The sequence below is a fragment of the Lissotriton vulgaris genome, unplaced genomic scaffold, assembly GCF_964263255.1.
Source record: "Lissotriton vulgaris unplaced genomic scaffold, aLisVul1.2 SCAFFOLD_227, whole genome shotgun sequence".
NCBI classification, from domain to species: Eukaryota; Metazoa; Chordata; class Amphibia; order Caudata; family Salamandridae; genus Lissotriton; species Lissotriton vulgaris.
The window spans coordinates 1,835,927-1,907,273 of NW_028242055.1; the positions used below are offsets into that span (position 1 = coordinate 1,835,927).

At 53.0% G+C, this 71,347-nt stretch overlaps 1 protein-coding gene across 1 annotated transcript; it reads left to right on the forward strand.

The window, feature by feature from the left end:
- Window positions 1-286: 286 nt before the first annotated feature.
- On the forward strand, window positions 287-31,571 carry CCDC30 (coiled-coil domain containing 30). Its single transcript, XM_086948240.1, has 2 exons — window positions 287-415; window positions 27,652-31,571. The coding sequence occupies exon 2, from the start codon at window positions 27,821-27,823 to the stop codon at window positions 31,265-31,267; it is 3,447 nt and encodes a 1,148-aa protein (XP_086804366.1). The 5' UTR covers window positions 287-415; window positions 27,652-27,820; the 3' UTR covers window positions 31,268-31,571.
- Window positions 31,572-71,347: the final 39,776 nt, after the last annotated feature.

Here is a 71,347-nt window from a genome sequence, read left to right on the forward strand (position 1 = left end):
CTGAGGCGTACCATGGTTTATCCAATTGGCATCCGTAGGCGGAGCCTGTTTGCTGTTCTTTCTATAGTGAGGGGTGCGTGCTCTGTTGTATTGCTTACCCCAAAGCCATCTGTAGGCGGAGCCTGTTTCTGTCCTCTTTCGATGGCTAGTGATTCGTACCCTGGTGTGTTTTTATCCATTCGATCTGTGGTGGGCGGGGCCAGTTTTCCCTCTTTCTATGGTGAGTAGTGCTACCCTGGTGTGTTGTTTATCCCTTCGCCCTCTGTGGGCGGGAGCTGTTTCGGTCCTCTTTCAGTGGCAGGTGGCCTCTGTCCGGAGGCGGGCCCTAGTTACCGAGGTCGTTGCTGTGTTGTGCTCGAGGCCCCGCCCCCGGGACAGGAGCAGCCGGAGGGGCCGGGGCGACCAGCGGCTGCAGGTATGAGGGGGGGCGACGGGGGCTGCATGTGTGGGGGTGGGAGGGGGGGGCTCCAAGGACCCCTGGGGTGAGAGGGAGAGAGATGGAGGCTGCAGGGACCCCTGGATGGCTGTGGGTGCAGGTGGGGGGGCTGCAGGGACCCCTGAGGGGGCTGTGGGTGCAGGTGTGGGGGCTGCAGGGACCCCTGAGGGACTGTGGGTGCAGGTGGTACCAGGTGTGGGGGCTGCAGGGACCCCTGAGGGGCTGTGGGTGCAGGCGGTGCCAGGGGTGGGGGCTGCAGGGACCCCTGAGGGGCTGTGGGTGCAGGCGGTGCCAGGGGTGGGGGCTGCAGGGACCCCTGAGGGGCTGTGGGTGCAGGTGTGGGGGCTTCAGGGACCCCTGAGGGGGCTGTGGGTGCAGGTGTGGGGGCTGCAGGGACCCCTGAGGGGGCTGTGGGTGCAGGTGGGGGGGCTGCAGGGACCCCTGAGGGGGCTGTGGGTGCAGGTGGGGGGGCTGCAGGGACCCCTGAGGGGGCTGTGGGTGCAGGTGTGGGGGCTGCAGGGACCCCTGAGGGACTGTGGGTGCAGGTGGTACCAGGGGTGGGGGCTGCAGGGACCCCTGAGGGGCTGTGGGTGCAGGCGGTGCCAGGGGTGGGGGCTGCAGAGACCCCTGATGGGCTGTGGGTGCAGGCGGTACCAGGTGTGGGGGCTGCAGGGACCCCTGAGGGGCTGTGGGTGCAGGCGGTGCCAGGGGTGGGGGCTGCAGGGACCCCTGAGGGGCTGTGGGTGCAGGTGGTACCAGGTGTGGGGGCTGCAGGGACCCCTGAGGGGCTGTGGGTGCAGGTGTGGGGGCTTCAGGGACCCCTGAGGGGGCTGTGGGTGCAGGTGGGGGGGCTGCAGGGACCCCTGAGGGGGCTGTGGGTGCAGGTGTGGGGGCTGCAGGGACCCCTGAGGGGGCTGTGGGTGCAGGTGTGGGGGCTGCAGGGACCCCTGAGGGACTGTGGGTGCAGGTGGTACCAGGTGTGGGGGCTGCAGGGACCCCTGAGGGGCTGTGGGTGCAGGCGGTGCCAGGGGTGGGGGCTGCAGAGACCCCTGATGGGCTGTGGGTGCAGGTGGTACCAGGTGTGGGGGCTGCAGGGACCCCTGAGGGGCTGTGGGTGCAGGCGGTGCCAGGGGTGGGGGCTGCAGAGACCCCTGATGGGCTGTGGGTGCAGGCGGTACCAGGTGTGGGGGCTGCAGGGACCCCTGAGGGGCTGTGGGTGCAGGCGGTACCAGGTGTGGGGGCTGCAGGGACCCCTGAGGGGCTGTGGGTGCAGGCAATGCCAGGGGTGGGGGCTGCAGGGACCCCTGAGGGGCTGTGGGTGCAGGCGGTACCAGGTGTGGGGGCTGCAGGGACCCCTGAGGGGCTGTGGGTGCAGGCGGTGCCAGGGGTGGGGGCTGCAGGGACCCCTGAGGGGCTGTGGGTGCAGGCGGTGCCAGGGGTGGGGGCTGCAGAGACCCCTGATGGGCTGTGGGTGCAGGCGGTACCAGGTGTGGGGGCTGCAGGGACCCCTGAGGGGCTGTGGGTGCAGGTGGTACCAGGTGTGGGGGCTGCAGGGACCCCTGAGGGGCTGTGGGTGCAGGCGGTGCCAGGGGTGGGGGCTGTGGGTGCAGGCGGTGCCAGGGGTGGGGGCTGCAGGGACCCCTGAGGGGCTGTAGGTGCAGGCGGTGCCAGGGGTGGGGGCTGCAGGGACCCCTGAGGGGCTGTGCGTGCAGGCGGTGCCAGGTGTGGGGGCTGCAGGGACCCCTGAGGGGCTGTGGGTGCAGGCGGTGCCAGGGGTGGGGGCTCCAGGGACCCCTGAGGGGCTGTGGGTGCAGGCGGTGCCAGGTGTGGGGACTGCGGGGACCCCTGAGGGGCTGTGGGTGCAGGCGGTGCCAAGGGTGTGGGGGCTGCAGGGACCCCTGAGGGGCTGTGGGTGCAGGCGGTGCCAGGGGTGGGGGCTGCAGGGACCCCTGAGGGGCTGTGGGTGCAGGCGGTGCCAGGGGTGGGGGCTGCAGGGACCCCTGAGGGGCTGTGGGTGCAGGCGGTACCAGGTGTGGGGGCTGCAGGGACCCCTGAGGGGCTGTGGGTGCAGGCGGTGGCAGGGGTGGGGGCTGCAGGGACCCCTGAGGGGCTGTGGGTGCAGGCGGTGCCAGGGGTGGGGGGGCTGCAGGGACCCCTGAGGGGCTGTGGGTGCAGGCGGTACCAGGGGTGGGGGCTGCAGAGACCCCTGATGGGCTGTGGGTGCAGGCGGTACCAGGTGTGGGGGCTGCAGGGACCCCTGAGGGGCTGTGGGTGCAGGCGGTGCCAGGGGTGGGGGCTGCAGGGACCCCTGAGGGGCTGTGGGTGCAGGCGGTGCCAGGGGTGGGGGCTGCAGAGACCCCTGATGGGCTGTGGGTGCAGGCGGTACCAGGTGTGGGGGCTGCAGGGACCCCTGAGGGGCTGTGGGTGCAGGTGGTACCAGGTGTGGGGGCTGCAGGGACCCCTGAGGGGCTGTGGGTGCAGGCGGTGCCAGGGGTGGGGGCTGCAGAGACCCCTGATGGGCTGTGGGTGCAGGCGGTACCAGGTGTGGGGGCTGCAGGGACCCCTGAGGGGCTGTGGGTGCAGGTGGTACCAGGTGTGGGGGCTGCAGGGACCCCTGAGGGGCTGTGGGTGCAGGCGGTGCCAGGGGTGGGGGCTGCAGGGACCCCTGAGGGGCTGTGGGTGCAGGCGGTGCCAGGGGTGGGGGCTGCAGGGACCCCTGAGGGGCTGTGGGTGCAGGCGGTACCAGGTGTGGGGGCTGCAGGGACCCCTGAGGGGCTGTGGGTGCAGGCGGTGCCAGGGGTGGGGGCTGCAGGGACCCCTGAGGGGCTGTGGGTGCAGGCGGTGCCAGGGGTGGGGGCTGCAGAGACCCCTGATGGGCTGTGGGTGCAGGCGGTACCAGGTGTGGGGGCTGCAGGGACCCCTGAGGGGCTGTGGGTGCAGGTGGTACCAGGTGTGGGGGCTGCAGGGACCCCTGAGGGGCTGTGGGTGCAGGCGGTGCCAGGGGTGGGGGCTGCAGAGACCCCTGATGGGCTGTGGGTGCAGGCGGTACCAGGTGTGGGGGCTGCAGGGACCCCTGAGGGGCTGTGGGTGCAGGTGGTACCAGGTGTGGGGGCTGCAGGGACCCCTGAGGGGCTGTGGGTGCAGGTGGTGCCAGGGGTGGGGGCTGCAGGGACCCCTGAGGGGCTGTGGGTGCAGGCGGTGCCAGGGGTGGGGGCTGCAGGGACCCCTGAGGGGCTGTGGGTGCAGGCGGTACCAGGTGTGGGGGCTGCAGGGACCCCTGAGGGGCTGTGGGTGCAGGCGGTGCCAGGGGTGGGGGCTGCAGGGACCCCTGAGTGGCTGTGGGTGCAGGCGGTGCCAGGGGTGGGGGCTGCAGAGACCCCTGATGGGCTGTGGGTGCAGGCGGTACCAGGTGTGGGGGCTGCAGGGACCCCTGAGGGGCTGTGGGTGCAGGTGGTACCAGGTGTGGGGGCTGCAGGGACCCCTGAGGGGCTGTGGGTGCAGGCGGTGCCAGGGGTGGGGGCTGTGGGTGCAGGCGGTGCCAGGGGTGGGGGCTGCAGGGACCCCTGAGGGGCTGTAGGTGCAGGCGGTGCCAGGGGTGGGGGCTGCAGGGACCCCTGAGGGGCTGTGCGTGCAGGCGGTGCCAGGTGTGGGGGCTGCAGGGACCCCTGAGGGGCTGTGGGTGCAGGCGGTGCCAGGGGTGGGGGCTGTGGGTGCAGGCGGTGCCAGGGGTGGGGGCTGCAGGGACCCCTGAGGGGCTGTGCGTGCAGGCGGTGCCAGGGGTGGGGGCTGCAGGGACCCCTGAGGGGCTGTGGGTGCAGGCGGTGCCAGGGGTGGGGGCTGCAGGGACCCCTGAGGGGCTGTGGGTGCAGGCGGTACCAGGTGTGGGGGCTGCAGGGACCCCTGAGGGGCTGTGGGTGCAGGCGGTGCCAGGGGTGGGGGCTGCAGGGACCCCTGAGGGGCTGTGGGTGCAGGCGGTGCCAGGGGTGGGGGCTGCAGAGACCCCTGATGGGCTGTGGGTGCAGGCGGTACCAGGTGTGGGGGCTGCAGGGACCCCTGAGGGGCTGTGGGTGCAGGTGGTACCAGGTGTGGGGGCTGCAGGGACCCCTGAGGGGCTGTGGGTGCAGGCGGTGCCAGGGGTGGGGGCTGTGGGTGCAGGCGGTGCCAGGGGTGGGGGCTGCAGGGACCCCTGAGGGGCTGTAGGTGCAGGCGGTGCCAGGGGTGGGGGCTGCAGGGACCCCTGAGGGGCTGTGCGTGCAGGCGGTGCCAGGGGTGGGGGCTGCAGGGACCCCTGAGGGGCTGTGGGTGCAGGCGGTGCCAGGGGTGGGGGCTGCAGAGACCCCTGATGGGCTGTGGGTGCAGGCGGTACCAGGTGTGGGGGCTGCAGGGACCCCTGAGGGGCTGTGGGTGCAGGCGGTGCCAGGGGTGGGGGCTGCAGAGACCCCTGATGGGCTGTGGGTGCAGGCGGTACCAGGTGTGGGGGCTGCAGGGACCCCTGAGGGGCTGTGGGTGCAGGCGGTGCCAGGGGTGGGGGCTGCAGGGACCCCTGAGGGGCTGTGGGTGCAGGCGGTACCAGGTGTGGGGGCTGCAGGGACCTCTGAGGGGCTGTGGGTGCAGGCGGTACCAGGTGTGGGGGCTGCAGGGACCCCTGAGGGGCTGTGGGTGCAGGCGGTGCCAGGGGTGGGGGCTGCAGAGACCCCTGATGGGCTGTGGGTGCAGGCGGTACCAGGTGTGGGGGCTGCAGGGACCCCTGAGGGGCTGTGGGTGCAGGCGGTGCCAGGGGTGGGGGCTGCAGAGACCCCTGATGGGCTGTGGGTGCAGGCGGTGCCAGGGGTGGGGGCTGCAGGGACCCCTGATGGGGCTGTGGGTGCAGGCGGTGCCAGGGGTGGGGGCTGCAGAGACCCCTGATGGGCTGTGGGTGCAGGCGGTGCCAGGGGTGGGGGCTGCAGGGACCCCTGAGGGGCTGTGGGTGCAGGTGTGGGGGCTGCAGGGACCCCTGAGGGGCTGTGGGTGCAGGCGGTGCCAGGGGTGGGGGCTGCAGAGACCCCTGATGGGCTGTGGGTGCAGGCGGTACCAGGTGTGGGGGCTGCAGGGACCCCTGAGGGGCTGTGGGTGCAGGCGGTGCCAGGGGTGGGGGCTGCAGGGACCCCTGAGGGGCTGTGGGTGCAGGCGGTACCAGGTGTGGGGGCTGCAGGGACCCCTGAGGGGCTGTGGGTGCAGGCGGTGCCAGGGGTGGGGGCTGCAGAGACCCCTGATGGGCTGTGGGTGCAGGCGGTACCAGGTGTGGGGGCTGCAGGGACCCCTGAGGGGCTGTGGGTGCAGGCGGTGCCAGGGGTGGGGGCTGCAGGGACCCCTGAGGGGCTGTGGGTGCAGGCGGTACCAGGTGTGGGGGCTGCAGGGACCCCTGAGGGGCTGTGGGTGCAGGCGGTGCCAGGGGTGGGGGCTGCAGGGACCCCTGATGGGCTGTGGGTGCAGGCGGTACCAGGTGTGGGGGCTGCAGGGACCCCTGAGGGGCTGTGGGTGCAGGCGGTACCAGGTGTGGGGGCTGCAGGGACCCCTGAGGGGCTGTGGGTGCAGGCGGTGCCAGGGGTGGGGGCTGCAGGGACCCCTGAGGGGCTGTGGGTGCAGGCGGTGCCAGGGGTGGGGGCTGCAGAGACCCCTGATGGGCTGTGGGTGCAGGCGGTACCAGGTGTGGGGGCTGCAGAGACCCCTGAGGGGCTGTGGGTGCAGGCGGTGCCAGGGGTGGGGGCTGCAGGGACCCCTGAGGGGCTGTGGGTGCAGGCGGTGCCAGGTGTGGGGGCTGCAGGGACCCCTGAGGGGCTGTGGGTGCAGGCGGTGCCAGGGGTGGGGGCTGCAGAGACCCCTGATGGGCTGTGGGTGCAGGCGGTACCAGGTGTGGGGGCTGCAGGGACCCCTGAGGGGCTGTGGGTGCAGGCGGTGCCAGGGGTGGGGGCTGCAGAGACCCCTGATGGGCTGTGGGTGCAGGCGGTACCAGGTGTGGGGGCTGCAGGGACCCCTGAGGGGCTGTGGGTGCAGGCGGTGCCAGGGGTGGGGGCTGCAGAGACCCCTGATGGGCTGTGGGTGCAGGCGGTGCCAGGGGTGGGGGCTGCAGGGACCCCTGAGGGGCTGTGGGTGCAGGCGGTGCCAGGGGTGGGGGCTGCAGAGACCCCTGATGGGCTGTGGGTGCAGGCGGTGCCAGGGGTGGGGGCTGCAGGGACCCCTGAGGGGCTGTGGGTGCAGGCGGTACCAGGTGTGGGGGCTGCAGGGACCCCTGAGGGGCTGTGGGTGCAGGCGGTACCAGGTGTGGGGGCTGCAGGGACCCCTGATGGGCTGTGGGTGCAGGCGGTACCAGGTGTGGGGGCTGCAGGGACCCCTGAGGGGCTGTGGGTGCAGGCGGTGCCAGGGGTGGGGGCTGCAGGGCCCCCTGAGGGGCTGTGGGTGCAGGCGGTGCCAGGGGTGGGGGCTGCAGGGCCCCCTGAGGGGCTGTGGGTGCAGGCGGTGCCAGGGGTGGGGGCTGCAGGGCCCCCTAAGGGGCTGTGGGTGCAGGCGGTACCAGGTGTGGGGGCTGCAGGGACCCCTGAGGGGCTGTGGGTGCAGGCGGTGCCAGGGGTGGGGGCTGCAGAGACCCCTGATGGGCTGTGGGGGCTGCAGGGACCCCTGAGGGGCTGTGGGTGCAGGCGGTACCAGGTGTGGGGGCTGCAGGGACCCCTGAGGGGCTGTGGGTGCAGGCGGTGCCAGGGGTGGGGGCTGCAGAGACCCCTGATGGGCTGTGGGTGCAGGCGGTACCAGGTGTGGGGGCTGCAGGGACCCCTGAGGGGCTGTGGGTGCAGGCGGTGCCAGGGGTGGGGGCTGCAGAGACCCCTGATGGGCTGTGGGTGCAGGCGGTACCAGGTGTGGGGGCTGCAGGGACCCCTGAGGGGCTGTGGGTTCAGGCGGTGCCAGGGGTGGGGGCTGCAGAGACCCCTGATGGGCTGTGGGTGCAGGCGGTGCCAGGGGTGGGGGCTGCAGGGACCCCTGATGGGGCTGTGGGTGCAGGCGGTGCCAGGGGTGGGGGCTGCAGAGACCCCTGATGGGCTGTGGGTGCAGGCGGTGCCAGGGGTGGGGGCTGCAGGGACCCCTGAGGGGCTGTGGGTGCAGGCGGTACCAGGTGTGGGGGCTGCAGGGACCCCTGAGGGGCTGTGGGTGCAGGCGGTGCCAGGGGTGGGGGCTGCAGAGACCCCTGATGGGCTGTGGGTGCAGGCGGTACCAGGTGTGGGGGCTGCAGGGACCCCTAAGGGGCTGTGGGTGCAGGCGGTGCCAGGGGTGGGGGCTGCAGAGACCCCTGATGGGCTGTGGGTGCAGGCGGTGCCAGGGGTGGGGGCTGCAGGGACCCCTGATGGGGCTGTGGGTGCAGGCGGTGCCAGGGGTGGGGGCTGCAGAGACCCCTGATGGGCTGTGGGTGCAGGCGGTGCCAGGGGTGGGGGCTGCAGGGACCCCTGAGGGGCTGTGGGTGCAGGTGTGGGGGCTGCAGGGACCCCTGAGGGGCTGTGGGTGCAGGCGGTGCCAGGGGTGGGGGCTGCAGAGACCCCTGATGGGCTGTGGGTGCAGGCGGTGCCAGGGGTGGGGGCTGCAGGGACCCCTGAGGGGCTGTGGGTGCAGGTGTGGGGGCTGCAGGGACCCCTGAGGGGCTGTGGGTGCAGGCGGTGCCAGGGGTGGGGGCTGCAGAGACCCCTGATGGGCTGTGGGTGCAGGCGGTGCCAGGGGTGGGGGCTGCAGGGACCCCTGATGGGGCTGTGGGTGCAGGCGGTGCCAGGGGTGGGGGCTGCAGAGACCCCTGATGGGCTGTGGGTGCAGGCGGTGCCAGGGGTGGGGGCTGCAGGGACCCCTGAGGGGCTGTGGGTGCAGGTGTGGGGGCTGCAGGGACCCCTGAGGGGCTGTGGGTGCAGGCGGTGCCAAGGGTGTGGGGGCTGCAGGGACCCCTGAGGGGCTGTGGGTGCAGGCGGTGCCAGGGGTGGGGGCTGCAGGGACCCCTGAGGGGCTGTGGGTGCAGGCGGTACCAGGTGTGGGGGCTGCAGGGACCCCTGAGGGGCTGTGGGTGCAGGCGGTGCCAGGGGTGGGGGCTGCAGAGACCCCTGATGGGCTGTGGGTGCAGGCGGTACCAGGTGTGGGGGCTGCAGGGACCCCTGAGGGGCTGTGGGTGCAGGCGGTGCCAGGGGTGGGGGCTGCAGAGACCCCTGATGGGCTGTGGGTGCAGGCGGTACCAGGTGTGGGGGCTGCAGGGACCCCTGAGGGGCTGTGGGTGCAGGCGGTGCCAGGGGTGGGGGCTGCAGAGACCCCTGATGGGCTGTGGGTGCAGGCGGTGCCAGGGGTGGGGGCTGCAGGGACCCCTGATGGGGCTGTGGGTGCAGGCGGTGCCAGGGGTGGGGGCTGCAGAGACCCCTGATGGGCTGTGGGTGCAGGCGGTGCCAGGGGTGGGGGCTGCAGGGACCCCTGAGGGGCTGTGGGTGCAGGTGTGGGGGCTGCAGGGACCCCTGAGGGGCTGTGGGTGCAGGCGGTGCCAGGGGTGGGGGCTGCAGAGACCCCTGATGGGCTGTGGGTGCAGGCGGTGCCAGGGGTGGGGGCTGCAGGGACCCCTGAGGGGCTGTGGGTGCAGGTGTGGGGGCTGCAGGGACCCCTAAGGGGGCTGTAGGTGCAGGCGGTGCCAGGTGTGGGGGCTGCAGGGACCCCTGAAGGGGCTGTGGGTGCAGGTGTGGGGGCTGCGGGGACCCCTGGGGGATGTGGGTGCAGGTGTGGGGGCTGCAGGGACCCCTGAGGGGGCTGTGTGTGCAGGTGTGGGGGCTGCGGGGACCCCTGGGGGGATGTGGGTGCAGGTGTGGGGGCTGCGGGGACCCCTGGGGGGATGTGGGTGCAGGTGTGGGGGCTGCAGGGACCCCTGAGGGGGCTGTGTGTGCAGGTGTGGGGGCTGCGGGGACCCCTGGGGGGATGTGGGTGCAGGTGTGGGGGCTGCGGGGACCCCTGAGGGGCTGTGGGTGCAGGCGGTGCCAAGGGTGTGGGGGCTGCAGGGACCCCTGAGGGGCTGTGGGTGCAGGCGGTGCCAAGGGTGTGGGGGCTGCAGGGACCCCTGAGGGGCTGTGGGTGCAGGCGGTGCCAGGGGTGGGGGCTGCAGAGACCCCTGATGGGCTGTGGGTGCAGGCGGTACCAGGTGTGGGGGCTGCAGGGACCCCTGAGGGGCTGTGGGTGCAGGCGGTGCCAGGGGTGGGGGCTGCAGGGACCCCTGAGGGGCTGTGGGTGCAGGCGGTGCCAGGGGTGGGGGCTGCAGGGACCCCTGATGGGGCTGTGGGTGCAGGCGGTGCCAGGGGTGGGGGCTGCAGAGACCCCTGATGGGCTGTGGGTGCAGGCGGTACCAGGTGTGGGGGCTGCAGGGACCCCTGAGGGGCTGTGGGTGCAGGCGGTGCCAGGGGTGGGGGCTGCAGAGACCCCTGATGGGCTGTGGGTGCAGGTGGTACCAGGTGTGGGGGCTGCAGGGACCCCTGAGGGGCTGTGGGTGCAGGCGGTGCCAGGGGTGGGGGCTGCAGAGACCCCTGATGGGCTGTGGGTGCAGGCGGTGCCAGGGGTGGGGGCTGCAGGGACCCCTGATGGGGCTGTGGGTGCAGGCGGTGCCAGGGGTGGGGGCTGCAGAGACCCCTGATGGGCTGTGAGTGCAGGCGGTGCCAGGGGTGGGGGCTGCAGGGACCCCTGAGGGGCTGTGGGTGCAGGTGTGGGGGCTGCAGGGACCCCTGAGGGGCTGTGGGTGCAGGCGGTGCCAGGGGTGGGGGCTGCAGAGACCCCTGATGGGCTGTGGGTGCAGGCGGTGCCAGGGGTGGGGGCTGCAGGGACCCCTGAGGGGCTGTGGGTGCAGGTGTGGGGGCTGCAGGGACCCCTAAGGGGGCTGTAGGTGCAGGCGGTGCCAGGTGTGGGGGCTGCAGGGACCCCTGAAGGGGCTGTGGGTGCAGGTGAGGGGGCTGCGGGGACCCCTGGGGGGATGTGGGTGCAGGTGTGGGGGCTGCAGGGACCCCTGAGGGGGCTGTGTGTGCAGGTGTGGGGGCTGCGGGGACCCCTGGGGGGATGTGGGTGCAGGTGTGGGGGCTGCAGGGACCCCTGAGGGGGCTGTGTGTGCAGGTGTGGGGGCTGCGGGGACCCCTGGGGGGATGTGGGTGCAGGTGTGGGGGCTGCGGGGACCCCTGGGGGGATGTGGGTGCAGGTGTGGGGGCTGCGGGGACCCCTGGGGGGATGTGGGTGCAGGTGTGGGGGCTGCGGGGACCCCTGGGGGGATGTGGGTGCAGGTGTGGGGGCTGCAGGGACCCCTGAGGGGGCTGTGGGTGCAGGCGGTGCCAGGGGTGGGTGGGGGCTGCAGGGATCCCTGAGGGGGCTGTGGGTGCAGGCGGTGCAGGTGTGGGGACCCCTGAGGGGCTGTGGGTGCAGGTGTGGGGGCTGCGGGGACCCCTGGGGGGATGTGGGTGCAGGTGTGGGGGCTGCAGGGACCCCTGAGGGGGCTTTGTGTGCAGGTGTGGGGGCTGCAGGGACCCCTGAGGGGCTGTGGGTGCAGGTGTGGGGGCTGTGGGGACCCCTGGGAGATGTGGGTGCAGGCGGTGCCAGGTGTGGGGGCTGCAGGGACCCCTAAGGGGGCTGTGGGTGCAGGCGGTGCCAGGTGTGGGGGCTGCAGGGACCCCTGAGGGGGCTGTGGGTGCAGGTGTGGGGGCTGTGGGGACCCCTGGGGGGATGTGGGTGCAGGTGTGGGTGCTGCAGGGACCCCTGAGGGGGCTGTGGGTGCAGGTGTGGGGGCTGCGGGGACCCCTGGGGGGATGTGGGTGCAGGTGTGGGGGCTGCAGGGACCCCTGAGGGGGCTGTGGGTGCAGGTGTGGGGGCTGCAGGGACCCCTGAGGGGTCGTGGGTGCAGGTGTGGGGGCTGCAGGGACCCCTGAGGGGGCTGTGTGTGCAGGTGTGGGGGCTGCGGGGACCCCTGGGGGGATGTGGGTGCAGGTGTGGGGGCTGCAGGGACCCCTGAGGGGGCTGTGGGTGCAGGTGTGGGGGCTGCAGGGACCTCTGGGGGGATGTGGGTGCAGGTGTGGGGGCTGCAGGGACCCCTGAGGGGTCGTGGGTGAAGGTGTGGGGGCTGCAGGGAACCCTGAGGGGTCGTGGGTGCAGGTGTGGGGGCTGCAGGGACCCCTGAGGGGGCTGTGAGTGCAGTTTTGGGGGCTGCAGGGACCCCTGAGGGGGCTGTGGGTGCAGGTGTGGGGGCTGCAGGGACCCCTGAGGGGCTGTGGGTGCAGGTGTGGGGGCTGCAGGGACCCCTGAGGGGGCTGTGTGTGCAGGTGTGGGGGCTGTGGGGACCCCTGGGGGATGTGGGTGCAGGGTGGGGTCTGCAGGGACCCCTGAGGGGGCTGTGGGTGCAGGTGTGGGGGCTGCAGGGACCCCTGAGGGGCTGTGGGTGCAGGTGTTGTGGCTGCGGGGACCCCTGGGGGGATGTGGGTGCAGGTGTGGGGGCTGCAGGGACCCCTGAGGGGTCGTGGGTGCAGGTGTGGGGGCTGCAGGGACCCCTGAGGGGGCTGTGTGTGCAGGTGTGGGGGCTGCAGGGACCCCTGAGGGGCTGTGGGTGCAGGTGTGAGGGCTGCGGGGCCCCTGGGGGGATGTGGGTGCAGGCGGTGCCAGGTGTGGGGGCTGCAGGGAACCTTGAGGGGGCTGTGTGTGCAGGTGTGGGGGCTGCAGGGACCCCTGTGGGGCTGTGGGTGCAGGTGTGGGGGCTGCAGGGACCCCTGAGGGACCGTGGGTGCAGGTGTGGGGGCTGCAGGGATCCCTGAGGGGCTGTGGGTGCTGGTGTGGGGGCTGCAGGGACCCCTGAGGGGCTGTGGGTGCAGGCGGTGCCAGGGGTGGGGGGGCTGTAGGGACCACTGAGGGGCTGTGGGTGCAGGCAGTGCCAGGGGTGGGGGCTGCAGAGACCCCTGAGGGGCTGTGGGTGCAGGTGTAGGGGCTGCAAAGACCCCTGAGGGGCTGTGGGTGCAGGCGGTGCCAGGGGTGGGGGGCTGCAGGGGCCCCTGAGGGGCTGTGGGTGCAGGCGGTGCCAGGGGTAGGGGCTGCAGGGACCCCTGAGGGGCTGTGGGTGCAGGCGGTACCAGGTGTGGGGGCTGCAGGGACCCCTGAGGGGCTGTGGGTGCAGGCGGTGCCAGGGGTGGGGGCTGCAGAGACACCTGATGGGCTGTGGGTGCAGGCGGTGCCAGGGGTGGGGGCTGCAGGGACCCCTGAGGGGCTGTGCGTGCAGGCGGTGCCAGGGGTGGGGGCTGCAGAGACCCCTGAGGGGCTGTGGGTGCAGGCGGTGCCAGGGGTGGGGGCTGCAGGGACCCCTGAGGGGCTGTGGGTGTAGGCGGTACCAGGTGTGGGGGCTGCAGGGACCCCTGAAGGCTGTGGGTGCAGGCAGTGCCAGCTGTGAGGGGCTGCAGGGACCCCTGAGGGGCTGTGGGTCCAGGGGTGGAGACTGCAGGGATCCCTGAAGGCTGTGGGTGCAGGCGGTGCAAGTGGGTGGGGGATGCAGGCACAGGCAGTGCCAGGTGTGGGGGGGCTGTAGGGACCCTTGAGGGGCTGTGGGTGCAGGCAGTGCCAGGTGTGGGGGCTGCAGGGACCCCTGAGGGGTTGTGGGTGCAGGTGGTACCAGGTGTGTGGGGGCTGCAGGGACCCCTGAGGGGCTGTGGGTGCAGGCGGTGCCAGGTGTGGAGGGCTGCGGGGACCCCTGAGGGGCTGTCGGTGCAGGCGGTGCCAGGTGTGGGGGGCTGCAGAGATCCCTGAGGGGCTGTGGGTGCAGGGGTGCCAGGTGTGGGGGGCTGCGGGGACTCCTGAGGGGCTGTGGGTGCAGGCGGTGCCAGGTGTACGGGCTGCAGGGACCCCTGAGGGGCTTTGTGTGCAGGCAGTACACTATTTAGAATGTTCTTTGTGACTGTAAAGCCCGGATAAACTTTCCATTGTTTATAACGTTTGTTAAAACATATGCTAAATGTTCATATTGTTCACTCTCTGCTGGCAGTGCTTTAATGTATTTATTACATCTAATGAATGTAATATGATGAATGTATATGCTCAATCATTAAAAAACGAGGAGTGTGGTAGAGTGGAGTACAATGAAGTAGAGTGGAGTGGATTGTCGTACAGTGAAGTATTGTAGAGTGGAGTGTCATACATTGTCGCATTGTAGACTGCAGTCCTGTGCCGTGTGGCCGAGTACAGTCTTTTTTGAAATTTTTTATTGTGATATCCACCGAGCATACCATAGAAAGTGTATCTTGTCTTACACATTAATACAATTAGTCATACCATACAAAGAAGACTCACACAGCCTTTCTGCCCACATCCCGGAGGCCCGCAGCGTAAAACTTTTGATCTCCTTTGGCTCATGCCATGTGAAGACTCGTTTTTTCTATCATCCAATTTTTAATCACATCTTTTCATGTGGCCGAGTACAGTCTTGTAGAGTGGCATAGAGTGGAGCAGAGTGTTGTTGAGTGGAGTGTTGTACAGTATGGGGGGCGTTGTGCAGTAGAGTGGAGCATAGTGTTGTACAGTGTAGTATCATAGAGTGGGGTATGGTACAGCAGCATGTCGTACAGTGGAGTGTGGTACAGCAGAGTAGAGGGGCATACAGTTGAGTAGAGACTTCTAGAATTGTAATTGTATTGTATTGTAAATGCATTTATATAGCGCTTACTACCCCTGACGAGGCGTCAAAGCGCTTTTTCGGCGGGTAGCACGCTACTCCGGGACCCATAGAGGATTAGTGTTGAATTAGTATAGTGAAACATGCAAGTACATTTTGAGTGGTGGATAGGTTAGCCAGTTATTTGGATTTGGAATGATAGCAGAAGGATAGAGGAGGACAAAGGTTTGTATTTATTTATCGCTTGTTGACGCATGCTATTCAGGAAGCCTATAAAGGATTTGGGCAGTATATTAGTATAGTTGAATATGGAATATGGAATTTGAGAAGTGAACATGTTAGTCTGTTAATTTTGATTGAAAAGGATAGTGGAGGGATAGGAGTGAAGGTTTTTTTTTTAGGTCTTAGCAGTAGGAAGAGGCTTTTGGATGAGTAAAAATTAGTTTTGGAGGGAAAGAGTCAGAGAGGAGAGTTTAGAAAGGTTTGTTTTAGGGGATCGGTGTAGTAAAAAGAGATGTCAGATGATGTAAGGATGGGTAGAGCAGGAGAGAGTCTAGAAAGTGTTATTTTGGCGATCATAGTACTGGTATGGGGTTTGGGATAAATGAGAGAGTAGATGTAGAGGATATATTGATAGATGTATACGATGAGAGATAGGGTAGTGCATTAGAAGGAGTAGTAAAAATAAGTTTGAGATGAGTCCGAACGTTGGGCTAGAAGATATATTGAGCGAAGAATAGGCTGAGAAATAGGCTAGTGCATTGGAAATGCTAAATTAGAAGAAAGTGATAAATATATAGATCCATAAGTACATTGAAAGTATATAGATACATAAAGGAAGTAAGTATATTTAGATTAAATATATTGATAGAGGCACAGGATGAGAAATAGGGTAGTGCATTGGATATGCTTTTTCAGGAGAAAAGTAACAGACACACAGATCCAAGTACATGGAAGGCACATAGATGCACAATGGAAATATGTACATGTAGACCAAAGATGATTATTATTTATTGATGAATATTATTATTATTATTTTTATTTTATTTTTTATTTTCTCTTAACAACATAATTATTTTACATGTTTTATAAAGTTATACACAAAGATAGGTACATATCTAAAGTGAAAACAAATGCTTATATACAGAGGGATATGCTGTAAATGTATTTTTCCGTATGGTGCTTATGTGGGGAAGAGCCAGATCTTGAGTAGTTTTCTGAAGATAAGGTGGTTGTCGGTGGATCTTATGTTGCGGTAAAGAGTTCCATAGTTTGGCTGCTTGAACAGAGAAGGATGTGCCAACAGAGAAGGATGTGTACATTCCCCACCTCTGCGGGTCTTGGGCTCAAAATTCCACGGACCTGATAATTCTCGCCTTGGTCCCTATTCCAATCATGGAGTCCCACTCTGCAACTCTGGGCAATAGCTTGCTTAATCTCCACAACGGCCCCCACAACGCTAAGGATGCCTGGCCTCCACCTTGGGGGTGCCCAGGAGTGGACGCCTCACAGGGAAAGCCAGGATGGGTTCCACAGCGGTATTCGTACAAGCGCCTTGAGACCCTTGCGGGTGAGTAGTGCGCTATACAAGTATCAATTTACATTTTCTTTTTTTTTACCCATGGTTTTTTTCTTGTATGGTGGAATTTTGAGGTGAGATGCTCCTTTAGAGCGGAGGTTCCTTTGTTGAATGTTTTTGATGATCCTATTCCTGATGAAGAGTGGTCCTATTCCATGTATTGCTTTGTGGATGATACAAAGTAGCTTGAACGTGGATCTTCCGGCAACCGGTAACCAATGCAGGGCTTTCAAGGCAGGGGAGATGTGGTCTTGGGGTTTGATATGCAAGCGTAGTCTGGCAGCCGAGTTCTGAATCCGTTGTAGTCTTCATGTTCGTTAAAGGTGATCCGTGGTAGAGGCTATTGGCGTAATCGAGTTTGGATAGAACAAAGGAGATGGTAGCTTGGACCTTGTGTGGAAATCCCAAATGAGGGAAAATTCATTGCAGCGTTTTTATAGTAGCAAAGCTTGATCTTGCTAGTTTATCCACTTGGACATTCATAGACAGCTTGGAGTCCATGGTCATTCCGAGGTTTCTTACTTCCTTCGATACTTTAGGCAGTGATCCCAGTTAATCAGGCCATGCGGCAAGCGGGTTGTAAACTTTCCAATCGCCACACGTGAGTATTTTAGTTTTTGAAGCATTCAATTTGAGATGGCTCCAAGTCATCCACTGATCTAGGCAATTTGGTTTTCGAAATTCATTGAGTATTTTATAGAATTCTTTATTTGCACAATTAGCGTTTTGAATTCTGTCTGAATAGTACCTTTTCTTAGCTTTTTTGATAGCTGATTTATATAATCTGTTAATTTTTTGTAGTTGAAGTTTGTCTTCTTTGGCGTTTGTTTTGAGCCAGGTACGTTGCAGCTTTCTAATTTGTTGTTTTATGTCTTTTATTTCTATGTTTCTCCAAGGCGCTTTTTTCTTTTGTTCTGTTGTGTGGTTTTGAGTGGTATCAGGATGTCAAAAGCTTCCTGTAGCCACTCGCGCTGCTACTCTTTTACTTAATTGTTTTTCTTAACCAGCTCGCATTGTAAGGAGCGCTCTGTTTGTTAACTCCGCTGCTAGCAATTAACTTATCCCACATTGCAGGACCGCTCGTACTGCACACATCGCTGATATTGATTTAAGCTTCTCTCACTGCACGACGACCGCTTTATTGAAAAATCGATCTCACTCATCTAGGCTACTCACATAGCAATATCGTGTATTTTATAATTAATGCCCGCCTGCTAGGTAGCTGCTGAGATTATTGTGCCATCGCTGTGTTGCCTTGACTGACTTTATATTTCGTGTCCTTTTTGCACACTTTGCATTACTTTGCCTGCTTGCTCCGTCCCGCCGGCCATTTTGTTGTTGTTGTTATTATTGTGGTTGCCCTGCACGAGTCTCCGCCTCGCTCCCGCCTTCCCAGCTGACCCACCCTCGCCCCTCCCCTTCTACCATCCACATATGGCAGATGCATTTGCGCGCAGCGGTTACGCGCAGCGGTCGCGCCGAAGGTGCGCCAAAGGTTAGCCCGTCTACGCCCGTCCGCGCCTGGACCGCGCCAGACCCCCTGGTCCACGCAATGCCCAGCCCTCCCGCATTACTTACGACGCCTCCACCCTCCTAGCCCTTAACCCCGGCCGACTCTCCAATTGCGCCCAAGCCGCTCCTGGACACACCCATGGACCCTTCACTTGCCACTCCTGCAAGTTCGACGGCACCAAGAAAAACTCCTCATCCACGATCTCACATCCGAGATCTGACTCCAACCACCTAAAATGCATCCTGCTCAACACCCGCTCAGTCCACAAACACGCCATCGACCTCTGGAACCTACTAAACACCATTTCTCCCGACGTCGCCTTCCTAACAGAAACATGGATGAACACCTCATCAGCTCCAGACATCACCATTGCCATCCCGGAAGGATACAAGATCATCCGTAAGGACCGCACTGACCAAACAGGAGGAGGCATCGCTATCGTCCATAAGAACTCCATCCGTATCTCTACAAGCTCAGACGTCAACCTTACCAGCGCCGAACACCTTCACTTCCAGATCCACACCGACCCCAAAACCACACTCAGAGGCACACTCCTCTACCGACCTCCAGGACCCCGTGCACAATTCAGCGACGTTATCACTGACTTTATCACCCCACACGCCCTCCCCTCCGAGGAATACATTCTGCTGGGAGACCTCAACTTTCACCTAGAAAAGAGCAATGACAGCAACGCCACCTCCCTTCTGGACAATCTCGCCAACCTCGGACTCAAACAACTTGTCACTACGCCCACCCACATCGCTGGGCACACACTCGACCCTATCTTCACCTCCAGCAAACATGTCTCCTTCAGTCACACCACTACTCTCCATTGGACGGACCACAGCTGCGTGCACTTTATCTACAAAAAGACCACAACTTACAACCATCTTCAACCTACTATGCAAAGAAACTGGAAAAAAATCACCATCGACCAGATCTCCTCATCGCTTCTTCAAAACCCCCCTGCCCACTCCTCAAACCCCGACCAAGCAGCCATTAACCTCTCCCAATGGCTATCCAACAGCGCCGACATCCTAGCACCGCTGAAAAAACGTCAAATCAAAATAGACAGCAAAAACGCATCCTGGTTCAACGATGATCTTAAGAAATCCAAGAAACTCTGTCGCTCCCTCGAAAAGGCCTGGAGGAAAGACCCAAACACCAGCACCAGGGACGCCTTCAAGAACGCCACCCGCATACACCACCAACTAATCCGATCTGCCAAGAAAGCTGCATTCAAAGACCGACTAGACAACAACGCCCACAACAGCAAGGAATTATTCAACATCGTCAAAGAATTTACCAACCCCTCAGCCAACTCCAATGACATCACCCCTTCTCAAGCCCTCTGCGACTCCCTAGCTTCGTTCTTCCACGACAAAATCGCAGACGTCCACAACAGCTTCGATAACCGACCCGGAGACCAACCCACCCAACCTTCTGCAGAACCTTCACCCCCCCTTGAATATCATTAATGACTGGAACCCAATCTCCACTGAGGACACCATCCGCCTGATGAACTCCATCCATTCAGGATCCCCAACAGACCCATGCCCTCACCACATCTTCAACAAAGCAGACTCCATCATAGCACCATACCTCCGAGATATCATCAACTGCTCCCTCAACTCCGCCACCTTCCCGGAAAGCTGGAAACACGCAGAACTTAGCGCCCTTCTGAAAAAACCCACAGCGGACCCCACCGAACTCAAAAACTACCGCCCCATCTCGCTCCTTCCATTCCCAGCCAAAGTCATCGAGAAAGCTGTCAACAAGCAGCTCGCCGCCTTCCTAGAAACCAACAAATCCCTCGACTCCTCACAGTCCGGCTTCCGAGCCAAACACAGCACGGAGACCGCCCTCATCGCAGCAACAGACGACATTCGAACTCTCCTAGACAATGGAGACACAGTCGCCCTCATCCTCCTCGACCTCTCCGCAGCCTTCGACACAGTCTGCCATAGCACCCTTCTACATAGCCTCAGAAACATCGGAATACAAGGAAAAGCACTGGAATGGATCACCTCGTTCCTCACCGGAAGAACACAGAGAGTCCGCCTCCCACCATTCAACTCAGAGGCCACTGAAGTCATCTGCGGCGTACCCCAAGGATCTTCACTCAGTCCCACCCTCTTCAACGTATACATGAGCCCCCTCGCGGCCATCGCACGCCAACACAACCTCAACATCATCTCCTACGCGGATGACACTCAACTGATCCTATCACTCACCAAAGACCCTAACACCGCCAAAACTAACCTACATGAAGGAATGAAAGAAGTAGCCGAGTGAATGAAGCACAGCCGTCTGAAACTGAATTCCGACAAAACAGAAGTCCTTATCTTAGGTACCTCCCCCTCTGCCTGGGACGACTCTTGGTGTCCAGAGTCCCTTGGAAAAGCACCCATCCCGACAGACCACGCACGAAACCTGGGCGTCATCCTGGACTCCTCACTCTCGATGACCAGACCCACCGAAACTAGAAAAACGGTCCCCCACGCACTGGTTACAAGCCGCCTGGACTACGGAAACACCCTATACGCCGGTATCACCGCAAAACTCCAGAATAAACTCCAACGCATCCAGAACGCATCAGCCAGACTCATTCTAGACATCCCGCGTAAAGACCACATCTCTTGTCACCTGAAAAACCTCCACTGGCACCCTGTCAATAAGAGGATCACTTTCCGACTCCTAACCCACGCACACAAAGAACTTTATGAAATTGGACCCGAATGCCTCAACACACGTGTTTCCTTCTACACCCCCTCCCGTCAGCTACGATCCTCCAACCAATCCCTTGCTACCGTACCTCGCATCAATAAAACCACCATGGGAGGTAGATCCTTTTCCTACCTCGCAGCTAAAACCTGGAACTCCCTCCCCACTCACCTTCGTCTCACTCAGAACCATCTAGCATTCAGAAAGCAACTTAAAACTTGGATATTCGACAAATAACTCCCCACCCTCCTTCAAGCGCCTTGAGACCCTCCAGGTATGTAGCGCGCTATATAAATCTTTTGACTTTGACTTTGACTTTATATAGATTCTGAACAGAATTTATGGTTTCCAGATTTATACTGAATGTTAGTTGTGTTTCCAAGTGTTCCAAATTGAGTTTGTTCCACGGTCGATAGGCGGATGGATGTAAGGTAGTTTTAGGTGAGTCGCTTAGTGTTGTTTTATGTTGGAAAGCAAGCAAGTGGTGGTCTGACCATTTGACTGGAGTTATAGTTTGAAAGGTAATTAGTTCAGTATTAGCAAAAATGTCATCTAGGATGTGTCCAGCGGTGTGTGTCGGATTGGGGACAATCTGATGCAGGTTCAATGCGTCTAGGCATGGAGTATCATAGAGAGGAGTGTTGTCAAGGAGAGTGTCGTAGAGTAGATGGATGTTGTGAAGTGCCATGTCTCATAGTGCACTGACGTGTCGTAAAGAGAAGTAGAGTGGGGTGTCATATAGTGTAGTAGAATAGAGGGGCATAAAGTGTAGTAAGGTACTGTATTGTAGACCTGCATAAAATGTAGTACATTGTCATTGCGTAGAGCGATGTAGAGTAGAATGAAGTGCCATATAGTTGAATGGAGTGTTGCGGAGTGTCATAGGAGTGGTGTGTCATAGAGTGGAGTGGAGTGGAGTAGCGTGTTGTATAGTGTTTAGTGGAGTAGAATGTAGGGTCATAAAGTGGAGTAGAGTGCATTCGCGTGGACTGTTGTAAAGTAGAGTAGAGTGGCATGTTGTACAGTGGGGTAGATTGGCATATAGTGGAGTGGCATCTTGTGTAGTGCAGAGGCATGTCACAGAGTGTTGTGTTCTACAGTGTGTTAGAGTGGAGTGGCATAGAGTGGAGGAGAGCTGATTAGTGTGTCAGACTACAGTGGAGTAAAATGGCATGGAGGGAGTTGCATAGAGTGTCATACTGTGGAGTACAATGTCATAGAGTGGTGTAGAATAGAGGGGTGTAAAGTGGAACAGAGTAGAGTGACTTGTGAAAGAGTGGCATGCTGTGCAGTGTACTAGAGTAGAGAGGCAAAGAGTGTAGTGGCGTACAGTGTAGGGGTGTGTTGTAGAGTGGAATGGCATGTCCTACAGTGGAGAGGTGTGGAGTGGTGTGTCACAAAGTGGGGTGTCATTTGGCTTGTCATAAAGTAGAGTTGCATAGAGTATGGGGCGTAGAATGGAGTGGCTTGTTGTACAGTGTCATAGAGTGGAGTAGATTGGTGTGGAGGGGCATAGAGTGTAGGCATTTCACACAGAAAAATTGAGTGTCAAAGGGTGGTGTGTTGTACAGTGGAGTGGCGTGTTACAGAGTGGACTGGGGTGGAGTATTGTGTTGTTAAAAGGAGTACAGTGAAGTGGCATACAGTTGAGTGGTGTAGTGTTGTGCATACAATGGAGTGTTATAGAGAGGAGTGATGTAGAGTGGAGTGTCATGGAGAGGAGCATCGTAGAAATGAGTGGTGTTTTGTAGAAAACGCCCCCTGGTTCAACGATGATCTTAAGAAATCCAAGAAACTCTGTCGCTCCCTCGAGAAGGCATGGAAAAAAGACCCAAACACCAGCACCAGGGACGCCTTCAAAAACGCCACTCGCATACACCACCAACTGATCCGGACTGCCAAGAAAGCCGCTTTCAAAGACCGACTTGACAACAACGCCCACAACAGCAAGGAATTATTCAACATCGTCAAAGAGTTTACCAACCCCGCTGCCAACTCCAACGACATCACTCCCTCTCAAGCCCTTTGCGACTCCCTAGCTTCGTTCTTCCACGACAAAATCACAGACATCCACAACAGCTTCGACAACCAACCCGGAGACCAACCCACCCAACCTTCTGCCGTACCTTCACCCCCCTTGAACATCCTTAATGACTGGAACCCGATCTCCACTGAGGACACCGTCCGCCTGATGAACTCCATCCACTCAAGATCCCCCACAGACCCATGCCCTCACCACATCTTCAACAAAGCAGATTCCATCATAGCACCACACCTCCGAGACGTCATCCACTGCTCCCTCAACTCCGCCACCTTCCTGGAAAGCTGGAAACATGCCGAACTCAGCGCCCTTCTGAAAAAACCCACAGCGGACCCCACCGAACTCAAAAACTACCGCCCCATCTCGCTCCTTCCATTCCCGGCCAAAGTCATCGAGAAAGCTGTCAACAACCAGCTCGCCGCCTTCCTCGAAACCAACAAATCCCTCGACTCCTCACAGTCCGGCTTCCGAGCCAAACACAGCACTGAGACCGCACTCATCGCAGCAACAGACGACATTCGAACTCTACTGGACAAATGGAGACACAGTCGCCCTCATCCTCCTCGACCTCTCCGCAGCCTTTGACACAGTCTGTCATAGCACCTTGTTACAAAGCCTCAGAAACATCGGAATCCAAGGAAAAGCACTGGAATGGATCACCTCGTTCCTTGCCGGAAGAGCTCAGAGAGTCTGCCTCCCACCATTCAAGTCAGAGGCCACTGAAGTCATCTGCGGCGTGCCACAAGATCTTCACTCAGTCCCACCCTCTTCAACGTATACATGAGCCCCCTCGCGGCCATCGCACGCCAACACAACCTCAACATCATCTCCTACGCTGATGACACTCAACTGATCCTCTCACTCACCAAAGACCCTAACACCGCCAAAACCAACCTACATGAAGGAATGAAAGAAGTAGCCGATTGGATAAAGCACAGCCGTCTGAAACTGAATTCCGACAAAACAGAAGTCCTTATCTTAGGTACCTCCCCCTCTGCCTGGGACGACTCTTGGTGTCCAGAGTCCCTTGGAAAAGCACCCATCCCGACAGACCACGCATGGAACCTGGGCGTCATCCTGGACTCCTCACTCTCGATGACCAGACAAGTCAACGCTGTTTCATCATCGTGCTTCAACATTCTTCGCATGCTCAAAAAAACTTTTCGCTGGATCCCCACCGAAACTAGAAAAACGGTCACCCACGCACTGGTTACAAGCCGCCTGGACTACGGAAACACCCTATACCACCGCAAAACTTCAGAAAAAACTCGAACGCATCAGCCAGACTCATACTAGACATCCTGCGTAACTACCACATTTCTGATCACCTGAAAAACCTCCACTGGCTCCCCGTCAATAAGAGGATAACATTCCGCCTCCTAACCCACGCACACAAAGCACTTTACGAACTTGGACCCGAATGCCTCAACACACGACTTTCCTTCTACACCCCCCCCCCTCCCCCCGCCAGCTACCCTCCTCCAACCAAGCCCTTACTGCTGTACCTCGCATCAACAAAACCACCATGGGAGGAAGATCCTTCTCCTACCTGGCGGCTAAAACCTGGAACTCACTTCCCATCCACCTTCGCCTCACTCAGAACCACCTAGCATTCAGAAAGCAACTTAAAACGTGGATATTCGACAAGTAATTCCCCACCCTTCTCCAAGCGCCTTGAGACCCTCTGGGTATGTAGCGCGCTATATAAATTAATTGAATTGAATTGAATTGAATTGAATTGAATTGAAGTGGGGTATTCCACTGTAGAGTGGTGTATTTTAGATTGGTGTACAGGGGAGAGACCTAGAGTGTTGTAGAGTGGGGTGTCGTGTTGTATTGTGTTAGAGTGTACTAGCATACACTGTCGTACAGTGGAGTATCAAACCATGGTGTAGAGTGGACAACTGTAGTACAGTGGGGTATAGTGCAGTAGTATGTCATAGACTAGAGTGAAGTAAAGTGGCATGGAGTGGTGTAGAGGGAGATGCATAGACTGTTGTAGTGTGTCGTAGAGTGATATAGATTGCAGTAGATGTTTGTAGAGTGGAGGAGCGTAGAGTGTAGTAGCATGGGGTTGTGTGTCGTACAGTAAAGTATCATACAGTGGAGTAAAGTAGCGTACCGGGGAGGGGCATACAGTGGAATAAAGTGTTGCGGAATGGCGTAGAGTGAGGTAGCATGTCTTACAGTAGAATGGAGTGGTGCATGATAGAGTGGTGTGCAGTACAGTTTCTTAGAGTGGAAGGGCATAGATTGTAGTGGTGTAGAGTGAAGTGGGATGCCGTAAAGTGGAGTTCAGTGGTGTGTGCTGGACTGGTTTGTGTGTTGTACAGTTTAGTGGCGGGTCATAGAGTGGAGTGTAAAACAGTGGGGTGGACGGTCTTAGAGTGGAGTGGGGTTTTGTACAGTGGAGTGGCATGTCGTACGAAACAGTGGAGTGGTGTGCCATACAGTGGCATGTGGTACAGTGTCTTTCGAGCTCTCTGCATTCCCGCTGTGTGGGACTTACTAGAGGTAACAGTGTGGGGTTCTGCCCCCCAAGGACCATCAGCAGCCAAGGGACTTTATTCCTTAACCAGTATTGCCCCAGTAGGCGTGTTTGCAGAGTGGGGGAAAAAGCGGGAGGTGCGTCTGATGACCTCCCTTTTTTTAAATGAATTTCTAAGGTTTTTCATATTCTGTTTCCTAACTATAACATCCCTGCAACCTTTAATTTTTTACGTTAATTTCTATGCTTTCTTAACTTGTAGTTGTTTGCAGTGTGGTGGAGAAAAGGGTTTGGGTTTCCGATTTCAGCCCCGGGGACCCGACCTCCTGAGATCTGAACTTAAAAAAAAAAAATCACAACTAGGGGAGGAGGGCCTGGCCATTTATAGATGGGCTAAGGTAGCTGAGCGGAGGAGTCGCCCCACTGCTTTCTCGCAGTGCGAGAAGCAGAAACATAAAATGATAATAACCTTCAGTTATTCATATTATGTTTGGTTGTGAGTGGGTCGATGGCGGGGTTGCTCTTTGAGCACGGCAGGGGAGGTATGGTGTGCCTAGTCCTGAGTGTTTAAAGACTGTTTGGTCAGCCCTCCGGGGCTGCCCAAACCTGTCATGCACACTCTGCCCTTCTCCATGCAGGCTGCAATGCAGGCTGCATGGAGAACATGGCCTCCGGATAAGCCCCTGGCTGGGCAGCAGCCCAACAAATCACAATTTAGAATTGTGCTTGCAGCATTGGGATTAGATTAGGGGAGGGAGCCTGGCTGCCTGCCTGCTTTCTGTTCCTGCTGGGGGCAGGAGCAGTGTAATTAAAAAAAGAAATCTTATTATTAAATGAACCCGTGTTACCCCTGTTCCCCGACCCGCGAGCAATTCCGGCCATGACTGCTTGGCGGAAGCAATAAAGCTCCCGCCAAGCCACAGCAAACAGCTATTTCCTGGGGGTTGACCTCCCCAGAACATAGCAGGAGCCAGCCTTAGGGGGTGCCGGTACCCAGGGCCATATATGGCTCCAGGAGACAGGCTGCGCTGCCCCCTTCTTTTTTTGTTGAACTTGGCCCCATGGAGGTGGTGGCCCCCGGGGCACTGTGGGATCTCTGGGCCCCCAATAAAAATTCAAAAGCCCTGGAGAGGTGGTGGTTCCTGGGGACAGCAGGAGTCCGACAGTACCCCCCTTTAAATTTACTCAAGCTTGGGGTAGGTGGTGGTTCCGGAACATTTATAAACCCCAGGACGGAGGTCCTGATTGCCCCTCCTTTATCTTGAACATGCCTGGCACATCCCAGGGCTGATTACTAAAGAAGCCCGGGAGGCCGCTTTTTTTTTCCGGCTGTAGCTGCGGATCCTGTAGGTATATTTTTTTTTAACATAATTTTTTGTCCCTGCGGGGGCAAGAGTCTAGGAGGTCAGGGTATTCCTTTTTTTTCTGGGACTCCGCTCAATCCGAGTCCCAAGATGGCTGCCAACACTTTGTAGTTTGTAGTGTTGCCAGCTAATGAGAACTCAGTACAAGATTGCGATGTTCATGGAGCCTTCGCGACCATATATTTATAAATTTGGATTTGCCTTAATATTTCAAAAACTGCTGAGCAGATTTACACCAATTTAAAAAACGGTCGATTTCTGGTCCAACAGCTGCCTTTCTACTAAATTTGTTGTAATTTCGTTCAGCAGTTCGGGATGTAATCATGTCTAACATCTCTATGAGAATTAACATGAGGAAAGTGCATTTTGGGACTCCCCCTTTTTCTTGTCCCCCGCTTAATGGATCACCACGAAACTGTCAAGTCCGCAGCTGAAGTGCGCATCATACTAGTTTTAAAAACTGCGCAGGGATTCGTCAAAGGATGCCAATGTTATTGGAAATGTAAAAAACACTCTTCCTATGGAAGCTCCACGCTAACTATAATTACCGTCCTGGCGACCTCCAGTAGGATATAGATATATATAATAAAGTGCCCAGCTCGTCCTTTGTACACGGAGGAGAAGGAGTTATTAAGTACACGCACAGGTGGGCAAGTTTGAGCCATGCAACAGCGGTGGTCTGGTGCACACTGGCAACCACACATTGCTCTCCGAAAAAAAAAAAAAAAATTAAAGAGAGATATAGCTATATCCATGAAAAACATTGCTGATTGAACTTTGTGATCCAACACGTAAATGTACTCAACATGTGGGTAGATCTGCAATTATCTCTCAAGCAAGCACTGGTTATGAGCAGAGAGCAAAGAGAGGGTGAGCTGTGGCCTTGTAATGTGCATGAGCGTGTGTCTTTTACATGAAGGGCCATGGTACACTCAAGGTATGGTCTTCACCATACCCCGTGCACTCTACGTATGTGACCAATGGGCACATTTATATCAGGCACACCTATTTACGCTGCATACATTGCAGGAGGTTAGATTCTACACAGAGTGCAGAGGCAATGCCTTTTGGTCAAGCTATTGCTAGCTTTGTACAAGGACATTGCACATACAAGGCTTTGTTGGTTGTGTACATAGTGTATGACCTTCAAGAATCTTTTATGATCGTGACTTACAGCGGACAAAGGTACACCAGTATGGTGTTGCATTGAGCATGGGCTCCTGCCGGGCCCCAGTAGTTACTAGGTCTGAACTTTCTCACCCAATACCTACAACTGTCCTACCTGCAGGCCAGGGAGCGGATAGCCATTGTCCTTGTCCAGTACGCCTGCTAACAGTCCCTGGACATGATTTTTTGCCATGCCCTTTTTACTGGTATCCATGAGCGGGCAGTTCCTCAGGCCTCTTAGCGCTATCTCATCCACACGAGCTCTTTCTGTTTTCCTCAGCTGTGTCAAATGCCCGGGGTGTTTCATTTCTAGTTTAGCTATATTCCTGAATTTATGTAATTCACAGCTAGTTTCCATTTTATAACTGCTTTCTTTTTAGTGCATTCTACAGCACTTTACCTCCATTGACCTGTGGCGGTCCAACCTTCACCACTTTTAGTCACACTCATACTAAAGCCCAAACTATGCTGGGAGTAAAGTCTCATCCATTTGTGGTCAAATCATGTCATGAATTTCCATAGTATCTCTGTGGCATCTTTCTCCATACACTTGGACAGGCTGGATCCTGGGGGTCTAAAAAGTCTTGCGTGTTTCATTTTTGCACCTGAATCGTATGTGTATCTTTTGTTAATCTGTTATACTAAATAACACCTGACCTTGTTTTTCTTTTCTTTTAAAATCAAGCGCTTCCTGGTTCTTGCTGTTGGCATGGAGGAGCTGGCTGCTGAATTGGTGATCAGGCTACCGGTCGCCAGATGGAGGTGTCGCTCTCATCTCTACTCTAATCCTGCCACGTGGAGAACATCCTGTCTGTTTGACGCATTAAGGATCTGACGTGTTCTTGTCCCCGGCTATGATGGAGCAAGTTAAACCTGAAAATGCTTGGGAGGATGTACTGAGAGCTCTAAAAGAAACTGGGCTCGATCCTTCAACGAGTGCTGAAGAGTGTCTGTGCCACCTCTGGCATTTGTACCAGCGCAGTGAAGGCAAATTATCTTCCATCAACCACGATTTGCACTTGCTCCGACAGCAGCAGGCAGAAGAAATGAATGACGTACAGCGTTACGTGGATCACATCCGTATGCTGACTGAGGAGCGGGACCTTCCAACTTCGGACTTTGAAAAGGAGATTGAACAGCTCAGAAGTGAACTGCAGCAGCAGCGCCTTCATTATGATGCGCAGGTAAAAGAGGTGGAAGAGATGCTGGACCAGGAAGGGCTTGAGGAAATCGCGCACAGCAGCCCAAACGAACAGATTGCCTATTTATTGGTCGAGAGAGTCACACTTTTGGAGAAACTTGAACAGGCTGAAGAAAAGCTCGGCCTCCATTTTGGAAGCAACCGTGAAGCGCAGCTCAAGGATGAGCTGCAGATGATCCATCATACATTGGAGGAACAACTGCAGCAGCAGCACGCCCTCCATGAAACCAAGGAGACATTAATCCAGAGCCCGTGGAAGAAGCTGTTTGGCCCATACAAAGACAGCACAACCGCAGAAACCGCCATGCACAATGAAGAGTTTGTCAAGGAAAAGAAACTGCGGGAGTTTGTAGAGAGAGATCTGGACGAAGCCGCTCAGAGGCTCCAGATGGCTCATGCTGAAATCCGCCGACTGACGGATGAGCTGGACATGAAGAAACAAGAACGGGAGACATTGGAGTCGCAAGAGTTGCAGAAGGCCAAGGAGCATAACAACAGATTAGACAAAGAAATTCTGGCACTGCGCAACCGGGTCAGATCGTTGGACTCTGAAAGAAAAGAATACATGGAGCTAATTGAAAAGCTAAACTTGAGTATTAATGAGTGTCAGAAGGAAAAGCGGGAAGTGTTAACCCAACAGGCTGACGAACTAGTGTCACCGTCCGCTAGCCGACTGCTACAGAATGCACGGACAGAAAGTTCTACAAAAAATGTGGTTACTCGAGTGACTCCAGAACAGACACGGCCCAGCGATGAAGCGATTCATAGACAATGTCAGGCTCAAATTGTTGACTGGGAATGTAAGAACAATGAGCTCCTGCACAAGATACAGAAAATTCAGCGTGAGTACGATGAATTAGTAGAACGGAACGAAGAACTAGAGTCCATTCTAGGGGAGACACAGAACCAAAGAAAGGAAGAAAAGGAGAACTTTGAATGTGATGTTGATGGTCTTGAAAGAAAGATCTTGCATTTGGAGGCGCAGTTATCACAGCTACAAACAGGAACAGAGAAACCCAGCACCCAAAATCAAGAAGTAGCAGCTGAACGGAAGAAGACCAGTGATTTCCAGCAGATGTTCAGAAGCAAGGAAGACAGCATTGAAATCCTTGAGAGTACCCTCGCTGCAGAAAGAGAGTGGAGACAGCAGCTGGAATTGGACCTCGAAGCAGCACAGAAGGCTTTGAGAGACGAGAAAGAGATCGCACACCTCTCGGAAGAATCCAGCGGATCAAGACACTTGACTAAGGACCAAAACATCTCTCATGAGTTTAAGAATGGGATTTCAACACCTAACGGGAGCCCATTTAAAGACCTCACAGTTCAAAGAGCAGCCTTAGAAGAAAAAATTGAAGGTCTGGAAAAAGAAAAAGTAGAATTAAATCTGGCAGTTTCGGAGAGTAAGCAGAAATATGACTCATTACAGCGACAGCTCTATGAAGGCATGGCAGAAACAGACAAGTTTTACAATGAAAACGTCCAGCTCTGTCATGATCTTGATAATATGAGGCATGAACTTCAGAGCAAAAAAGAAGAAACTTCACAACTTCGGCAACAGTTAACAAATGCACAAAGCCAGATCATAAAATCTACAAATTCCGAGGTTGCTCGGGATAGTGGTGGGTCAGCATACCAACCTGAGGACTCTCTGCGTCAGCAGCAGCAAGAGGAAGTGCGTCAGATGCGCCAAGATGTCCACCGGACTCAGAACTTGTTCATTGCGGCAGAAAAAGAGATGCGGCATGAACGGGACAAGAACCTGAGCTTACAGAAGAACAGCAACATTCTCCAGCAAGAAAACACCAAGGTGAAAGGAGAACTAAAGCACGTCCAGCAAAAACTGGCAGATTCTTCCAAACTGTGTGCCAGCCTCGAGGCCGACTTAGAACGGAGCCAGCAGAAAGTAAAAGAGCTCCAAGTAGACCAGCTTAAACTGCAACAAACATCTAAAACACAGGCCACCCTCCAAGAAAAGCTATCACTGGCCACATCCAAAGCTTCTGATGCAGAGAAGAGGATCTTGGAACTTGAGCAGCTGCTGAAAGAGACCCAACATCAGCTATGCCTAACTGAAGCTCGAATTTTACGGGAAAATCGATTTGAGAACGAATCGAGGGAGCACCAAGAAAATGAAAATAAACTTAAAAGGCAACTAGAAGAAGAACAACTTAGCAGAAAACTATCTGATCAGATTGTGGAAGAGCTACAGCAGCAAATAAAAAGTCTTCGGGACAGAGTAACCTCTCTGACGCAAACAAACACAGAGCTTCAGGTCAGAGGTCACCAGCAGGAGTCCAAGCTTCGCATAATTGATGATAACCACAAGACCACGTTCAGCGAACACCTTGATTGCCAGAGTAACAACCAGAAGCTTGTAGAGCAGCTGTCGGTGGTGCGGCAAGAAAAGGAAAAGTTGCACATGGAGTATGAGCGAAGTCAAAAGCACCTCAATGAATACATCCGAAAATATAATGAAAAACAGCTTCGACATAAAGCCAAACTGTGTCGCGCAAAAGAGTTGCATGTGCAGGAAATAGAGCAATGTCACCTGCACATTAAACAGCTTGTAAGTGAACTTGCACTGATACGAAGTCAAGCCGAAAAGGAGCAGGCGTGGATTCGAAAGGCTACAACAGAAAATGAAATCTTACTTCATGAGAAAAGAGACCTCTTAGTGCAGATGAATGATTGTGAAGAAATGGAGAAAAGCAACAGGTGGGAAATGGCGTCCCTGGAGAGCCGACTACACTTTACGGAGGCCGAAAACCGGCAACTGCAGGAAAGTGTCCTTCGGCTAACTGCTCAGGTTGGTGCCTTGGAGCGTATGATAAAGAACATCCAAACACTCAACCTAGAGGAGATGAAGAGTGTCGTCCCTTCGGAAGGCCTACTTTTAGCTGGAACTTCTTTGTCCTTTCCAAACGCAAGCGGCTCAGCAGCAGGGCTGCCTGATTGTAACGGAAGTCTGAAAGCAATTCATGATGCAAAGTATGAGGACACGGTCAATGGCCTGCAGACATCACTTTATTTATCACCTTTTCAGCCTTCAGAAATGGGTTACCTGAATGTGAATACCCCAAGGACTACAGCAGAGTCGTAATCGGCAAAGACAGCATCTTGAACCAAGGGAATTGCGGCTCTTCAGCAAACTGTTAAGTGCCTTAAACATCATCCAACCTCCCCCTAAGGACTGTAGACCACAAATGTCCTACTTCAGACCACTCGATTGTGGTTCAAACACGTTATAGCTCAGGTGATGGCGATTGTACTTTGATGTAAATTGTGAAGCGATTTTATACCTTATGATGTAGAAACGGTGTGTTGCTTTGAGAAAGAACTTTATACTATATTCATAAACATGTAAAGTAACAGGAAAGCACTTCTATTAAACTTTACTAAAGAAATTTACAAGCATGGATTTGTGATACTATAGTTTCTATCCTTTTGTACTTAGGTTTTGCTTTAATATTAGTATTCTCCCAGAAGGAGCCTTTTTCAGATACTTGTTTCAAAGTACGGTTGCACCCAGGGCAAGTGCACCCCACTGCATCCAAAGGTTTCCATGAAACATTGACAGCACTTCTATTTCTATTGCTTTTCAGTGAAGAGGAACACAGCTATTGATACTTTAAATCATTCTATTGTAAATCTAGCATTGTTATTTTAATTCCTTTTCATTCACGTGCGTCTAGGCATCTCATTGATCTCCAAACACTGCACTGATCTCCTCTAGCATTGTTATTTTAATTCCTTTTCATTCACGTGCGTCTAGGCATCTCATTGATCTCCAAACACTGCACTGATCTCCTCCAGGCAACCTCTCATCTCACTTTGCCACTGGATTCAAGCTAGCCTGGCTGATGATGACTGATAGCCCGAAACCGGTCCCAATCAATCAATCAATCAGTGACACTTATAAAGCGCGCTACATACCCGTAGGGTCTCAAGGCGCTGGGGGGGGGGGGGGGGGTGCCGCTACTGCTCGAACAGCCAGGTCTTCAGCTTCTGTCCCAGGATGCTTGTTTCCGGTTCAGGAAAGACCTGGCTTGGCAGTTTGGGCTGGACTGTTCCTATGAGGCACAGGGTCAAGACTGATTTGCATATAGCTGGGTCTGAACTGAGGTGGCTAAGTAAGCTAAAGAACGATTATGGATTCAACCCAGATCTGTGACTCAGGTGAGTGTCTGCAAAGTTTCAGTGCTCCGTCCATCATCTCCTTGTGTTTACCCTCTCATCTCATCCAGGCTTTCCTCTGATCTCCTCCAGGCACCCTCCGATCTCCTGCAGGCACCCTATGACCTTCCGGCAGGGTGTCCATGCCAGGCTTTCTGACATGGAAAGCCTATCGGAAAACGAATTTGGGGGCCCCTAGCAGGCTCCCTTCAGCCAGCGGCCTCCGGTTGGGGGCAGAGGGGGCACCTATGATGCTCCCCTGTTCATCCCTGAACCATGTAGTAGGCTCTGTGAGGTGCCTGCCATGCCGTTCAGGCATGAAACTTACTTTTCTGTATGGGAGCTTGCACTACAGCCGGATTCCGACTGCAGCACAAGCTCCCATACAGAAAAAGCAGGTTGCGACTGCTCCATGGGCCCAATTCATAAAACTAACTTAAGACAAAATCCTAAACTTACTACCATTTTGGTATTCACAGAAGGCACCTACTCATTTCGGTATTCACAGAAGTTAGGAGTGCTAACTTTAGGACTCCTAAATGCCCTCTGTTAATACTGAAAGTCTTAAAGTTAGGATTTTTCTCAGTTTAAGAGTAGCAAAGTTAGGACTCCTAACTTCTGTGAATACCAAAATGAGTAAGTGCCTTCTGTGAATACCAAAATGGTAGTAAGTTTAGGATTTTGCGTTAGTTCTGTGAATTGGGCCCCATGTGAGGTTGCATCCACTACAGCGTCAACTCCACGACCGCACCAACGATACACGACGCCACCACCCCCACGATCACTGTTAGACCTGACCTCCTTGGCGTGGTTTTTTCCCCATCTTTTTGCCTCTGACTCATGTATTTTTGATGCTGTGCTGGATTTCGTTTTTGCTGGTTTAGATGCTTTGGACACTCTGCCACTGCTGATCAGTGCCAGAGTGTAAGTGCTCCCTCTGTAAATTGTCATATTGATTGGGTATACCTGATTGGCATATTTGTATCACCATGAAGTCCCTAGTAAAGTGCACTGTGTGTGCCAGGGCTGGTGATGACAGATGCTACTAGTGGGCCTGCAGCGCAGATTGCGCCACCCACATGAGTAGCCCTAAATTGGTGTCTCAGGCCTGCCAGCGCAGGGCTTGTGTGCAGTCAGTGGACTGCCATGTCGCCTGGCCAGTGTCCCCACTGGCTGGGCCCAACCCTTCCCTGTCTGTGCCCATCAGTCACCCCTATGGAAGGCTCAAGGTACCCCCCTGGGCAGGGTGCAGTGCATGGGTAAGGTAGAGCATGTATTAGTGTAGGTAACATGCTCTGGTAGTGAGCAGCAGCCATTTTGTGTGCTCACTGCTGCAAGGCTATCTTGCTCCATAGATTAACATGGGGGAGGCTGGTCCCAATGGATACCAGCCTATCTTCCCCTAGGAACAAGATGGGACATAAGTGAGTGATATCCCTGAACTCAGAATTTAATAACACATCTTTTAGGAAAGGTGGTTTTTAAATCCTGTGTTTGAGAATAGTACTTTTAGAAAGTGGCTGTTCTCTTGTCTAAACCTTTCTGTGTGCCTGGGACTGTTTGTGGATTGACTGTCTGGGTTGAGGATGACAGGGTCTGCAGAGCCCCCAGGGGGTTATCTGAGCCAGCCCGTGGATGAAAGGCAGCATCTGCTGCCAGGGAAGTGGGAGGAGATAGCATCTGAGCATCTGATAGTGAAGGGCTGAGCCTGCCTAACCACAAAACTGGCTCCACCTCCTGCTGGGTGACTGTCACCTCTGTCCCTGATACTGAGAGGAAGAAGGAAGCCAGGAAACCCCCAGACCCCCAGCAACACCCAGAACTGGTTTGGACCGGGCTCAGGGCCCCCTTTGCACAAAGACTTCAAAAGACTTCAAAGGACTTCAAAGACTTTTTGGGGTATAAGAGAAGGACCCCTGACAACAGATTTTCAGATTCTACAATCATGAAGAACCTCTGCCAGAAGAAGGACTGCTGAAGGAGCTGATGGAAGATTGCCTTGCTGTGTGCTTTAAGGGCTGACCTATCCTGCTATCCAACTGAAGGAGAGGAGAAGAAAGGGACTTTGCTGTGTGCTGTGACCCTGCCTGCTTGAAACTGCCAAGACTTTGCTGTGTGCTGTGTCTGCAACCTGAATCTTCAAGGGCCTGAGAAGAGCAGGCTCCCTGTCTGCAACCCAGGAACATAAAGGTTGCCCAAGGACTACAAGAATCTGCTGTGCCCCCTGAAGCTGCTGTGTGGCGAAGAGATCGTGAAACCCTGTAGTTTGCCTGCATAGCGCACTGGCTGCTCTCTAATCTGCTTGAGGGCGCCGCGCTGACCCAGCCTGCTGCGTGGCCAAGATCGACGTGTTCATCGACACGTGTGTGTGGCAGACCGGAGACTTGTGGGCCTCTCCAGCGCAAGGAGTGCTGAAAAACAATTGCTGGCCGTGTCACCATCGCAGCCCGGGGTCAGTAACCCCCGTGAAAGTGTCCCGAATCTTCCCGGTGGTTGCGTGCTAAAGATCGAGCCCGCCGCGCTCTGATTGGGTGAGAGAGCCGAGCCCCCTCACCAGAGCCGCAACGGGATTGGCTGTTGCTGCGGAGTAAGAAATTAGTAATGGGAAAGGCACTCCTGAATCAACAACCTTCACAATAAATTAATTACAACTTTATCAATGCGTGCTGCAGAGGGAGATGGAACGTCCAAACTCCATCGGTACTAAACTAGAACAAAGAAATCAAGCAGAGCCGCTTGCCTTCTGCGCACTGTTGCAATTCCCCAGATGGGATCAAAAAATAAACAGTATTTCTCCAATAAATTAGTGCAATCACGAAGGAAAAACGCTGCAAGCTACATGTATTCGATTTGTTGCTTTACTGACATGTCTTTTTAGTTAAATCATAACGTTTTCTCATAAGTACAATTCACATCTTGTACAAAATTCAAAAAGTATAGAACATATTCATTTCATTACAAAGATCAGAACAAATTCATCAATCAGATACTTTTCTTATGATCACTGCCCAATGCATTTCGGGCCACCGGCCCTTCGTCAGGGGCAATACCTACAAAACAGAAAACATTGTTGTTTTTACTACTAAAGGTTAGGTTTCTTCAAATGTGCGAAGTACACCGCAAGTCACTTTGTGCTAGAATTAAACAAGCTAATACAGTGAAATAAAAAATGTCCTGCATACATATTCATAATCTTGTGTGCTTATACTCACATAGATATCAAGTCTGAAAAGGTCCGAAAAACGGAAAAGAAACAGATGTATAGTGTGTCAAGAGATTCTTCTGTTTCTGAAAAAGTTGTAAAAAAATAGGCGCGTTTCAGTGGTCTATTATCGCGTCCGGTACAATTTTATCTAAAGTAGTTCCTTATCACTTACATCACAAAACACCAATGACTATTGCCGACCTCAACACGACCGCGCAGGTCACGCCGGACCCTGGTAATAAACCTCTATCCGTCAACAGTTCACTCGATGTTGCTACAAAGAGACCAGAGGACATGGATTCAGATTGTACATAACTGAGACGTAAGCTTAACAAAAAGACGGTCACTGTGCCTGTCCTGAACTGGTATTCCCGACCTAAACAGCAATATCACCCCATGCATACCTTGCTAAATGCTGCTGCAGGCTACACTTGGTAAACGCCTCTCGTCTGTGTCCACGAACTCACTCGTGACATTGCTGAAATTTAAAAAAGACGAGTTTTTACTACAATGTAACGCCGATAGCTGCATCCTCTTATTAAGTTGCTCTCCTACATGAATGTACCTGTGCTCTGCTCCGTAATAAGTTGCTAAATCCTTCAGTAAGTTGCACCTTCTCCGTGGAGTAACCGGCAGTCGGTAAGAAGACCGGTTCCACAACGCGAACTGATAAACCCACCTCCGAAAACGACGGACCAATCGCGCACTCGAAATAAAAACTAAAAACGGACCTGAAACTCAAATGAATCTCCAAAGAGATCCCCATGGGCGCCATATTTGCATGGTGGACAATGTGAAAAAAGGAAAATGTAAGGAAATAGTAAAGTATACTGTAAGGATACCAATCACATTTTTCTGTATACTTTACTATTTCCTTACATTTTCCTTTTTTCACATTGTCCACCATGCAAATATGGCGCCCATGGGGATCTCTTTGGAGATTCATTTGAGTTTCAGGTCCGTTTTTAGTTTTTATTTCGAGTGCGCGATTGGTCCGTCGTTTTCGGAGGTGGGTTTATCAGTTCGCGTTGTGGAACCGGTCTTCTTACCGACTGCCGGTTACTCCACGGAGAAGGTGCAACTTACTGAAGGATTTAGCAACTTATTACGGAGCAGAGCACAGGTACATTCATGTAGGAGAGCAACTTAATAAGAGGATGCAGCTATCGGCGTTACATTGTAGTAAAAACTCGTCTTTTTTAAATTTCAGCAATGTCACGAGTGAGTTCGTGGACACAGACGAGAGGCGTTTACCAAGTGTAGCCTGCAGCAGCATTTAGCAAGGTATGCATGGGGTGATATTGCTGTTTAGGTCGGGAATACCAGTTCAGGACAGGCACAGTGACCGTCTTTTTGTTAAGCTTACGTCTCAGTTATGTACAATCTGAATCCATGTCCTCTGGTCTCTTTGTAGCAACATCGAGTGAACTGTTGACGGATAGAGGTTTATTACCAGGGTCCGGCGTGACCTGCGCGGTCGTGTTGAGGTCGGCAATAGTCATTGGTGTTTTGTGATGTAAGTGATAAGGAACTACTTTAGATAAAATTGTACCGGACGCGATAATAGACCACTGAAACGCGCCTATTTTTTTACAACTTTTTCAGAAACAGAAGAATCTCTTGACACACTATACATCTGTTTCTTTTCCGTTTTTCGGACCTTTTCAGACTTGATATCTATGTGAGTATAAGCACACAAGATTATGAATATGTATGCAGGACATTTTTTATTTCACTGTATTAGCTTGTTTAATTCTAGCACAAAGTGACTTGCGGTGTACTTCGCACATTTGAAGAAACCTAACCTTTAGTAGTAAAAACAACAATGTTTTCTGTTTTGTAGGTATTGCCCCTGACGAAGGGCCGGTGGCCCGAAATGCATTGGGCAGTGATCATAAGAAAAGTATCTGATTGATGAATTTGTTCTGATCTTTGTAATGAAATGAATATGTTCTATACTTTTTGAATTTTGTACAAGATGTGAATTGTACTTATGAGAAAACGTTATGATTTAACTAAAAAGACATGTCAGTAAAGCAACAAATCGAATACATGTAGCTTGCAGCGTTTTTCCTTCGTGATTGCACTAATTTATTGGAGAAATACTGTTTATTTTTTGATCCCATCTGGGGAATTGCAACAGTGCGCAGAAGGCAAGCGGCTCTGCTTGATTTCTTTGTTGCTGCGGAGTGTCATCGGCGAGGCCGCGCTGCCATTGGTTGGCCGCCTCGCGCTCAGAGGGGCTCGACTGGAGAGCCGCGACGGGATTGGCTGCCTCGACTGAAGCTGCTGAGGAGCCGAGGAATCGCCGAGATCACCGCCGGGACCGGGGAAGATTGACCTGACCTCGCCGAGGGATTTGTCAGAGTGCTCAAGCCCCCGGCCTGCTGTCTCTGCTCCTCGCTGCTCCCTGAAGGACGGAGAGCGGGCGGAGAGCGTCCTGAGACCGGCCGGGCTGGAGCGCGAGTGAGCGTTCACCCGCGAGGTGCGCCTGGGGGCCTGAAATAATATCGACCACGGGGAAGGGAGTCCCCCTCCCCCCCAGCATTCCGGTGAGCTGCGCTTGGAGCGCTCAGGGTCCCTGACGCTAGGGGCTGATTCTCTGGGCATTATTTACGCTGGCATTGTTTTCCTTGCTCGTTTTGAGAGCAACTTAATTAACAATCAGTGGCATTATTTATACTGGCTGATTAAAGAGACTTGAGACATTCTTTTTGATAAAGAAGCTTCCTGATGATAACAAGTGCAACCATTAAGAATTAAGTGCAACATTTTTTATGACAAAGTGATTATCGTGCAACTGCCTTATTTACATTGCTGAAACTAGATAAAGTTATATATTTTTATAAAAATATACTTACCTGTGTGGTCTCAGTTTGTGGTGAATTGGGGATTATTGTTGTGTTGAGTGCAATCATTATACACATTGCCTTGGGGATAAGCCTGCCTGCTCGCGCCAATCTACCTAGAGGGAGAGCGGAGGTTATCTACTGTGTGTATTCTTCACCCTGACTAGAAGCAAGGGTCCCTACTTGGTCTAAGGTACTTACCTCTGCCAACTAGAGACCCCCAGATCTAACAATCACCAACAGCACCAACTCCTGACCTCCTGTACCAACACCAACGACGACGAGACACTCAAGATCATAAACTCCATCCACTCAGGATCTCCGTCAGACCCATGCCCACACCACGTATTCAACAAAGCAGACGCGGCCATCGCACCCCAACTACGGAAGATCATCAACATCTCCTTCGAGAAAGCGACATTTCCGGAAAGCTGGAAGCACGCCGAAATCAACACCCTACTGAAAAAACCCAAGGCGGACCCAAAGGACCTCAAGAACTTCCGATACATCTCCCTGCTCCCGTTCCCGGCAAAGGTCATCGAGAAAATCGTCAACATTCAACTGACCCGCCACCTCGAAGACAACAACATACTGGACCGTCTCAATCCGGATTCAGACGTAACCACAGCACCGAGATAGCCCTCATCGCCGCCACAGACGATATCAGACGCCAACTGGACAACGGCGAAACAGCCCTCATCCTCCTGGACCAGTCAGCCGCTTTCGACACGGTCTGCCACCGCACCCTAAAGACACGCCTCCAAGAAGCCGGAATCCGAGAGAAGGCCCTTGACTTGACCACGTCCTTCTTCTCCGGCAGAACCCAGAGCGTCCGCCTCCCACCTTTCCAGTCAGAAGCCACCGACATCTGGAGCGTCCCCCAGGGCTCATCCCTCAGCCTGACACTGTTCAACATCTACATGGCCCCCCTCGCACAAGTGGCCCGCCACCACAACCGCAACATCATCTCCTATGCCGACGACACCCAGCTCATTCTCTCCCTCACCAAGGACCCCCACACCGCCAAAACCAACATCCACAAGGGCATGAAGGGCATCACCGACTGGATGAGGAGCAGCCGTCTGAAACTGAACTCGGACAAGACGGAGGTCCTCATCCTCGGACCCACCCCCTCAGCCTGGGACGACTCCTGGTGGACAACCGCCCTAGGGACTGCACCGACACCAACCGACCATGCACGCAACCTAGGATTCATCTTCGACTCCTCCCTCTCCATGTCCAAACAAGTCAACGCCGTCTCCTCCTCCTGGTACAACACGCTCCGCTTGCTCCGCCAGATCTACAAATAGATCCCGACCGAAACAAGAAGAACAGTGACACGGGCCCTCGTCAGCAGCAGACTGAACTAAAGCAACGCACTCTATGCAGGTATCCCAGCCAAACACCTACGACGACTACAACGCATCCAAAACGCCTTCGCCCGTTTGATCATCAACACCCCCCGCCGCAGCCACATCACCCCCTACCTGAGAGACCTACACTGGCTCCCCGTCAACAAGAGAATCACCTTCAAGCTCCTCACCCACACACACAAAGCACTCCACAACGCCGGACCAACCTACCTGAACAGCAGACTCAGCTTCTACACCCCCACCCGCCAGCTCCGCTCTGCCAGCCTCACCCTCGTAGATGTCCCCCTCATCCAACGCTCGACCGCCGGTGGCAGATCCTTCTCTTACCTCGCCGCCAAAACCTGGAACACCCGCCCAACCCACCTACGCCAGACCCAAGACCTACTTGCCTTCAGAAGACTCCTCAAGACCTGGCTCTTCGAGCAGTAGCGGCACCCCCCCCCCCCTCCCCTCAGCGCCTTGAGACCCTCACGGGTATGTAGCGCGCTTTACAAGTTCCTTGATTGATTGATTGATTGCATCAAAATTTAGCGGTCGGGAATGCTGACCATAGGTTGGTCGGACCGGTATCCACAACAGTGTTGGGCGGTGTCCGCCCGACATCGAAATAAGGCCCATAGGGTTGTGTCAGTCGAATCTTCAGACTCTAGAAATCAGAAGGGCATCTGAGCAATTGTTTGGCAAAGATTGTTTCTGTCATGATGGAAGCCAAGGAACACTGCCATCTCGGTGAACTGCCAAGCACCTCCTCTGTATGATAAAACTTTTAGGGGGTTTGTGGAGTCGCACAATCAATGTTTACTCCTGAAGTTTGAGTGTGGGGTACAAAGTTTACTTCCGATAGTCCATTCATCTCTCACAATAAATTGATGTCCAAGAAATGATATGCATTTTGTAAAAATAGATATGACTTTAACTCTATTACGTGTAAATGTTTAGTTATTGTTAGACCTGTCAGCCGTAGGGTTGTCTTCCCCAAAATTGTTAGCGTTCTCGTTTGCTGAATTGTTTGTGGACTTTAGATCTCTAAGCACTTTACCACTGCTAACCAGTGCTAAAGTGCTTGTGCTCTCTCCCTTAAATGTGGTAAAATTGGCAAACACATGATAGGCATATTTATATGTCGTCTAGGCTCTTTGCAGAATGGTATGCGACATACCCAGGGCCTGTAAATTAAATTCTACTAGTGTGCCCCAGCACTTATTGTGCTACCCACTTAGGTAACCCTTTAAAACCTGTCCAAGGTCGGCCATTGAATCCTGGATGCAGTTCTAAACTGCAAATTTTAATTTTGTAATATAACCCCCTTGCCAAGCCTTAAACTCCCCTTTTATTGCATATGTTACCCCTAAGATAGGCCCCAGGAAACCCATGAGGCAGGGTGCATTGTAAGTAAAAGGTTGGACATGTACCTTGGTGGTGAAAAACTCCTAAGTTCATTTTTCACTACTGCACGGCCTAACTTTCCCATAACATTGGGTTGCCTTATTACATGTGATAACTTATAATTGGGAACAGGTAAACATTTCATGTTTAGTCTCTATGAAATTGTAATTAAAAATCCTCCTTTGTGGTATAGGTGGATTTTGAGCTACAACTTTGAAAACGCCACTTTTAAAAAGTTATCATGTTCCTGCTCTTGGGTTTGCATTTGGGGCCGACAGTCTTTCCTCGGTCACATGACTAGGTGTAGTTGGTGTTGGAAAGTGAATTATTGGTAGGGCAAATGTAGGTCTGCCACTGGCAACAAGGCCACTAACACAGTACAGGGCATAAAATAGGTTTTGGAAAATTATTGGTATGCTCAACCATTGGTAACATGGCTGTGAGTAGGCAGGCCTAACTTTAAAGACAGGTATGTAAAGCATTTAAAAACACCAATTCAGTAATTAATTAGGACACATCGCAAAATAAAAATCCAACACCAATTTATAAAAATAGGAAATCTATTTATCTTTTTAAATGACACCAAACGAAAAAAATCCACTGTAGGAAACCAGAGATATGAATTTTTAAAGATTAGTCACTTTCTAGTGCTTAGAAACCAACGTGCCCCATCTAATCATTTCGTTTGCTCTGACATAGACACCTTTAAAATTGTTCTGGAGAATCTCACCAAATGTGTTGTGCGCCTTCTCCAGCAGGCAGGGGTCCAGTTAGTACTCCTTCCTGGAGTTCTTCTTGCGGATCCCAAAGTATCCAACACACAATCCAAGGTCCTGGAGTGTCCAACAGGGTCCTTGAAAGTGTGAAACTTCAATTCCGCAATCCACTTGAACGAAACCCTTACAAATCCACTGGTAGTACTCCAGGCTGGGGATTCTTTGTGGGGACCTCCAGGTGAGCTCTGTTAACCTGTAGCTTGCAGGGAGTCTACTCTTTAGTCCTTTTATTTTTTATTTTTTGGCTTGGTAACAGTAACTGGCCACGAGCCCGTGCACTCGGGCCCTTTTATTGGCAGGCTCACGTCATGCGTGACGCCTGTGATGGATGCATGTCGGGGTGCAAGTGTGCCCAGCCCTCGAGGGAGTGGCTGGCATGACAACTTCCTGCGGGACACTAGAACGTGTCTCGCAGGATACTACATTCCTCGCCAACTTTATTGAGGAACAAACAAAAATGCTAGTCCAACCTGTGGGGATAAAACAAAACAGTTAACTAGTTACCACCGGGTCCATCAGTCTCTAGAGTCAGGTGGCAGGACGACAGCAGACCTGGATTGGTGACTTGGCTTGCAGCAGAACCTTCTCGGCAGGCACCCGTAGTTTGACCTGAGGGCCTCAGGACACGACCGCTGGCTGGGAGACGTCCTCTGCATGCCGACAGTTCGTTGACGGTGATATGTCTTGCTGCCTTGCCTGGATTCCACTTTGCTGACGTCCGTGATGGTCCGTGGTGGGTTCTAACAGTTCATTGTAGTGGGCTGCGTCATAAAGATGGATGGAGTCTTACAAGAGAGTTCGCAGAGGTGTGGCTGGGCTGACTGTCCTTGTTGAACGGCTTGCCTGTGACCGGAAACCTGTTGGCGGAGTCTCTACTCGCTTTCCCGCCTGGGGAGGCCCGTTGTCGGGGTTGCTGCGGGACTGTAGGAGGGCTGCGCTGAGGGCTGCCATCTGGTGGCAGCTGCAGGACCGCAGAGGAGCCGTTATTTAGTCGCACGCCCAACTCCCACGGGTGGATGAGTCGTGGACAAGACTTGCCTTTGCTGCCTCGGTCATGGTGTAGGCCGGGTTCACAGGAGGCCTCTGGTTTCTTTTGTCGGCTGGTGTGGCGACGGTGCAGGACTCCAGTCCGCCAATTTTCTGGGAATGTAGTGACGTTGGACGCAGGTGATGATGACTGGCGTGATGGCGGTTGCCAGCCATGTAGAGACGGGATGACAGGTGTTGATGACTTGCTGGGAGTATTGGATGTCCGTTGAGTTTTGGCAGCCATGTGCCTCCGCTTTGCTGACATTGACCTTAGGCGACGGCTTGACACGTAGAGTGTACAGTTCCTCTCTTGCCTGTTGTGGGGCCACTGCCGACTCCATCTTGAGGCGGTGAGAGGGCGGCCGCTCAGTGCTGATCTGCGGCTGTGGCATCTGCGGACAGGAGCAGGGATGCCGACTGACTCAGACTGCCGACGCTCTGGGATGGACGGTCGCCTGGGGAAGCGTTGGGATGAGACGTGGACTGCGCTTTCTGCAGCTTATGTTTGGTTCATCCGTGGGGCTGTATCCTGGGACGTCGGTCCGCCTTGATGGCTGTCTGGCATGTCACGGTGTGCTTCTTGGCTGGCTGCGAGTCCTCGGTCTTCTCCTTTTGTTGGTTTGTTCAGCCCACCTGTGCTCATCCGGTCTTCGGGGTGACAGAGCTGTCACTCTTCTTCTTTTCTTCGAGGGCGTTGCGTTTGGATCTCAAGGCAGTGCTGTCATGGCGCCGGCTTCTGCCTTTGCTCTGGCATGCTTGTCTGGACTAGTCACTTGGTGACTTGTTCCTCGTTTGCTGGGCGACGTGACGTTCGGTCTTTTGTCGCTGGTTGTTGGAGCACATGGTGCTGTGGCGGCCTGCCACGTGGGGTGTGCGACTCCTTTGTGCGCCCCATCTTCTTCTCTTTAGGCGCTTTCTTAGGGCACAGATGGGCCCACGTTGAATCATGCTGTGGTGTACCTGTACTCTTGCAGGAACAAATAGTGTGGGCTCTTCTTTGGTGGTGGTGCTGGGCAGCCACTCGTGGTGTGCGCTCTGCACCAGTCTCTCTCTTGTGCTTGTGGTGGCGATCGCTGTCTTGAGACGCCACTGGTGTTCCGACTTTGCTGGTGGCGGCTGTCTCTGGCGTTGCTGCTTGTGCCGCTTGGCCCTTGTCTGGGCTGGAGAAGCGTCCGGCTTCTTGGGCCTTTGGTGACGTGCAATGGCTCTTTTCCCTTTGGAGAGTCTGGGCAGCCCATTGTGGTGCGTAGTGCACCCTCCTTCAGTCTTGGCTGAGTCTCTCATAGCCTTCTTCTCTGTCTTGTGGGCTTACTGCGTTGGTGCCGTGCAGCCTGACAGGCACCTCTGGTCAGTGTTCAGGGACCTCCTGGTTTTGCTGGTGGTGAGTGAAACAATGCCCTGCTTGGTGCACAGCTTCCCCTTGCTGGGTCCTGGCTGCTGTGACTGTCCTGCTGCTAGTGCGTGCATCAGCAGGGTTGTGTTTGCAGTAGGGCTACTGCTGCAGAGGGTGTTGTCGTCTTGCTTGGGCGGCCAGTACGTGTCCAGGGGTGCCTTGGACTTCTTGGGGTCATTAGCAGTGTGGGGATGCAACTGGCTTCTGACATCTCTGCTGTGGCTGCGACTGCGGCCAGCTGAATGGTCTCCTCTCCAGATCAGTGGCCTGTGCCTGGGCATGGAGCACCTGCGTTATGGGGGTGCTGCAGAGTGGAGGGGGTACAGTTCACTCTCTGCCGCGCCTCACACAGTCACTCGGTGGTGCTGCAGGAGTTTTCTAGAGCCGTTGCGGTTGAGGTTGCTGGCTGGCATGTGCTGGAGGGGCCAGGGTGTGATTGGAAGGCACACCTTGTTCCTGGGAATGATCACTTGGGTTTCGGGTGCCTGTGTTCTCTCTCTGTGTGCTTCGAGGAACTGGCGGCACTGCTGGGTGCTTGGTCCTGGAATCCTCCCGGTCTCACCTGCGGCCCTTGCGTAATGAATCTTTAGTGACGGTGTGGGCATGTGACCGCTAGGCGGTGCGATGGCTTGCCCTGCGTGTTGCTGTCATGGGGCTGCTGGAGAGGTAGGTGCAAGGCTCTGTGCAGTGCTAGCACGTGGTGCTGCTTGTGTGCAGGCAGCGATTGATCCAGGTCACCATTGGACACCAGGCGGTGCTGGGGTCTATGCTGAGGGCAGCGGCTGTTTCTCTGTTGCGGTGGGCATCCTGATAGATGCATGCGGGGGGTCATGCAGTTGACCCTGTCAGGGTATTTTAAGTTTGTGTACTTATTGTTTCTCTCTCTTCCCCCCCTACAGCAGGCTCCACAGTGCTGTTGGCTTTTGCTTGCAAAGTTGTTTCCTTGCAAACGGGTGCTGTAATCACCATTAGCCACTAGGTGGCAGTGCAGCTCTATTTGTAGACACAGGCAGCAGTGCTAGCGCTGCAGGTCTCATTGGCTAACGGTGCTGCGCAAGTGGGGATCACTCTGTGGCTGTTGCGCAGGACTTCGGGATCGTTCAGCTTGTGGAGCCGCCGGTCAACCAGAATAGGTGAGAGCTCGTCCAGCTCTTACTTACGGTGGGGTGGTTTAGTCGGCCGCCTGCCGGGTTCTGTAAATTGATTGCTGAGGCCGTATCTTAAAGTCACTGGCGTGGGCTCTTCTGAAGCGGGATCACTGCTGTATCGGGTGCGGAGCCTCTTGACATGGAGATGGCCTCTCAGATTGCTTGCCGGTGGGGTTGCCAGTGCTGATCCGCTGCGGCGTAGCTTCCTCTGTACCGGCCGGGGCAGCCTTTTCTTTGCTATTTGCCTGGTGGGTACTAGAGAGGCTGGCGCAGGCTTTGGCAGGATTTCATTCGTCCCACACTTTGAACGGGTTGCGCTGGGCAGTTTAGTGGATGCAGGAGCTACCGCGGAGTGCTGCGCACCGTCTGCCTCCCTGGGTTTCATTCAGTGCTGGGGCTACCGGCATGGGCGACCTTCACTGCTGGGGTGGGCTGGACACCGGTCCTACGCACACTTTGGCCGCTTCATCAGGGCTGCAATTGCATCACCTCCACGGGCACTCCCGTCCTTCTCTGGCCAATACATGGTGAGAGGTGCACGCATTGGGGCGACTGCTGGGCAGGTGCGGGCTGCACCGCCGAGGTGGAGGAGGCGCTCGTGGGTCACTAGGCTCTACAAACCCACCGGTGATCATGGCAGCTGGCACTGTGCTGGCGTGGCGGGGATCCCACCAGGCTGGCAAAGCCTCTACCCGCTTTTCCAGAACTAGTGCTGACGAGGTTCAGCCAGTCTCCAGTTGCTGTGCTGGGGCAGAGGACAGCGGTTTCACCCTGATATCTTTTGCTGTCCCAGATGGCCGTAGACAGCCTAGGTGTAGTGTGTCGCCTACCCAGCTCTTTCCCACCCTTCCTCGGGGAACAACGACGGCAGAGCTGCAGGCATGCGGGGTAAGACCCGCCTCGTCGCCAGTATGGTGTCGGGCCCTAGTCCCACATAGTGGCAAACACAGACATCGGGTGGCTTGGTAACAGTAACTGGCCCTCTTTAGTCCTTTTGAAGCAGGTTTGATCCACAGGGCTGTAGTTTCCAATGGTGCAAAAAGGCGCAATCTCAGAGTCCTGGCCTTTGGAAATGCACTTCAAAATCTTCAGCGCAGACAGACCCTTCTGACTCTATTTAGTTTCAAGCAGCAGATCTGAGAGACTGCCCCTCTCAGATATTTATTCAGTGTTTTCTGGTGTCAAGCAGGAGGTCACTCCTGACCCAGGGGAGCCGGGTAACTCCCCAAGGCTATGACCACATCCTGTAGAGTGTGGCACTATTTTGTCCCAGAGTGCACCAATTCTTCCAAATCCATAATGGCTGATTCTCTAGCAGGGAAAGAAGAGCTGGCTAAACACACCCCTAGAATGGCTACTTTGCATAGACTCTCCCCCCTGCATCTGCTCATTCCTTCCTTAAGCCTAGCTCTGGCTTGGGGTCAAAAGAGTAAAGTTGTAAATGACACTGAGGCCTCCTCTTCTCTTTGAAGTCCACGGTTTGCGACGACTTCCCCCCTGCTCTGGCATTCCAGTGTAGCAGCACTGTGCCCTCCCAGCAGAGCTGTTCAGCCCCGGGGGCTCTTTATCACCTCTTCAAGGCAGCCTGGCTAATCCACTGAACTCTGACCAATCAGGACAGACCACTGGAATGCTGAATCTGGACCTACAAGCAAGAAAGTCTTATCAATCAATCAATCATTCAATCAGGGGTTTATAAAGGGCCCTACTCACCCGTGATGGTCTCAAGGCGCTGGGGGAGGGGGTGGTGGGCAGCTCTGTATCAGTCGAATATCAAGGTCTTGAGGTCCCTCCTGAAGATGTGTAGGTTGGGTGATTGTCTGATGTTTACCAGGAGTTTGTTCCAGGTTTTGGCTGCGAGTTAGGAGAAGGCCCTTCCACCTGTTCTGCTTCTGCGGATGCGGGGTGTCTCTGCTAAGGCGAGGTCTGCCGATCAGAGTGTTCTTTTGGGTGCATGGAAACTGAATCTCTTGTTGAAGTATTTGGGTCCGATGTTGTGGAGGAATTTGTAAATGCGGGTGAGAAGCTTATAGGTTATTCTCTTCTCGACCGGGAGCCAGTGTAGGTCTCAAAGGTGTTGCGTCATGTGTTCGTGTCATGGGGTCCCGAGGATGAGCCTGGCTGCTGCGTTCTGAATGTTTTGGAGCTTGTGCAGCAGGGTCCTGTTGATGCCGGTGAGGTAATTGGAATTTTTATGGTCAGATATGTCCCCTAACGAGTACCCCATCGTCTCCATGTACGAGTTAAAGTGCATGTAACTTCCCTCCGCAACCGAATTTGAAGACGCAAATACATTTGCGTCCAACGTTAACATGTCCTCTATCAGATCCACCATGAATGGATTGATAACTCAGTTCCTAAGTATGCTGTGCCACCGTCTTTACATGGTGCACTTTCACGTTTTCCTGGCTCTGCCGAGTTAGGCCCTGATTCCTGCCATTGAACCACTTTTCCTGTCTCTGTCTCCGAAAGCTGCAACGTGGCGATGACATGCATCCCTGACCTCTGCCTTACTTCCTGCCAAGCGAGCGGTGCCCGGCTCGGCCTGCTCTGCCTGCCAAAAACAGTATTTTGCCTTCAAGTTATCAGCGTAGCCAGCTCAGCCTCCTCAAACACATTCCTGTCTAGTAAAATAAGTAAACAGCACCCCGGCTGCAGAGTAAAGGGTAAAGCCTTCCTGTCCTCCTCATGTAATTCATTGCTTCCGTTACCATGGTAGGCCCTGGCTCCGCGCATCTGCACCTAGACACGCATACATTCAGTGTAGCATAGCCTCTGGCCGAGAGACCTTTTCCTCCAGTATAAACATCCTCCAAACACAAGATATCAGATATGATTTAGGAACAGGTCGATCTGACATGCCAGACTTATGTCTCTTCTACTAGTGTTAAAAGTCAGACTCTTAGCTTCCTCTAGACGCACGTCAATCACACGTCATAGTAGCTGCGCGCGCATCCTGGCCATAGGATTCAGCTGACTCTGCAAGAATTCACTAAGCATCCACCCACTTATGACACTATTCTGTGACGTTTCTAGTTCACGCCTCTGTGCACACCCATGTTCACGCCTTTTTGCTACGCACATGTGTTCTTATCATATACATTTCACTTGACACGCCTACTGTATGCATTGCTATTGCCTCGTTATACTATATATGTCATGTACTGTAATTAAATCGTTGACATCTTTCCTGAAATCTTCCCTTGCATGCCCGAACCCTTGTATTGATGGAATAGATCTCCATTGACTCGAGTCATTTCTGAATTAAAGCCCTTTAAGACTCAGACACCCCGGACTCTGCCTTTCATTTTATTGAGCTGTTCTTGAACTTGTAATTATATGGAAAAATGATACGGTAAAATATTTACCACATAATTTGGCGCCCGAACAGGGACCCCTCCCCCACCCCACGCGCCGGAGATGCGTCGCAGGCCTAGCCCCCTGCCACGGCCGTGACGGACCCCATGCGCATCCGCAGGATTTCCTGCATCTCCCTCAGGCCCACGGAGGTGACGGAGACTGCGATCGACATCCAGACGAGGCGGTGAGGAGTGCGGAGGATCCCGACCAGAGCCCAACCGAGAGAGCAGCGTCCGAGGTGTCGAGAGGCCCACCTGTAGTACCGAGGCGCATGCGTAGTGCGCAGCAGAAGCGGTGACGTCAGTCCAGTCCAGTCGAGTTTCCGAGGCCTTCCGTTCCGTGCTTCCCGGTGAGTACCGTTGCTGGGGACGCATCAAGATGGGTGCATTGATTGGTATCCGGTCAAGACGGGTTTGGGTACACAGACCCGGTCTGCACTGTTTTAGCAGTGTATCTGTACTGTTTAGCAGTATATCAAGTAATTCCTGTATTCAACGGTTCAATTTTGTTCTCGTTATAGAATTAGAGGGTTGTCAATTTATGTTCGAAATGTTTCAATGTGTTTAATGTCGTGGTATGAGTGACTGTTTGCATATTATATTGTGTTCGTTGTTTTCGTGTCCATCATAGAGGCAGCAATGCCTTTATTCTCGAAGTTACGACAGATAGGGACTAGGAAAGGGATTCTTGAAGAAGCAGTTCCCATCCCGCCCAGGGACACTCCTGGTCATTTTATGTACCACAAGCACGGCTTAGAGGCCATATTATATCTAGATTTGTGGGGGGATTACACGAAGGACTTGTCCGAGAATCAGAGATGGCCTGTTACAGGGACATGGGATGCCGATTGCATCATGAGAGTAGAAGAAGCGTTATGGAAAAAGAAAGCTAGACAATCACAGAAAGATGCCATTGAATTGTGGCGTAAAGAATCACATAGACGGACAGAGAAAGCGTTCAGAAAAGCAGAGAAAAGTAGAGAAGATTCTGAAAAAGCCAAAGAAAAAGAACTAATAGAAGAAGGAGAACGAGTTAGAATGGTACAACACGACAGGCAGAGTAATGCCATTATGACAGGACTGTATCCAGTTCTGGCCGAGGGCCTGCCCAAGGCGACCCCGGAAATACCGAAAGATCTGTCCCCTCCATTGGTTCCGACTAAATCACGTCATAAGACCGCAGCGGACATTTTCCTTTCTTCCTATTTAGACGATATAGCTCCCGCATATACTAATGCACCTACCCATGTACCCGTACCGCCTGCTGACGTTAACCTACCCCACGATCATCTACCCCCAGGTCCGCAACAGCAAACACCACCCGCACCACATCCTGCTCCGCATCCTCCACCTGTCCCTGCACCACCTCCGGTACATGTTGTCACTTCCCCGGTAGTTCTCCCTGGTGGTATTCATCCACTTAACCCTTTTGCTCAGGGTCCAGTCCCGTTACAAATACCGACCCTACAGTCAGGTTACGCTCAAGCCTCCGCTTCAGGAGGTGCTAGAGGAGGTTTCCGTACCCCGCCACAGTTACAACGTATGACAATGAGAGATTTCGCAATGTCACGAACACCTAAAGGGGCTCCAGCTGAAAAACTTCAAGAACAGCTCACTGATTGCAGATATGATACAGTACCAGGACGAACAGGACCCATGTTATTAGCATCTCTACGTTTAAGACGTGTTACCGATTATTTAGTTTTACTGCCAGAAATGCCAGATCATCTAGACAGATTGTATCATTTTATTAGAACAGGAGAAAGACCGGAGTGTGTTGGTGAAGCCATGTCACATCAGAAAGTTGAGAACAAAGGTTTAATCATGCGCTTTTTGGTTAATTGTTTAATAAGGGAACAAGATCAGGTAGGTTTTCTACAAGACGAGATGGATAGATTGAACAAATGGAGCCAGAATATTGCTGAGGGTAAACATGATAAAGAGAAATGTGTACATGCTATGGTTAGAAAGATCCGTAAAGAAATAATAGCAATACACGCCCGTCGAGAATCTGAAGAGCCACTTGAATCAGACGATCAGGACTCCTCGCAGGAGGAAGAATCAGAGAATCCAGCAGAAACCTTGCAACAGGCAGGTAGAAAAATGATGGCATATGTAGGTAGAGAGAAACTCCCTAGACCGTATCCTTTTGATAGGCCCTTCGATAGACCCATTCGTAAACAAGAAACGTTCGAAAAACAGAAACGTTACCTTTGTCCGATACCAGAGCGATGTACCCTTGAACATGTATTCCAGATGACTGACAAAATACTAAAAGAAAGGATAGGTTATCAAGAACTCAATACCCTACGTGATCAGGAGCTAGCCCGGTCCGCAGTACAGTGGGCCGGGGATGACAGTATATATAAAGATGATTCAGTAGTGCAAACGTTTTTAAGTCTTACTCCAAAAGAACAGCGACTAGCTGGTATATACATGACACAACACCTTATTATACAGTATGAAAACCAAGCATCTGATCCAGGTCCGTTATACAGTTTATTGCAAGACTTACTCCTGAGAAGATGGAGAGGTCTAGGTACCGATTTAATTGAAACGATTCTAGAACAACGTCACAAATATAGAACTTTCTTGACTCCACATCTTGTTTCCGTTCCACCCCCAGTCAGGCAGCCATATCACTTAGACAAACAGAATCCTTTACGTGAAGTACATCCAGTCAGGAAAGACGATAATACCCTTGAACGTGTGTTCGTTTACACGCCCATAACTAAAATGGAATTATTGGAAATGAAGAAAATAGTGCCCAGTCACGATAAAGACCCTGCAGGTTTCCACCGTGAAATCAAAGACATGTTACTCATGGGTGACTACACCTATCCAGATATTATGAAAATATTGAAAGTGTTACTGCCTGCCGGTATTTACGAGAAACTCAAAGAAAAAGATTGGGAGGTGGGAGACAAAAAGATTGATTGGGCAGCATTAGAAACAGAGGAAACTGGTCGTACCCCAGGTGTAGGCCTTGGGGAGAAAACTAAAGCATTACCAGGTTTATTAGTACAGGTTTTGCCTAGACTGTTAGCGACTAAAAAGGAGGATTGGGATGCAATCTCAGCCTGTAAACAGAAACCCGACGAAGACACTAGTGATTTTTATTCAAGATTCGAGAAATGTTTTACTATTAACAGTGGCCTGAAAACAAGTAGTGAGTCATACCCACATCTTTTTGTGTCAAAATTAGTCGAGAATTCTCTGCCCCAGGTTAAGAACCGTGTACTGAAAGTTGAGAGCACATGGCAAGCCAATTCGCCTTCCCAAATGTTACAAATGTTACAATATCACCAGAACAGAATTAGAGAGGAACATGATCACGAACAGAGACGTATGAAAGACACGAAAATGAAAATGTTAGTTGCTCAGTCAGTTCCAGCAGATGGTCAGAAGAAAGGCGCGGCACATTCTAATAATTCAGCAGCTCCCGTTAAAGGGACATGCAACTATTGTAAACAGCCAGGTCACTATGTAAACGATTGCGCAGATTTGAAACACAATATCGCCACAGGCAAAACCAAAGAGAGACCACGTCCGCCCAGACAGGATCAGGTCCAACAACATGTTCCACAAAATGTACAGCCTATGCATGTTCCACAACAGACTGTAGCGGTACCACAGCCCCAACCCATTGCCGCGACTCAGCATGTCACACAGCAGATGTACCAGTATGCCCAATCTGATTACCCCGACTATCAGCAATACACATGAAACAGCCTAGAGAGGGAGGTTGGCTTGCCCCTTATAGAGGTTCCTGTAGATCAAGAGGGTCCTTATGTACATAGTCAGGTATTAGGGAAAGATAGAAAGTTTTTGATTGACACAGGGGCAAGCAGGACAACCATCAGTCACGAAGAGGTTCCAGGGGCACCCCTCTCAGGCTCACAGAACATTTCCCTTGGATTTTCAGGAAAGCCTATTGTTAATGAAGTATCGAAACCAGTACCCCTTGCAGTTGGTCCATTGTCCCAAACCACAGATTTATTGCTCACGAAATCATGTCCAGAAAACTTGCTTGGTATAAAAACACTGAAAGCTCTAGGAGCTGTAATTTGTTGTTCTCCGGAAGGAGTCAGGCTGTTCCTTCGTGACTTCAAGGGCCATTATGTGTTGAGAGATTTTGATCCCAGGTTACAGAACGTTCCTGCACATTTATGGGCGAAAGGCCCCACTGATGTAGGTTGTATGCACATTACACCGTACCGTGTTACACTCAAGCCAGGAGTTATACTACCACGTATCCGACAATACAAGTTACCACCAGATGCTGTAGTGGCTTTACTGAAAATCATTGACGAGCTCATTGCACAAGGAGTGGTTGTAGAAACCGACTCCAATGTTTGTAATTCTCCTATCATTCGGATTCTTAAACGTACAGATCCAAACGCACCTCCAGTTTATCGACTGATTATTGATTTACGCGAATTGAATAAATGTGTGGTACCACAGTACCCTGTGGTCCCGGATATCTCTTCCTTATTGACAGCTATTGATTCAGAGGCAACGTTCTTTACCGTAATTGATCTGAAGAACGCCTTCTTTAGTGTTCCTATTCATCCGGAAAGCCAGTATCTTTTCGGATTCTGTTTAAATGGCCGAAGCTTCAAATTTGCACGCGCACCTCAAGGATTCACAGAAAGCCCCAGCATCTACAGCCAAGCACTGAAACGACAACTCGATGATATTCACATGCCTCCCAATACTGCCCTATTACAGTACGTCGATGATCTCTTGATCACCGCCCGAAGTGAATCAGAATGTGAACAAGCCTCACTGACAGTTTTGTTTTTCTTGGCGGACAAGGGACACAAGGTGTCTCCTTCGAAGCTGCAATTCTGTGCCCAGCAAGTTGTGTACCTCGGGCACTTGCTGTCCAAAGAGGGGAGACAGCTGACACCAGATCGTATACAGTTAATTGCACATCTTCCACAACCAAAGACACAGAAAGAAGTGCGAGCCTTTATTGGACTCACTTCCTATTGCAGACAATGGATTCCCCAATATGCATTTCTAGCTAAACCACTCATACAGTTAACAGCACAGGAGGCAGCATCTTCGGCTGTCCTCCCCTGGACTCAGGAACATACACAAGCTTTTGATGAATTGAAGAAAGCTTTATGTCAAGCACCTGTTTTAGCGACACCATGTTACAGCAAACCTTTTACACTTTTTGTCACAGAACGCGACGGCACAGCGTTGTCGGTTCTCACTCAGCTTCAAGCAGACAAACACAGACCGTGTGCTTATTTTTCGAGCACATTAGACCCAGTAGCCCAGGCCTTGCCTGCGTGCTTGAAATCAGTTGCAGCGACAGCTCTAGCAATCAGACAAAGTGATTCCATTGTATTGGGACACCAAATGACAGTACAGGTTCCTTATTCTGTAGAGGTTCTCCTAAACAGAACACAGACCCAACACTTGACTATAGCACGACTGACAGGTTATGAACTGACATTATTCCAACCACACATAGAAATCAGACGTTGTAATACACTGAATCCTGCTACACTTCTACCATCAAGCACAACTGATCCTACTCCACATGACTGCGTAGATGTAGTTGACACAGTTACGAAACCCAGACAAGACTTGACAGATGTCGCATTACTCGACCCAGACCTGACACTTTATGTGGATGGTTCATGCATGAGAACAAGTACAGGAGAGCTAGTGGCCGCATATGCAGTGACCACTGAAACTGAAGTCATAGAAACACATCGTATTGACACCCTGTCAGCCCAAGCTGCAGAGCTCATTGCTCTGACCCAAGCCTGTATACTAGCCAAGAACAAGAAAGTAAATGTATACACTGATTCACGTTATGCATTCGGAGTCGTTCACGACTTCGGTGTCCTCTGGCAAGAGAGAGGTTTTCTGACCTCTCACAGAGCCAAAATCCAGCATGGTCCCCTCATTCAAGCACTGTTAGAAGCAATACATTTGCCTACAGCCATAGCCGTCATGAAGTGCAAGGCACATACGAAAGTAACAGACAAGATTTCCCAGGGTAACGACTTTGCAGATCAGACAGCGAAATATACAGCACAGACTCATACACAGACGACTGATATGACAAAGACTGATGTATCATCACTGACACACAGCATGACAGTCAGGGACCCCACACTAGATGTCATTGACATACAGACACATGCTACTCCAGACGAAATCAAGAAATGGGCTGAACAAGGAGGGGTCCAAACAGATCAAGGTTGGATGACGAGGGGAAAAACCACATGGTTCCTCCCCGACTCTATGGTTCAAGTTATCATCAACACTGCACACAGCCCAGCACATTTAGGTGAAAAAGCCATGTTAGACAGTTTACAGAATCTCTGGTTCAACAAGCATTTACGAGCAGCAGCAAAACAGAAAGTACGTACCTGCATGATCTGTTGTCAGTTCAATCCAGGAAAAGGGATTCCCGTAGAGCAAGGTGGATTTCATCCTCCTGATTATCCCTTTGAAGTCCTCCAGATGGATTACATCCAGATGGACAGATGCCGAGGATTCAAGTATGTCCTCGTAGTTGTATGTGCCCTATCCCGATGGACAGAAGCATATCCTGTTCCAGATTACACTGCCCCGACCACTGCCAGGCAGCTGGTTCGTGAATTTTTCTCTCGATACGGTTTGCCCCGTGTCGTGTATTCAGACAACGGTCAGCCATTCTCGTCTGAATTGATGAAACAGATCTCGCTTCTATTGGGGTACCAGTGGAAGTTTCACTGTGTCCGGCATCCAGAGGCAGCAGGTCTCATGGAGCGCCACAATCAGACTCTGAAAACTCGCCTTGCAAAAGTGTGTAAAGAGAAAGGCGTAGATTGGATAGTAGCATTACCAGTTGCACTGTTTTATATGAGGATGGTAGCCCATTCTAGGACAGGGCTATCTCCGTATGAGGTGGTCTTCGGTAGACCTCCTAATATGTGGGGGACGCCTCTGCCGAGAAAGATCACCGATGTCGAAAGTACTATGCTGACAGATTACCTTGCTTCCTTGATGTCTGCACTACAATCTTGTCGTTCACAGGTTGCTGCAGCCTTCCCAGACAACACCGAGGTGAAGCCACATGCACTGGTCCCGGGGGATACTGTTGTTGTTCGGAACTTCGATAGGACGAGTCCCTTGGAGCCCCGCTGGAAGGAGCCGAAGATTGTTTTGTTAACAACCAGGACTGCAGTAAAGCTAGAGGGGAGGAAGGGCTGGGTGCATTCCAGTCACGTGAAGAAATTTCATGGACTTCCGCCAAACCCTGACTCCCAGAACTCTCACGTACCAAAGACAGACACTAAACTCCCTTTTCGAGAGAAAACTCCCCAAGAGGAGTACAGACAAAAACTGAGGTCTAGTAAGTCAGACAGTTTAATTGTTTAAGTCCCCTCCTGGGTGAAGCGGTTAGGCAGTTTCTGACAATGTACAAGCTAGATCCAAATAGAGAGAGAGATAGACAGGAGATCATGAAAAGAAATCGTTACTGTAAAAATCTCCGTAGTAGGTGCATCTACACCCTGATTATTATGTTTTTTCTGAGTCTTACGTTAATTGGCATCAGCTTGATGTTGTACCTGTATTTTCCGATTGCACATCCTTTTTCTAATGACACTGCAGAACACACGTTTAGTGAACTACCTCCACACGAACTGTCTTATCGACTTGCGCTGCGCAACAATACATTCATTCGTATGTTACACCATTCTCACCAGATCAACAATGCTACTAACTGCTGGATATGTGGCCGACTCCCACCCTATCAGAACTACAAGGGAGCTCTGCCCCTCTTTCCTTATCCGTTTACACACAATGGTTCCTGTGGTGCATGGTTTAGTTTAATTAATTCTGTAGATACTGATTCCATAGTTTTCCAGGGCAATTGGGTATGGGGAAATCTGAACACAGTTATGAATAAGGCATGTTTCCCAGACAAGGAGGGTCTTCCCCAAAGGACAGTAACCGACCTAGAAAATGAGGTGTATGGATTAGGCAATTTTACACTCGATCTCATGATTTTAAATGTTCAGTCAGAAACTAGTCCAGACTTGCCATCCATATCAGTTTTACCAACTAAAGGTGTATTATGCGTCAGAAAGAATGGTTCAGTACACTTAGGGCATAGTGAATGTACTACTGTGGTCGAATTCAGTGATAAAGGCAAGCCTACATTCAAAACTTCCCGCCATTCCTATTTCATTTGTGGTCATACAGCTTATATACGTCTACCTCTAGACTGGGATGGTACGTGTTACATTGCATTCCTACTGCCACCTGTTTTTCTAGCCCCATCTGATTATCACAGAAATTCCCGCCTCGATCTAGTTAGGCACAAAAGAGACCTTCCATTAGTTGATTATACTGAAACCGCATGGGAACAATATACAGATTTCAATAAAGGATTCTTTCCCTATTTAGGCATAGTGTCCAATAGTAAATTGATACGCAAATTAACCAGAATTCTCGAAGCAGTAGTGAATGAGACTACTTCAGCTTTGGGCAACTTAACAGAAGAGCAGTCTGCTATAAGACTTGTTGTTCTTCAGAACCGCCTTGTCCTTGACGTCATCCTGGCCGATAGGGGCGGGGCTTGTAGAGTCATCGGATCCAGTTGTTGCGTGTTTATTCCTAATAACGCGCCTTCGGTCTATAAGGCCATTACCAGACTTCACGAAATTGCCCATCGGATACACCAGAACCCAGGCTCCTGGACTTGGTCCGGTTGGCTCTGGAGTGTAGTTACAACCTGGGGATGGAAGCTATTGTCATTCCTAGGGATTATATTGGCCATTGTATTCAGTTGCTGTTTATGTCTTCAATGTGGGCCAGCGATTTGCGGCTTGTGCGCCACAGCTTGTGTTCCCCGCTCGAGTTCACGTTCCCATTCCCGATTAAAGAAAGAAGAACAAATGATGTTATACGAACAAATAGATGGTCTCATGAAAATAGATATATCCTAATGGGTCCGAAGGGGACAAGGAGGGAATGAGGTAATTGGAATTTTTATGGTCAGATATGTCCCCTAACGAGTACCCCATCGTCTCCATGTACGAGTTAAAGTGCATGTAACTTCCCTCCGCAACCGAATTTGAAGACGCAAATACATTTGCGTCCAACGTTAACATGTCCTCTATCAGATCCACCATGAATGGATTGATAACTCAGTTCCTAAGTATGCCGTGCCACCGTCTTTACATGGTGCACTTTCACGTTTTCCTGGCTCTGCCGAGTTAGGCCCTGATTCCTGCCATTGAACCACTTTTCCTGTCTCTGTCTCCGAAAGCTGCAACCTGGAGATGACATGCATCCCTGACCTCTGCCTTACTTCCTGCCAAGCGAGCGGTGCCCGGCTCGGCCTGCTCTGCCTGCCAAAAACAGTATTTTGCCTTCAAGTTATCAGCGTAGCCAGCTCAGCCTCCTCAAACACATTCCTGTCTAGTAAAATAAGTAAACAGCACCCCGGCTGCAGAGTAAAGGGTAAAGCCTTCCTGTCCTCCTCATGTAATTCATTGCTTCCGTTACCATGGTAGGCCCTGGCTCCGCGCATCTGCACCTAGACACGCATACATTCAGTGTAGCATAGCCTCTGCCCGAAAGACCTTTTCCTCCAGTATAAACATCCTCCAAACACAAGATATCAGATATGATTTAGGAACAGGTCGATCTGACATGCCAGACTTATGTCTCTTCTACTAGTGTTAAAAGTCAGACTCTTAGCTTCCTCTAGACGCACGTCAATCACACGTCATAGTAGCTGCACGCGCATCCTGGCCATAGGATTCAGCTGACTCTGCAAGAATTCACTAAGCATCCACCCACTTATGACACTATTCTGTGACGTTTCTAGTTCACGCCTCTGTGCACACCCATGTTCACGCCTTTTTGATATGCACATGTGTTCTTATCATATACATTTCACTTGACACGCCTACTGTATGCATTGCTATTGCCTCGTTATACTATATATGTCATGTACTGTAATTAAATCGTTGACATCTTTCCTGACATCTTCCCTTGCATGCCCGAACCCTTGTATTAATGGAATAGATCTCCATTGACTCGAGTCATTTCTGAATTAAAGCCCTTTAAGACTCAGACACCCCGGACTCTGCCTTTCATTTTATTGAGCTGTTCTTGAACTTGTAGTTATATGGAAAAATGATACGGTAAAATATTTACCACAGAGGGCATTTCCGTAGTCCAGTCTGCTGGTTATGATTGCGTGGGTGATGGCTTTTCTGTGTTCAGGGATAATCCATTTGAAGGTCTTTCGGAGGATGTGGAGGCAGTTGAAGCTGGTGGAGGCGACGGCGTTGATCTGGCATGTCATGTTGAGGGAGGAGTCAAGGATGATGCTGAGGTTCTTATAACTTCTTGTCTTTACATTTTAGGAGAAATGTAACATTATGACATTGTTGGATTTATCACTACCATTCTGGGAAGTCTTTGAATGGAAGCTCTATCATTCTCCTATCAGGAGTAATTAATTAATAACATCCTACCATGTTAACCCAAGTGGCATGGGATTTGCAATGGGAAAAATTACTTGGGCCATTTTTGCAGCACCAGGGCTTATAAAAACATATTTTATAAGTACTATGCTTATATCTACAGGAATCCCACCCCATGGAACAACTAGGAGAGACTTTAGGGGTTCTGAATCAGCAGACATATTGCAGATTCTCCCTTCACAGTGCTCCTAGCATCAAAGTCGAATCTGGGCAGCAATTTACCACAATGTGGGAAGTGAAATGTGCAAGTTCACTTAACCCAGGCCACAGAAAACTCATTTTTATAAGGGTGTACCTTATAAATACCTAACACCCCACCCATGGGATACCTAGGGGAGACCCTAGGGGTCCCTAATATGCCTAAACATTGTAGGTTATCATGTGTAGGTGCCCCAAACACAAAAATCGAGTTTGGGGACAATTTGCTTTTTAAAAGCAGTCCTGCCGCACAGAACCACTTTTAACAATACCTCAGGCTTCAGCAGTGCACACATGCAAGTACAGAAAAGGGCTGCTGTCCTCTAAACTGCCATGCCCTATTTATACTAGGGACTGATAGATAGTTTCAATCCCCATGCCCTATTATTTACTAGGGTCTGAAAGGGTATGTAATGCCAATCACAGGGGTCCACCAACCCATAGTGTACCCTAGTGTATGTAGGTGTTTTCACTGTATTCTAATTGTATTTCAGCATAGCACTGGCTCCTGGCCTAGGCAGAGCCCAGGGTCAGTATTTGTATTTGTATTTAATTTATTTATAAAGCGCTAACAATCATCCTAGGTAGGATATCACGGTGCTGAGGTTTGGTGCTGAGGGGTACGGTAACCGCATTGATTACTGATTATTCTGGTTTAGGGAAGAGTAGTGTCTTTAATTGTTTCCTAAATGATAAGAGACATTCTGTCAGTCTGAGATTGGGAGGTAGTTCATTCCACCTGGTTGCAGCTAGATGAGAGAAAGCCCGCTCTCCCATCCTGACAGTCTTCACGTGGGTAGTGTTTGCTCTTCCTGAAGTTCTGGATCGAAGGTTCCTCGATGGTCTATGGAATTTGACTTTATTGTGTAGAATGGTAGGGCCTGTATTGTAAAGTACCTTGTGTGTGATACACAGTAATTTGAAGTTGGCTCTTTGTCGCATTGGGAGCCAATGTAGTTCTCGCATGCAACTTTTGGCCGAATTATATCTCTTCTTATTGCATACAGCCTTTGCCGCGGCATTTTGCACTATCTGCAGTTTAGAGAAAAGATAGTCTGCCATTCCAACAAACAGAGAGTTGCCGTAGTCCAGTCTGCTCATCAGCAGCGACTGGACCAGGGTCTTCCTACACTCAGTCGGAATCCAGGGGAAGACTCGTCTGAGCATTTTCAATAATGTAAAGCCTCTGCCACAGACAGTGGAGACGTGATTTCATGGACAGAGCACTGTCCAATACCACACCCAAGTTTTTTGCTTTTATGGTAGGATTTGGGGGCAAGCCCAGGTTACTTGGCCACCAGCTGTTGTCCCAGAGCTGGGGATTTTTGCCAAACAGGAGGATTTCTGACTTGTCTGCATTTAGTCAGTCAGTCAGAGTCAGTTACCACCAGTGCCAATCAGCAAAAAAGTTGGGGGGTGTCCAGGGCTCAGGATGACTTTGCAACAGTTGGCAGTTAGACTTTGTTTATTTCTGCCAGGCAGTTACGCAATAGAAGTATTAGATGTGGCTGGATAGGCCAGCAAGTCGCAAGATGGAGGGGTGTGCAGGGTGGACATGAGCACATACCCACTTGCAACTCAAAAGGCTGTGCTCTGCCTTCAAACAAAGGACTTGTCATCACTGCATTGCCCCTGCAGCCAGCTTGGAGCTAGGGCAGGGGAGTCAAGAAATTCCAAGCATATAAAAGGAAAACCTCTAGAAACATCTGCGACTTCAAAGAAGGCTCCTGGTATAAACAAGCATTTACAATGCAATATTTCTCGCATTTTTTGGAGTTGGAGCTAATGGCATTGTGAATGACAATGCCTTTTATTTGTGTTTAAAAAACCTGCAATAATAGAAGGCATTGTCATTTACAATACCAATAGGTAAAAGTTTCTAAAACGCAAGACCTATTCCATTGCAAATTCTAATTTAAATAGTATTTACTGTCCCGTTTCCAAACCACAAACGCACACGACCCCTCCCCCCCCCCGCAACACACCTCCACCCCCCCATCATGCCGGCTACGACTAGTTGTTTCTGATTCTAAGTATTACTTGCAAGGTGGAGTTGGTGCACGTCCAGGATTTTGAGTACGGAACACCAAAGTGGGGATGTAATGAACACGCTTGATTTAAATACACAATGCAATTTCTTTTACTGTGGGGCATGAGGAGGCCCATGGGGCACGTTTTTGAGCCAGTCACATTGGGTGGCTTGGATTTATTTCTGACTGCACTTCAGGAAGGATAGGTACATCTGTCTGTACTTTTTAACCACTTACACAGCTGTATTAATCTTTCCTTACATTGGCCTTTTGGGATTGTCACTACTGTTTAACTGATTCGTCTTCATGCTGAATAAAAAGCCTGAGAGGAGATGCAGTCGGATTGGTTAGAGTTTTCCTCTGATCTCGGGTGGGGTCTGCAGACTCAGAGTGAGGTAGATGTGCTGCTGGGCAATGCATCGTCATTGGTAAGCAGGCAATGCAGGTGAGTAGCTGTCGGGGTGCCCACGAGCTCCAAGCACAGGGTACTGTTGTGCGGGGGCTTTATTGTATAGTACCGTGCCACCAGGGCTCTGAGGGCCGGACTCAGCTGTGCAGGGGTCTGTGGTTCTGTGACAGAAATCTCTGTGTATCAACTGTTTCCCTTCTCCCCCAAACACTCTCCCAGCTGGCCAATTGAAGTGCAAACAAAGAGAGGGAGAAGCGACACTTAGAACTGAAGCACACTGCTCTCCAATATACATACGAACTGTAAACAAACAAAAATCCATAAACAGAATACCGCCATACAGTGGAAAACACCAGAATATTAAACGCACACAAAATGCGCACAGCGTTTGCAGACAAAAAAGTTATTGACACATAAACAGAAGAATACAAATAAAGAGAAAAACAGTCACAAACGGTATGCACATAAATACATATGGGCCCAAATATACACCGAATCGGTAACACTAACAGAAAGGAACATACACAGAAAAGAACAAAACAAATTAGGAAGAATAAACATACACGTAAACAAAGTGAACATACATGCTAATGCACACAAACAGGTTAAGAGTAGAAACGTACATAGAGACACATACAATCATGCATACACATGGACAGTATACAGAGAATAAGACGGCATCCAAGTAATCCCTCTCAGGCACTGAAATAAACACGCATATCTCGCCCGACTCCCATAAAAGAGAGGCCGGCCATTGGAGCACTGTAAGCAGGCGCCTCCGTAATAACACAATGGAAAATCATCCGCTCAACCTCATCAGAGCGCCAAGTGCCAGGAGCTGGTGTTATGGGGGTCGGGGCTGACGTGTCCCTGTGACGACCAGGAGAGATAGAGGCACCAAAAGACCTTTTCCCTGTACATGTTTAATAATGACGGCACCCGCGCTACGACTTTGAACATCTTAAGCTAAAGCGCGGGTGCCGCAGTTGCTGTAAAAGTAAAGATTTTTTGATTTCTTCACTTTTAAAGATATTGCGACACCCGCGCCTTTGCTTAAGATGTTCAAAGTCTTAGCGCAGGTGCCGTCATTAATAAAGAAAAGTAAATAAATAAAAACAAAAAAAGGTTGGCGCCAGCTTCCGGGACTGTTGTCTCAATGGAGTAGAGGTAGCACCGTGTGCTCTGGAGTGCGAGGGCTGCCGTCAATACCAAGGGGAGGGGAATCAGCAGTGCCGTACAGGCTCCACGAAGAAAAGAGCCCCTCAAGCAGAAGGGAGGTGGGGGTATCCAGCGTGCTCGAAAGTCTTCAATTACAAAGGAAGACTGCAGCGTGCAAAACAGATGCCACTGAAACCGATGGCACTGAAAGAAGTGCAAGCAGAGTGGAATAACACAGTAGTTAGGCACCGCTGTATCGGGACTACACGAAAGTTAGGAAATCACCAACAGCCAACAGAAAAGGAGATACCAGCAACACTAAGACAACTAAGCCAATAGCAAGCAAAAAGACAAATAGCATGAAATGTAACCCAACATACAGATTACGTTAAGTCTCGCTGAGACAATGCATGTACTGCCAAGGCAAGACCTAAAAAAGGGACCCTCAGACCCACTCTTCAGGATTGTATGAGCTTTGCACACATGCTTTTACCACGCATGCATTAACTATGAAGGTTTAGGCACATAGACCGTTAGTGCGCATTTACATTAAATAATATTAACAATGCCTTTACCACATTATCCATTATTATGCATACCTATAGCAGGCAAACATCTACTATGCATTTTTAAAAATTGATAGAAATGTAAAGAACTTGTTTAAAATGCCACTATTAAGCTGTCAAATACTGCCAAAGGGCACTTTCCTGTCGCACTGCTGAATGGGGAAAAGTTCCTCCCAATAAGTCACTTACCCCTGAATCATCCATTTTTATAATTGTTTTCCAATAATTATACCAATTATTGTACACTGAATCTTCCTGTTTATTAGCTCACTAAAGAGACAGCATGATTGCACAGTAATTCTTTATTCAACATTTTCTAATGCCTCCTGCTGCCAATCCAGGCTCTCAACAGCGGCACACGGGGCCACTCATGTCTCAAAGGGGGCTCATTTCAACAGCGGCACGTGGGGCCACTCATGTCTCAAAGTGGGCTCATTTCAACAGAGGCAGGGCCACTCATGTCTCAAAGTGGGCTCATTTCAACTGCGGCACGCGGGGCCACTCATGTCTCAAAGTGGGCTCATTTCAACTGCGGCACGCGGGGCCACTCATGTCTCAAAGTGGGCTCATTTCAACAGCGGCACGTGGGGCCACTCATGTCTCAAAGTGGGCTCATTTCAACAGCGGCACGTGGGGCCACTCATGCCTCAAAGTGGGCTCATTTCAACAGCGGCACGTGGGGTCACTCATGTCTCAAAGTGGGCTCATTTCAACAGCGGCACGCGGGGTCACTCATGTCTCAAAGTGGGCTCATTTCAACAGCGGCACGCGGGGTCACTCATGCCTCAAAGTGGGTTCATTTCAGTCATTCCACCCACTGAATCTCGAGCCTGCTGACTCTTCGTCAGGGGTCTCTGAAACAAAGAGCTCAACTACCTGCTCCATACAAACTTACCTTATCCACAAAAAAAGAAAAGATGTCGCTGCTTCCAAAGCCTCCACCCTCATTACCCCTTGCTTTCTTCCTCCATCTGAACATAACATTACATTCATGAGCTCCTCTGAAAGTCAACCCCCCCACCTCAGTCCCCCCCACCCAAAATGCAACTGAAGAAGTGAAAATGCAAAAACTAACCCCCCATGCCCTGCTTCAAACCTCACAAACCACTTACAGTTACACCCATCAACAGGCCCCTTCCCCAAACCAAATGAAGGTCACGTGTATTTGCCAAAACAAAAGCAATATTCAGTGAATGACCCAGTCATGTTCTGGATCCATCCACAGAGGAAATCTCAAGCCCATTGTATTTCAAGGTAGCGCTACGCTGCTAAGCGCTTTGCGCTCTTACTGCTGTTTGCTATTTGCTTTATATTTTGGGTTCTTATCCCTTGCTTTTAATTTACCTGCACTATAATAGGTCTTTCACCGCCGCTTGAGCGGGTCCGGTTCTTGGGTGGGGTTCGTTTTGGTTTTGGCCGCCATCTTGGAGTGGTGTGGTGGTGGTGTGTTCAGGAGCTACTACTGGCGAGCGTTCTAGTGCGCAGGAGCTACTGAGGGACACCTATTTAAGATGAGTCGCTCCGGAGCTCGCCCTGACAAGGAAGCGCTAAGCTGCTAAGCGCTTCGCGCTCTTATTGCTGAATGCTCTTTTAAAAAATCCTGTTTGCTATTTGCTTTATATTTTGGGTTCTTATCCCTTGCTTTTAAGTCGCCCCTTTACCTGCACTATAATAGGTCTTTCACCGCCGCTTGAGCGGGCCCGGTTCTTGGGTGGGGTTCATTTTTGGTTTTGGCCGCCATCTTGGAGTGGTGTGGTGGTGGTGTGTTCAGGGGCTACTACTGGCGAGCGCTCTAGTGCGCAGGAGCTACTGAGGGACACCTATTTAAAGCTCCCCGCCTAGCGCAGCGGTAACGCGTAGCGGTGGCGCCTTCGCTTAGCCTGAGTCATGCCAGAGTCCTGCCCGTCTGCGCCCGTCCGCGCTAAGGCCATGCGGGTCGCTGTGGGCAGGAGGTCCGTATCAGGCAAGGCTTGTCTTCGTGATTCGCAATGCTCACTTACTCTAGAGAGAGTTTATGGTCTATTGGTCAGGCCATTCATAGATGTGCGTTACCATCTGTCTATCCTCTCCGCGGTCCTTATCATTGCCCCTGCAATAGGTGGACGCTTGATCCCCCGGTGTCTATCCAGCAGCAGGGCCCTCCATCCGCCCCTCGGGCTGATGGCTCCGCGCCCATCTTGCGGGTGCTAAATTTAGGTTTAAAGTATTTTATTGAAGCAGGGTGAGATAGGAAACAACAGGGCAAGAAAAAGATAAACCACAGGAGCAGCACATTCAATGCGTACAATACAGTAGATACAGCAAAGCAATTACATCTCTTTAATAGGCACCATTCGATTCAGGAACACAGCTTGTGCGCCTGTGGTCACAAACAAATAACGGGGGGGAGGGGGGGAACGGAAAGAGGAATAGGGGGAAGGGAGAGGAAGAAAAAAGAAAGAGGGGGGGGGGAAAGAAAGGGGGGGGGAAAAAGGGGAAGGGTGGGGAATCATCCCCGCTCCAAAAACCTACCTAACCATCAAAACCCCCTAAACTACCACACCCAAACCCACCCCTGTACTGTGCCATAATCTTCTGCTCTCCCCTCATAGCGACCCTCCAGTAATCCCCGCTATGCAATGCCAGCCCCGACCAATCAGACAGGCGGATCTGGTGGCGGCGTCAGCCGTAACAACCGAAGATATCTAGGACAGGTGATCTCCCGAAACTCAGAACACAACAGACTATGGAAGGGCGCCCACAGTTCCTCAAAAGCATCAGTATCCCCCAGGGCCACTAAGGACATCTTTTCCATGCCAAGGACATGCCACAGTCTATGCAGCCAGCCGACAACAGTGGGGAGTGTGGTGGAGCGCCAGTGTATGAGAATGTTTTGCACCGCCGACCCCAGAGCAATCGCAATCTGTCTGCCCCTCCTAGACCTGAGGGGATACATCAACCCATTCAGTAAACCCAGTAAAACATAGGCGGGGAACCTCGGCAGCTCTATCTCAAAACATTTGTCCACCTCACCCAGGACCTCTTCCCAGTAAGAAGCCAAAAGGGGGCATTCCCACAGTATGTGTGTAAGCGTGCCATTATTGCCACAGTTGCGCCAGCATGTCCCTGGTATTGCCCTATCCATCTCATGTAACTTCTCCGGAGTGCGGTACCAGTAGGTCGAGATTTTGGTGAAGGTCTCCGTGAGCCCAGTGTGATAGGCCGAGTGGCGTGAGCGGTAGGAGATGTGGCCCCATTCCGTGTGACTCAACACTCGTCCGAGCTCCCGTTCCCATCCCTCGCGACCGGGATTGTGAATATGAAAGGGGGGGGGCTGCAACATTTTATACAGATCTGAGATCAGTTTAGCGTCCGATGTGCGGGTGATTAACCAACGCTCGTACACCGTGATCTCCCGATCTGCCGTGTCGCGCACTTGGGGTTGCAATGCCCAGTGGCGCGCCTGCATATATCTCATACGCTCCGCCTCTGGGAGGCCGTAGTCCCGCTGCAAGTCCTGGAAGGGGACGACCCCCTCGGGGCCATATAGATGATACAAAGTGCAGCAGCGGGCCGCCCGCCAGCGATCGTAAGCACCGTGCTCCGTGCCGGGACCGAAGTCCGGATTGCCAATGAGCGGCGTAAAGGGAGAGGGAAAAGTAGTAAGCTCATTCCTAACAGCCACTGAGTCCCACGCCCGAAGCGGGACACGCGTCACGAATGATGCGTAAAGGTTAGGGGGTCGATGAGCCCGCTTCAAGAATGGGACCTCCTGTAACGTCCTGCCCGCCACCGCTTGATCCTGGAACAGCCAGTGTTTGTCTGACTCCCACCGGCTCCACTCCACCAGATAGCGGAGTTGGGCGGCCTGGAAATATTTCCGTAAGTCCGGTATCCCCAGCCCCCCAGATTCGGGCGCCAGCGGCGCGATGCTCCTCTTGATCCGCGGTCTACGGCCCTGCCACACGAACCGTGCAATGGCCGCTTGGGTCTCCGCGAGCCACCCTGTGGGGGGCTGGAGCGGCAACGCCCTAAACAGGTATAGCACCTGAGGCAGGAGGGTCATTTTCACTGCGGCCACCCTGCCTAGCAACGACAACGTGCCCTTATCCCACCGACCTAGTTCCTCTCTGATTTTCGTGCTCAAAGCCGCATAATTGGCCGTGACCATCGCCGGGAGGGAGGGCGCCAACAGGATCCCTAAATACGGAATCCGGTCCTTGGACCAGCTCAGAGGATAAAGTCTCTGTAGTTCCGCCCTGGTGGCACTAGCGAGCGAAATGTCGAGGGCGGCTGATTTCCCGAGGTTCACTTTAAAGCCCGTCACCTCGGCAAAGAGGTCCAATTCTGCAATGCAAGCCGGCAGTGACCTCTGCGGGTCATCGAGCGTCAGAATGACGTCATCTGCGTGCAGGCTAATCGCATGATGAAATTCGCCCATCTTGACCCCAACGATGTCGGGGTTCTGCCGAACCCTTTGAGCAAATGGCTCCATGTAAAGGGCAAAGAGCAAAGGAGACAGTGGGCACCCCTGTCGCGTACCCCGTTCTATGGCAAAAGGCCGGGAGCTACCTCCGTTCACTCGGACCACCGCGGACGGGGACCGGTAGCAGTTGAAAATCAGATGACGGAACTTCTCACCTATCCCGAACTTGCCCAAAACCTGCTCTAGGTAGGGGCAGTGCACCCTGTCGAAAGCCTTCTCCGCGTCTATGGAGAGGAGCATCCTTTCCCCGGGGATCCTGGAGGCCTTCTCAAGAATATGAGTCACCCTCTTTGTGTTGTCCACTGTTTGCCTGCCAGGCACAAAGCCCGCTTGATCCGAGTCAACCATGCCCGGGAGATGAAGTGCCAGGCGTGCTGCTAATATACTGGTGAACACTTTCAAGTCCGTGTTCAGCAACGAGATAGGACGGTAGGATCCACAGGCGGTCCTGTCCTTGCCTGGTTTCGGGATCACTGAGACCGTGGCCTGAAGAAATTCGGGGGGAATGGCACCCGGCTCCGCGAAGGTGTTGAAAAGGCGGGTCAGCAAAGGCGCCAGCTCCTGACAGAAGGTCTTATAAAACAGAGGGATAAAGCCATCCGGTCCCGGGGCCTTGCCCGGTTTGAGCCGGGATATCGCCGTGACCACCTCCTCGATACGGATTTCTCGTTCCAGATACTGGGCCTGATCCGGCGATAACGACGGGAGCGGTACCGACTCTAGATATTCCGCCTCCGCTTGGGCGGAGGGGCCTCACCAGTGTAGAGGTCTGCGTAGAATCTATGGAAGACGTCCGCTATTTGCTCATCTGCCGTGACAGAACCTCCGGTTGGGTCAGCCAGCTCCTTCACGCGGTGCTGTTGGTGCTGCACCCTAAGCTTGTTGGCCAAGAGCCGCCCGCATCTATCGCCGCCGGTATAGTACTTGTGCTTCAGACGGAGCATCGCGTACTCCACCCGGTCCGTGTCCAGGGCCGCCAAGAGTTTCCTGGCAGCTTTCAGCTGTCTCCAGACCCTGGGGGCCCCCGTTCTATGATGAACCTGCTCCAGCTCCCTCATCTGCCGGGTGAGCTCAACCCTCTTGAGCTGTCGATCCTTGGTCTCCGCTGAGGAGATAGCTATGAATTCGCCCCGGAGCACAGCCTTCAGGGCTGCCCACTGCGTCGCGCGAGAGGTATCGTCATTATCGTTCACGCATTGGAAGTCCACAATGGCCGCTCGGATCTGGTCCACTGTCGACCGTCTGTGCAGTAGCGTGTCCCGAAGCCGCCAGACCCCTCTCGGCCGAGCCACCGGGGGCAGATTGAAAGTGCCCTCCACCGGCGCGTGGTCGAAAGAGAGAGGACCCCCATATCCGCGTTCGAGGCTAAAGCGAGCATCGGACCCGACACAAGTAGATGGTCCAGTCGCGCATAGGACTTGTGTGCATGTGAAAAGTAGGAGTACGCGCGGGTAGTGGGGTGGAGGTGGCGCCACATGTCATGCAAGTCCAGCTCCTCAAGTCGAGTGCGAATTGAGCCCGAGAGCTCACCCAACTGGTGGCGCCGCTGCACAGACCTGTCCATAGCCGCGTCGAAAACCAGATTCAAATCTCCCCCCAGCACTATGTGCCTATCAGAGGTGGACGCTACATCTTCCAGTGCCCTGTGCAAAAATTGATCCTGGTGGTCATTGGGGCAGTAGATAGAGCCGGCAGTCAGTACTAAACCCCCCACCCTGATCCTATATGCCAAGAGCCTCCCCTTCTGCTCCGCCACTTTGTGTAAGATCTCCCCCCTGAACCCCTTGGAGAACAGGAGCGCCACCCCTGCCGTTTTAGAGGCGCTAGAGGAAAAAGCTGCGTAGGGAATTTGGGGGTACGCATTCTGGAACAGTCTTTAGCCAGCAGATGGGTCTCTTGCAGCAAGCAAACATCGGCCTGGGAGTTCTCCAACAGAGACAATACCGCCCGCCTTTTAACCGGATTATTCAACCCTTTCACATTTAGAGTGACCACTTTAAGAGCCATCAAGTAGGGGAATCATTGGAGCACACACAGATAGGCAAAGCCCAGCAAACAAATATAGAGGCCATCTCACGAAGCCTCAACGCACAGCAACCACGGACATCTCTATGGCACAGTACAGTCCCCAGACCCCAACTCCCCACAACTAGAAGAACCCCCCCTCCCCTTGGAACCCCCAACGCTCGAATCCGTACCACTCCCTACCACCAACCCCCTCACTAGCCCCCAAACTCAAAACATCCCCCTGCCGTTCCCGTTCCCACTCCCCGCTTCTCAAACTTTGCAAAGAAGACATTGTCCCAGTCCGGTCCGTGTCGGACAAGGCCGTGGAAAGTCAGTCTTGTGGACGTCCAGCCACCACCTCCTGCACTCGCCATCCTGCCCCACCCTCCCCTAGAACCCCCGCACCTGCAATAAGAAAGGCTAGTGCAGACTCCCCCCGGAGTAAATTCAGGCCGTCAGGGCCACTTCGCCAGTCGCCGCCACTCTGGAGGCCTCTTGGATGGCGGCCGCCATGTCCCCCCGAATCGTAGGCGATCCCGGTCGCTCCGGCGTTGGGGAGCGCCTTCCCCCTGCTTGCTGCCAGCCGTCTCGAGTGCTTCGCCTGCGGCGGGCGCCGGGGTGTCCGTATCAGATGCAGTGAGGCCCAACACCGCGCAAACGTCCTGGAGGGACCGGAGCTGGTGTAGTGTCCCGTTCCACCTAAAAATCAGGCGGAAAGGGTGTCCCCAAGAGTACTGCGTCCCCTGCTCCCAGAGGAAGTCCGTGGCGATTTTGAAGGATTTTCTCTTCTGCAGCGTGACTGTAGATAAATCCTGATACAGGGCCACCGGGTGGTCTCGGAATCGGAAAGGCTGCTGTCTCCGCGCCTCGCGGAGGATCCGCTCCTTCAGGGGGAAGTCCGGCAAGAAGGCCAGGATGTCCGGGGGGGGTGCTGTGGCTCTGCGGGGGCGACCCACCCGGTGCGCCCTGTCGATGCGGACCTGAAAGTCTTCCGACTCCCCTAAAATTGCACGGAAGAGGCCCTCCAAGTATGCCGTCACGTTCTCACCCTCCTCGCCGGACGGAACGCCACAGACCCTGATGTTATTCCGCCTGGATCGATTTTCGAGGTCCTCTGCGTGGGCCTGCAGCTCAATCTG

Coding starts and splice junctions, on each gene's coding strand:
- CCDC30 (XM_086948240.1), top strand. CDS start 27,821: ATGATGGAGCAAGTTAAACCTGAAAATGCTTGGGAGGATGTACTGAGA.